Genomic DNA, 71,874 nt, shown 5'->3' on the forward strand with positions numbered 1-71,874 from the left:
TCACATTATGGTGTTCCAGGCGGTATTAATTGCGAAACAATTTCCACAATGTCTTAATTGTGTGCCAAAACTCGTAACTCAGATATTCATCTCTATGATCATATCATAGACATTTTATCCTCTTGTCACAATGATCTGCTACTTCACTCTGAAATTACTTGAACCATTCAATAATTCAGACTTGTGTTTCATCAAGTAAATATACTCAACATTTACTCGAATCATCTGTGAAGTAAGAACATAATGATATTCACTGCATGCCTCAGCACTCATTCGACTGCACACATCAAAATGTGTTACTTCCAACAAGTTGCTATCTTGTTCCATCTTACTGAAAATGAGGCTTTTCAGTCATCTTGCCCATGTGGTATGATTTGCATATCTCAAGTGATTCAAAATCAAGTGAGTCCGAACGATCCATTTGCATGGAGTTTCTTCATGCATATACACCAATAGACATGGTTCGCATGTCTCAAACTTTTCAAAAACGAGTGAGTCCAAAGATCCATCAACATGGAGCTTCTTCATGCGTTTTATACCATTATGACTTACATGGCAGTGCCACAAGTAAGTGGTACTATCATTACTATCTTATATCTTTTGGCATGAAAATGTGTATCACTACGACCGAGATTCAATAAACCATTCCTTTAGGTGCAAGACCATTGAAGGTATTATTCAAAAATAGAGTAACCATTATTCTCCTTAAATGAATAACCGTATTGCGATAGACATAATCCAATCATGTCTATGCTCAACGCAAACACCAATCTCGGTGGTAGAGGGAGCGTGCGATGCTTGATCATATCAACCTTGGAAACACTTCCAACATATATCGTCAGCTCACCTTTAGCTAGTCTCCGTTTATTCCGTAGCTTTTATTTCGAGTTACTAACACTTAGCAACCGAACCGGTATCCAATACCCTGGTGCTACTAGGAGTACTAGTAAAGTACACATTAACATAATGTATATCCAATATACTTCTATCGACCTTGCCAGCCTTCTCATCTACCAAGTATCTAGGGTAATGCTGCTCCAGTGGTTGTTCCCCTTATTACAGAAGCACTTAGTCTCGGGTTTGGGTTCAACCTTGGGTTTCTTCACTAGAGCAGCAGCTGAATTGCCGTTTCATGAAGTATCCCTTTGTTCCCTTGCCCTTCTTGAAACTAGTGGTTTCACCAACCATCAACAATTGATGCTCCTTCTTGATTTCTACTTTCGCGGTGTCAAACATCATGAATATTTCAAGGATCATCATATCTATCCCTGATATGTTATAGTTAATCACGAAGCTCTAGCAGCTTGGTGGCAATGACTTTGGGGAAACATCACTATCTCATCTGGAGGATCAACTCCCACTCGATTCAAGTGATTGTTGTGCTCAGACAATCTGAGCACAAGCTCAACGATTGAGCTTTTCTCCCTTAGTTTGCAGGCTAAGAAAATCGTCGGAGGTCTTATACCTCTTGACGTGGGCACGAGCCTGAAATCCCAATTTCAGCCCTCGAAACATCTCATATGTTCCGCGACGTTTCGAAAACGTCTTTGGTGCCTCTACTTAAACCATTTAATTGAACTATCACGTAGTTATCAAAACGTGTATGTCCGATGTTCGCAACATCGACAAACGACGTTGGGGTTCAGCACACTGAGCGGTGCATTAAGGACATAAGCTTTCTACTGATCGCATAATCGCTACTATCAACTTTCAACTATATTTTCTCTAGGAACATATCTAAACAGTGGAACTAAAGCGCGAGCTTACGACATAATTTGCAAAAGGTCTTTTGACTATGTTCAGGATAATTAAGTTCATCTTATGAACTCCCACTTAGATAGACATCCCTCTGGTCATCTAAGTGATCACATGATCCGAGTCAACTAGGCCGTGTCCGATCATCACGTGAGACGGACTAGTCATCATCGGTGAACATCTTCATGTTGATCGTATCTACCATACGACTCATGCTCGACCTTTCGGTCTCCGTGTTCCGAGGCCATGTCTGCACATGCTAGGCTCGTCAAGTTAACCCTAAGTGTTTTCGCTGTGTAAAACTGTCTTACACCCGTTGTATGTGAACGTAAGAATCCATCACACCCGATCATCACGTGGTGCTTAGAAGCGACGAACTGTAGCAACGGTGCACAGTTAGGGGAGAACACTTCTTGAAATTTTGTAAGGGATCATCTTATTTACTACCGTCGTCCTAAGCAAACAAGATGCATAAACATGATAAACATCACATGCAATCAAATAGTGACATGATATGGCCAATATCATTTTGCTCCTTTTGATCTTCATCTTCGGGGCTCCATGATCATCATCGTCACCGGCACGACACCATGATCTCCATCATCATGATCTCCATCATCGTGTCTTCATGAAGTTGTCACGCCAACGACTACTTCTACTTCTATGACTAACGCGTTTAGCAATAAAGTAAAGTAGTTTACATGGCGTTCTTCAATGACACGCAGGTCATACAATAAATAAAGACAACTCCTATGGCTCCTGCCGGTTGTCATACTCATCGACATGCAAGTCGTGAATCCTATTACAAGAACATGATCAATCTCATACATCACATATCATTCATCACATTCTTCTTGGCCATATCACATCACATAGCATACCCTGCAAAAACAAGTTAGACGTCCTCTAATTGTTGTTGCATGTTTTACGTGGCTGCTATGGGTTTCTAGCAAGAACGTTTCTTACCTACGCAAGACCACAACGTGATATGCCAATTGCTATTTACCCTTCATAAGGACCCTTTTCATCGAATCCGTTCCGACTAAAGTGGGAGAGACTGGCACCCGCTAGCCACCTTATGCACCAAGTGCATGTCAATCGGTGGAACCTGTCTCACGTAAGAGTACGTGTAAGGTCGGTCCGGGCCGCTTCATCCCACAATACCGTCGAAACAAGATTGGACTAGTAACGGTAAGCATATTGAACAACATCAACGCCCACAACTACTTTGTGTTCTACTCGTGCAAAGAATCTACGCAATAGACCTAGCTCATGATGCCACTGTTGGGGAACGTAGCAGAAATTCAAAATTTTCCTACGTGTCACCAAGATCTATCTATGGAGAGACCAGCAACGAGTAGAAAGAGAGTGCATCTACATACCCTTGTAGATCGCTAAGCGGAAGCGTTCAAGTGAACGGGGTTGATGGAGTCGTACTCGTCGTGATTCAAATCACCGATGATCAAGTGCCGAACGCACGGCACCTCCGCGTTCAACACACGTACAGCCCGGTGACGTCTCCCACGCCTTGATCCAGCAAGGAGAGAGGGAGAGGTTGAGGAAGACTCCATCCAACAGCAGCACAACGGCGTGGTGGTGGTGGAGGAGCGTGGCAATCCTGCAGGGCTTCGCCAAGCACCGCGGGAGAGGAGGAGTACTTGTGAGAGGGGGAGGGCTGCGCCAGAACTTCGTCTATAGCTCCCATGCGCCTCCCCACTATATATAGGGGTGGAGGGGCTGGTTTCTTGCCCTCCAAGTCCATTGGGGCGTTGGCCAAGGTGGGAGGAAAGAAATCTCATTATTTCCTTCCCCACCGATTGTTATCCCCCCTTTTTAGGGATCTTGATCTTATCCCTTCGGGATATGATCTTATTCCTTCTAAGGGGGGATCTTGGTGCGCCTTGACCAGGGGTGTGGGGCCTTGCCCCCACTACCCACGTCCATGTGGGTCCCCCCATGCAGGTGGGCCCCACTCCGGAACCTTCTAGAACCTTCCCGGTACAATACCGAAAAATCCTGAACATTTTCCGGTGGCCAAAATAGGACTTCCCATATATAAATCTTTACCTCCGGACCATTCCGGAACTCCTCGTGACGTCCGGGATCTCATCCGGGACTCCGAACAACATTCGGTAACCACATACAAACTTCCTTTATAACCCTAGCGTCATCGAACCTTAAGTGTGTAGACCCTACGGGTTCGGGAGACATGTAGACATGACCGAGACGTTCTCCGGTCAATAACCAACAGCGGGATCTGGATACCCATGATGGCTCCCACATGTTCCACGATGATCTCATCGGATGAACCACGATGTCAAGGACTTAATCAATCCCGTATTCAATTCCCTTTGTCTATCGGTATGTTACTTGCCCGAGATTCGATCGTCGGTATCCAATACCTTGTTCAATCTCGTTACCGGCAAGTCACTTTACTCGTTCCGTAACACATCATCCCGTGATCAACTCCTTGGTCACATTGCGCATATGATGATGTCCTACCGAGTGGGCCCAGAGATACCTCTCCGTTTACACGGAGTGACAAATCCCAGTCTCGATCCGCATAAAACAATAGATACTTTCGGAGATACCTGTAGTGCACCTTTATAGTCACCCAGTTACGTTGTGACGTTTGATACACCCAAAGCACTCCTACGGTATCCAGGAGTTACACGCTCTCATGGTCGAAGGAAGAGATACTTGACATTGGCAAAGCTCTAGCAAATGAACTACACGATCTTTTGTGCTAGTCTTAGGATTGGGTCTTGTCCATCACATCATTCTCCTAATGATGTGATCCCGTTATCAATGACATCCAATGTCCATAGCCAGGAAACCATGACTATCTGTTGATCACAACGAGCTAGTCAACTAGAGGCTCACTAGGGACATATTGTGGTCTATGTATTCACACGTGTATTACGATTTCCGGATAATACAGTTATAGCATGAATAAAAGACAATTATCATGAACAAGGAAATATAATAATAATACTTTTATTATTGCCTCTAGGGCATATTTCCAACACCATCATCATCAACCTCTCCTTCTCCCTTGCTGGATCAAGAAGGAGGAGACGTCCTCCGCTCCGTACGTGTGTTGAACGCGAAGGTGCCGTCCGTTCGGCGCTAGGATCTCAGGTGATAGGATCACGACGAGAACGACGACTTCAACCCCGTTCTTTTGAACGCTTCCGCTCGCGATCTACAAAGTGGTATGTAGATGCATCTCCCATGACTCGTTGCTTAGATGAACTCATAGATGGATCTTGGTGAAACCGTAATTTTTTTTTAATTTTCTGCAACGTTCCCCAACACCTACTTCCTAGTAATATTGTTGTACAGTTTTTGGTATTACTGTTTTCACCCATTCATGAACTGCTATGATGGTTGACAGTCCTGTCATGCAACTTCATGATTTCACCCCTAGGCTGACCATCCTTTAACTGACCATATAGTTCATTTCATATTATTTTCTAAGATTTGTGCAGTTCACGATGAAAGTGGCCAAAAGAAATCAGAAAAGAAACTGGAAGAGACCATACAAGCAACCAAGTAAGCAGATGAAAACAAAAGAAAGAGAGAAGCTCATGGCCAGATCTTAATTTGTTTATAAGATATGTCCATGAGCTGCACTTAGATTACACTGACAACAAACATAAATGTTGGGCTTTCCTATTGTGTTTGTTGTCACTGTAATCCAAGTGCAGCTCATGGCCAGACGTTAATTTGTTTAAACACTACAAGACCAGATCTCTATATCATTTTAGGACTTTGAACTAGTGATTTTTCTTGGAGTACTCTTTTTTTGTGAGTTTGTTCTTACCTAGTGTCCCTTGAACGGCGTGTTAAAAGCTTGTATCAGTTGTGACCTTTGTTGATTCATCCCTTTCATTGGGTTGCTGATGAATGTCACTGCCAATTCATCGCCGTCATGGTTAGTGGTTGTGGCTCATAAACCTGTTCTATTCCTGACTTGTCTTATATACTACTCCCCCCGTCCCAAAATAAGTGTCTCAACTTTGTACTAACTCTATTACAAAGTTGTACTAAGGTCAAGACAATTATTTTCAGACGGAGGGAGTAGGTACTAGGCTGACTTGTGAATATTTCCATGGTTTTGCAAGCATTACCTGGCTTGAGGATCTATTTTCCACTTCATTGTAAGAGGAAAAAAACTCCCAAAGTCAAGTGGAGAAAAGGAGAAATACATTCAAATGTTTTAGAATTGCGATAATGTTTGTATATCTAGTGGTTGTAGTGTTGAAAACACAAATATAATTTTTTTGGTCCTGAAACTTGTAGCCGTGATTACATTAATTGAACTCCATGGCTGGTCTCTAGCTTGGGCCCGGCCTAATAATCTTCACTTGTGTCAATTTGTTTGTATTGCATGTATCTTTTTGATTCCCTGTGTGGTAACCAAACAGTTTAAGATGCAGGGGTTGGTGGGGAAGGGGCCGGTGAGATTTTTTGGGGGTGGTTTCAACGTGGGGAACGAACCCCTAGCAACAGAACGAAGCCTAAAGGTCAAGTGTGATATCTTTTGGGGTGGTTTGAAGAATGGCAGAATCCTGACAATCATTACAAAGGTTGTAAAATCCTTTTTTAATAATTAACCAGCATCTCCTAATGAACAACCCACTAAAGCCGTCGGGGCCTGGGAACAGTCCAGGGAAACTTGACCACATTATCAATCTACTATCTAGAGAAGGGGCACGAGAGGTAACCAAGATCCTTAACCTGTTGAAGAAGCACAGAAAGATCAAAGATAGGCACTCTGCTTTGGATGTTCTCCAGATTATAGCTGCTTTGGTTTCACAATCATTGAGTGATGAACCCCATCAGTCGGATGGAATGAGGGGCATTATTGTCCCACCGCATGAAAGAATTTTGAGTTTTCATCTTCAAAGCAGACCCAACTGACAGTGCATCTATTTTTCTAGTAACGTGCTAGAAATGGAGGTGTCAGTATGATGTTTAATGATTTGCCTGAAGTTCCTTTCGGCAGCAGATATAGGCCTTTTTTCTTAAATCCCGTATGGAAGCTTGACATACCAAGTTCCAATTTGCAACCATCAACAAGATGTGGGAAACATTTTTGCTCCTGGTCTTAAAGGTTCTTCTAGTGTTTTTGAGTTTAGATGAGATGTGCCGCTGACGTCTCAGTTTTGCCAAGGGTGCCTCAAGCTTGTTGAAACGCCTCTATGAAGCCTGGGTACTCAACCAAAAGTTCTCAAAGCGGAAGATTTGCTTTAGCGACTTTGTTCTGAACGGGCAAAACATAATGTACGTATCCGAGGTGAATCCTAAAAGAGGTTGACGATGGTCTTAGGGAAGACTGTGGACCAGGCAGCCAAGGTGAAAACCCCTGCGTACTAGTAGCTTGAATTTAATTATTGTTTTGCGAAACATGAAAACATAAAACCTTCATGTAGCATCATAAGGTACAAGAAAGTCAGAATGTACTAGGATTTAGTATGTTATAAATCTCAAATTTAAATGAGTATTTCCGAAAGTAAATTATTGAGATAATCAAATTCATTTGATATAACAAGATTGCTATCGTCTACTTCCTTCACAGGAACAGTATCCTATTTATTAGATAGGTCATGCTTTTAACGAAATATACCATGGTATTGGAGTGCGGCTAATCTGCACCCGGGTTCATCTGCACCCATGCTTAGAAAAAAATTCAAAAACAATACTAGAAAAATTCAAAAAATTCCAAATTTTTTTGTGGTGGTAGACAATTTGACGCGTGAGGTGCGCCCCAAAATTCAACTCATTTGAGCATCTGAGCAGCTCTCGGCAAAAAAGACAAAATCAGGGTCTGTAAAAATGTATACTGTTCACGCACTGTTTTGACCCGATTTGTCTTTTTTGCCGAGAGCTGCTCAGATGTCCGAATGAGTTGAATTTTGGGGCGCACCTCACGCGTCAAATTATCTACCACCACAAAAAAATTTGGAATTTTTTAAATTTTTATAGTATTTGTTTTGAATTTTTTGCTGAGAGGGAGCAGATGAGCCTGGGCACCGTTTTGAGTTTTCCAGGTCTCTTTCCTTATTTATTACTAGCCCCTTAATGGTAATGGATGAACTACAACCTCCTACAAGGCAACATGAATGTGGAATCTTGGATCGTGTAGAATCAATGGTCCATAACTATCTGGGAGTGCCTTAAAAAAACTCTATAGGCTGCTAATGTCTGAATATACATGTGAGTTGAAGTGAAAGACAAACATATGCCAAGAAAGTATTGAAGCACTCTACAGGTCCATAGCCACATATCAAGTGTGATGTGGCAGCCAGTAAAATAGAATAGAAAAGATGGACTTACCTGCTCAATCAATACATCACTATAGCACATCCATATGACCAGCTCCATCATTTCCAGGACCAACGGCCATGCCTACAAGCAAAGTGAAGGAACCAGAGACATCCCAACAAATAGTCAAAAGTAAAATAGATACGAGGGGATCTGATACATCATCAGGAGTAGATTAAACAAAAAACAATCTACTGTTAAATAAAGAGAATATTGTCAAAACAGTAGTTATCTAAAATTATTCCTAAGCTTGATCCATTCCATATATCAGATAAAATATAATATATCCAACTAACAAATTCTAGTCAAAAAGTGATCATGACTTTTCATATTTTAAATAAATTTAGCCAGAAACATTACATAAAGTCCGTTTATTTTTCCTCTAGCGCAAATGAACTCGCCACTTGCAGCAAGACCCTTCTGAAAGTGATGAAAATAAAAAACTATTTGGTAAATATCGAATAGCCGGTCCCAAGCCCGGGTAAAGGAGGAGGGTTGTGATAGGCTTGGCGAGCCAACATAAAAACTCAGCCACTCTTATGGAGATGAAACCCAAAAGATTTTCGTTCGGGCGTAACCCTCTCAGCGACGTGCCACATCGGAACCCGGATGTGGTGGAAAATGGGCAAGGGCCGGGGCCGTCACCCCCCAAGTGGCGCGGCGTATCTTGATCCGGATACGGTGGCAAGTGAGCGAGGATCGGGTCGTCGCATCCTTAGTGGCGCGCTACATCGGCGCCCGGATGTAGTGGAAAATGAGCAAGGGTCTTCGCATTTGACTCGACGAGTGCTAAGGGTAAGGAAGCTAGCCGAGCCTAGGAGGATTCGCTTAGGTAGCTGGAACGTAGGGTCTCTGACAAGGAAGCTTCGGGAGCTAGTTGATGCAGCAGTGAGGAGAGGTGTTGATATCCTTTGCGTCCAAGAAACCAAATGGAGAGGACAGAAGGCGAAGGAGGTGGAGGATACCGGCTTCAAGCTGTGGTACACGGGGACGGCTGCAAACAGAAATGGCGTAGGCATCTTGATCAACAAGAGCCTCAAGTATGGAGTGGTAGACGTCAGGAGACGTGGGGACCGGATTATCCTGGTCAAGCTGGTAGCTGAGGACTTGGTTCTCAATGTTATCAGCGCATATGCCCCGCAAGTAGGCCACAATGAGAACACCAAGAGGGAGTTCTGGGAAGGCTTGGAAGACATGGTTAGGAGTGTACCGATTGGTGAGAAGCTCTTCATAGGAGGAGACCTCAATGGCCACGTGGGTACATCTAACACAGGTTTTGAAGGGGCGCATGGGGGCTTTGACTATGGCATCAGGAATCAAGAAGGAGAAGATGTCTTAAGCTTTGCTCTAGCCTACAACATGATTGTAGCTAACACCCTCTTTAGAAAGAGAGAATCACATCTGGTGACTTTTAGTAGTGGCCAACACTCTAGCCAGATTGATTTCATCCTCTCGAGAAGAGAAGATAGGCGTGCGTGCCTAGACTGTAAGGTGATACCTGGGGAGAGTGTTGTACCCCAGCATAAGCTGGTGGTTGCTGACTTCCGCTTTCGGATTCATGTCCAGCGGGATAAGCGTGCCAAGGTCGCTAGAACGAAGTGGTGGAAGCTCAAGGGGGAGGTAGCTCAGGTGTTCAAGGAGAGGGTATTTAAGGAGGGCCCTTGGGAGGAAGGAGGGGATGCGGACAATGTGTGGATGAAGATGGCGACTTGCATTCGTAAGGTGGCCTCGGAGGAGTTTGGAGTGTCCAGGGAAAGGAGAAGCGAAGATAAGGATACCTGGTGGTGGAATGATGATGTCCAGAAGGCGCTTAAAGAGAAGAAAGATTGCTTCAGACGCCTATACCTGGATAGGAGTGCAGACAACATAGAGAAGTACAAGATGGCGAAGAAGGCCGCAAAGCGAGCTGTTGGTGAAGCAAGGGGTCGGGCATATGAGGACCTCTACCAACGGTTAGGCATGAAGGAAGGTGAAAGGGACATCTATAAGATGGCTAAGATCCGGGAGAGGAAGACGAGGGATATTGGCCAAGTCAAATGCATCAAGGACGGAGCAGGCCAACTCTTGGTGAAGGACGAAGAGATTAAGCATAGATGGCGGGAGTACTTCGACAAGCTGTTCAATGGGGAGAATGAGAGTTCTACCATTGAACTGAATGACTCCTTTGATGAGACCAGCATGCGTTTTGTGCGGCGCATCCAGGAGTCTGAGGTGAAGGAGGCTTTAAAAAGGATGAAAGGAGGCAAGGCGATGGGCCCTGATTGTATCCCCATTGAGGTGTGGAAAGGTCTCGGGGACATAGCGATAGTATGGCTAACCAAGCTTTTCAACCTCATTTTTCGGGCAAACAAGATGCCAGAAGAATGGAGACGGAGTATATTAGTACCAATCTTTAAGAACAAGGGGGATGTTCAGAGTTGTACTAATTACCGTGGAATTAAGCTGATGAGCCATACAATGAAGCTATGGGAGAGAGTCATTGAGCACCGCTTAAGAAGAATGACAAGCGTGACCAAAAATCAGTTTGGTTTCATGCCTGGGAGGTCGACCATGGAAGCCATTTTCTTGGTACGACAACTTATGGAGAGATATAGGGAGCATAAGAAGGACTTGCATATGGTGTTCATTGACTTGGAGAAGGCCTATGATAAAATACCGCGGAATGTCATGTGGTGGGCCTTGGAGAAACACAAAGTCCCAGCAAAGTACATTACCCTCATCAAGGACATGTACAATAATGTTGTGACAAGTGTTCGAACAAGTGATGTCGACACCGATGACTTCCCGATTAAGATAGGACTGCATCAGGGGTCAGCTTTGAGCCCTTATCTTTTTGCATTGGTGATGGATGAGGTCACAAGGGGTATACAAGGAGATATCCCATGGTGTATGCTCTTTGCAGATGATGTGGTGCTAGTTGACGATAGTCGGACGGGGGTAAATAGGAAGTTAGAGTTATGGAGACAAACCTTGGAATCGAAAGGGTTTAGGCTTAGTAGAACTAAAACCGAGTACATGATGTGCGGTTTCAGTACTACTAGCTGTGAGGAGGAGGAGGTTAGCCTTGATGGCCAGGTGGTACCTCGGAAGGACACCTTTCGATATTTGGGGTCAATGTTGCAGGAGGATGGGGGTATTGATGAAGATGTGAACCATCGAATCAAAGCCGGATGGATGAAGTGGCGCCAAGCTTCTGGCATTCTCTGTGACAAGAGAGTGCCACAAAAGCTAAAAGGCAAGTTCTACAGGACGGCGGTTCGACCCGCAATGTTGTATGGCGCGGAGTGTTGGCCGACTAAAAGGCGACATGTTCAATAGTTAGGTGTGGCGGAGATGCGTATGTTGAGATGGATGTGTGGCCACACGAGGAAGGATCGAGTCCGGAATGATGATATACGAGATAGAGTTGGGGTAGCACCAATTGAGGAGAAGCTTGTCCAACATCGTTTGAGATGGTTTGGGCATATTCAGCGCAGGCCTCCAGAAGCTCCAATGCATAGTGGACGGCTAAAGCGTGCGGAGAATGTCAAGAGAGGGCGGGGTCGACCGATTTTGACATGGGAGGAGTCCGTTAAGAGAGACCTGAAGGATTGGAGTATCGACAAAGAGCTAGCTATGGACAGGGGTGCGTGGAAGCTTGCTATCCATGTGCCAGAGTCATGAGTTGGTTGCGAGATCTTATGGGTTTCACCTCTAGCCTACCCCAATTTGTTTGGGACTAAAGGCTTTGTTGTTGTTGTTGTTGTTGTTGTTGGTAAATATCGAACTAAATCGTTATTGATTGAAGAAATAAAACTAGCTTTAAGCTTCGGAATGTGCCAACTGAGCTACATATTTGACATCCCATTTGGTTCAAGCTAGTTTTTCTCCATGTAAGTGACTTCATTTTCCAACCACCACGGTCTCATCTTGAGAACAACACCATAACTATGCAGTAATGCACTAATACTGCTATTATACAATTCTTGAATATGTCAATAGGCATGCAGCAATATTTTTTTATTGAATTATTATACAAAGAAATGCCAATCTTCCTCACGTTCCAATCTTTGTACCAGATAGAGTTTGCCACCTCTCATTCGAACAACATAATTACACAGAACGCCACCAAAAATCAATCAGAAAAGAACATACTACAAAACAACTTTGCTCTGTGTTGAAGAGATCAACCAACACTAAAAGAAACAGGTGATATGAACTACTTAATCTTTTTAGCTTCACACAGAAAGATTTGAACAGCATTGCGACAACCAATTAACAAAAGATATATGTGCTTTGTTATACCCAGAGTGTAAGGGCATGCTATTACCTGCAGCAAAGACAGTTTCGAGTGGATAATAGCGAGACAAGTAGTCAATTTCACAAAATTTCTTGAACTGCAATGACTCAAGCTGGATCGTGAACAGACCCATATCTGTCAACAGGAACACCACATTATTGTCCTCAGCAAATCCTTGTACCATCGGATACCCTATATCCTTTGAATTCATGGAAAATAACTTGTCCAGTTCAATAGTTTTTCCCAGAACCCATGAAGCAACACCATCACAATTGGTTTTTCTCCTCCATAATTGGGCGCTCAAGCCTGAAAGATAAATGAAACCAAGGCCTCCACCCTCCGCCCGCATAACCGTGCAGTGGTAATTGTCGATGTCCACTGGCACATGTATCACACTTAAGCTCTGTCTATCCAAATCAAACTCGAGGATGCCAGCCAGACTTTCAAAAAGCAACCAGTAAAGGGAATGTCCCACTTGGACACCAGGAGGTTCCGTGAAAACAATGCAGGGAGGTCGATTTGAACCCGGAGATGCCTTAGGTGGAATCAGTGTTGAGATTAGATCGCCCCACCCGCCAGTCTCCGATGAGTAAACACGGGCGATCGCTCGTGTATGTTGTTGGTTGTTTGTCTCTGTGCATACCAAGACCACCTGGAAGTGTTGGATGTCTCCGGTAGCACGAAGCACCGCCCCATTAGTCGGGGTCTCCATAGGATCGAATCCCGGGGGAGCAGCAATCTGGTGCAGTTCGCCAGTGACAGGGTCCCACACCAGCACCTTGAGTGGCCTCAACTGGAAGATGAGTACAAGGCCATGGTGGCATCCGAGTAAGAAGTGGTTGTCGACTTGCAAGCAGAAGCGGCCATCCGGAATACGATTGGGACGATCCATTGTAGATTTAAAACATAATTCCTCAAAGAATCCAAGGAGAGGAGGCTTGTGGCGGTGGTGGAGGCGGAAGCAGCGGGAGAAGCCCGGGTCAGATATGAGGTGGTGCCAACACTTGGAGACGACGGAGGCGCGAGGGAGGGAGGACGGCTCCGGGGGGAGGCGGAGGAGGATCTCGAAGAGGAGGTTGTCGTCCTCCAGCGGTGGGGCTGCCGCCGGCGAGCGTGAGCGTGGGAGGAGGCGGCTACTCATCTTGTCCTCGTCACAACTCATGGGAAAGTGTGGTGGAGTCTATCAGCATCGCCATTAGCGGCTCTGCCTTCGAAAATAAAAGTACAATTTAAAGAAGAAGATCTCTTTCTAATCTCACTAATAATAGCCCCATAACCTCCTTGATTAGCTATTTCAATGTCATTGATCACCTGCTTGGAATCCGAGGCAATAATAGCGTTCTGAATCAATTCCTCAGCCACGATGTGTAGTTTTTTTTCTTGTGAAGTAGTGTACCAACCAAAGTGGAGTCACGCTGGCAGTGAGATTGAAGCCCAAAACGCCTCCCTTCTTTTCGGGAGAGACCACGAAAACTAGAGTAAAAGGAAGCCCACAGCACATAAACAGGACATAGAGATTTTTCTTCTTCTTATTCTCTGAAGCTATGCAGATTCAAATGTATCAACTACTGTACGGAATCCATAAAAGAACTACTGTACCGAATACACGTAAAAGGTGTACAAAGTTACCGCTCCCCTCAAAATGTACACAAAACGAACAAATAATACAAGATTCAATGGTGGCGGCCCCATTCATTCGTGTCTCAGAAATAGTTCTTTTCTTCTAAATAAACGAGGCAAAAGCTTTAGGGAAAAGCGGACAGAGACCAAACTACAATTCTGCGACAACGGGCATCGAGGGAAATAAGTGCAATCTATCACCGCATGGACAATGCTGCGACATCTTCTGACTCCACTGTGACCAACATAGCTTTTTATAATGTTTTGAGAGAATCTCGTATGGATGTTACCAAGGTTTTCAAACTATGTAAAGTTCATTTTCTAAATCAATCACTCTACACATGCAGCTCTGCAAGGACTTGGATGAGCAGTATGTTAATGCCAACCTAGATGATAATGACTTCCTGTGTCGAGCATCATCACCATGGTATTTGAATCTTCTTTAAGGATCTGTGCTTTGCGGTTTATTAAGGGCAACTATTATCTCACCCTAGGTTCTTTATGATCTTATATCTCGGCTAAGGCAGCCAACATTACCTTTGGGTAGCACTAGTAGAAAAGGGGCCAATGGTCCAGGCCGGTCCAGCCCATTAGTCCCGGTTCAATCCAGAACCGGGACCAATGGGGGCATTGGACCCGGTTCGTGAGCCCCAGGGGCCGGCCGGGTCACGTGGGCCATTGATCCCGGTTCGTCTGGACCTATTGGTCCCGGTTGGTGGGACGAACCGGGACCAATGGCCCTCGCTCCTGGCCCACCACCATTGGTCCCGGTTGGTGGGCTGAACCGGGACCAAAGGACGACCATTAGTCCCGGTCCATTCTACCAACCGGGACTAAAGGGTTGGTCCTCGTTGCGGCCAAAGTTTAGTCCCATCTCGCCAACCGGAGGGGAATCAGACCGGTTTATAAGCCCCTCCCTCTCTGCCTTATTGAGCTCCTCTGAAAATGAAAATGGATGCCCTTATATAGGGAATTTAGGCTAAATTCATACGAATTTCTCTTGAAATTTGTTATGAATTTAATTTGAATTTCCTCTATAAGCGCATCTATGCTCATTTCTGAGTAGCTTTTTATATAGTTTTTTTTCTTTTCTGCTATATTTATTTTTTTCTTTTTATTTCTGAGTTGTAATAAGTCATTAAAAATAAGCATCTATGCTCATTTTTTAGTAAAGTTAATCATAACTATTTTTTCTTCTATTTATTTTTGAATTGTAATAAGTCATTAAAAATAAGCATCTATGCTCATATTTTAGTAAAGTTAATCACAACTATTTTTTCTTCTTTTTATTTCTGAGTTGTAATAAGTCATTAAAAATAAGCATCTATGCTCCTTTTTTAGTACAGTTAATCACAACTATTTTTTGCTTCAATTCATTTCTGAGTATCTTTTTATATAGTTTTTTTTCTTTTCTGCTATATTTATTTTTTTCTTTTTATTTCTGAGTTGTAATAAGTCATTAAAAATAAGCATCTATGCTCCTTTTTTAGTACAATTAATCACAACTATTTTTTGCTTCAATTCATTTATGAGTAGTTTTCTATATAGTTTTTTTTCCTTTTCAGCTATATTTTTTTCTTTTTATTTCTTAGTTGTAACAAGTCATTAAAAATAAGCATCTATGCTCATTTTTTAGTAAAGTTAATCATAACTATTTTTTCTTCTTTTTATTTCTGAGTTGTAATAAGTCATTAAAGATAAGCATCTATGCTCCTTTTTTAGTACAGTTAATCACAACTATTTTTTGCTTCAATTCATTTCTGAGTAGTTTTATATATAGTTTTTTTCTTTTCAGCTATATTTATTTTTTTTCTTTTTATTTCTCAGTTGTAATAAGTCATTAAAAATAAAAAAGAGGCGCAATGCTTGTTAATTTGCTTCAAGCCTTTCGGAATAGTGTCAACTGCACTGCACATAGCTCTGTGCAGTCTACCGTATTCCTCAAGGCTTGAAGCTAACCAACGTGCAGGAGCATTGAGCCTCTTCGTCATCGTCTCTGCACTCATGGCTTATAAACAGTTGCGAGTGCCTCTCGCTTGGCGAGGTGGGACTAAAAAAACAGCTGCAGGAAGAATCAAAATAAAATAAATAAAATAAAAAAAGTGCCACATAAAGGGCTACCACGGCCTGAATACGACTAGAAATCCAACAATGGGCCAGGATTCAGGCCCGCAATAGGCCCAATAGGCCCACATGCACATATAGTGCGTTTAGGCCCGTAAGCCTGCATTTGAGAGGAGCTCGAGAGGGCAGCGGGACTGGGGCTTATAAACCACTCTCGAGCTCCCTCAGCTAGCGAGGTGGGACTAAACTTTCGTGCCGCGACGCGGGCAACACTTGGCCTTTAGTCCCAGTTGGTGGCACCAACCGGGACCAAAGGTTTTCGTTTCCCGCCCTTTGGGTTGCTGAAAAGAGGCCTTTGGTCCCGGTTGGTGGCACCAACCGGGACTAAAGGGGGCATTAGTCACGGTTGGAGCCACCAACCGGGACCGATGCTCTTCCTATATATACAGGACTTAGCAGTTTTCGATTTCTCCCGCTCCACTCTCGTCGTCGCGCGTCTCCCTGCCGCCGCCCCGCCCCGCCACGCCCCGACGCCGTCCCTGCCCCGCGCCGCCCCGCCCAGCCCCGCCCCACGCCGTCGCCACCCGCGCGCCCCGCCCAGCCCGCCCGCGCCGCGCCCCGCCGCCCCGGCCCGCGCCGCCCCGTCGTCGTCGCCTTCGCCGTCGCCGTCGCCTTCGCCGTCGCCGTCGCCTTCGCCGTCGCCGTTGCCGCCCCGCTCTGCACCTCGCCGTCGCCTTCGCCGTCGCCGTCGCCGGCCGTACGTGAGCACCTCGCCGTCGCCTTCGCCGGTCGTCACCGTCATTTTTTTGTTAGATTTAATTAGATTTTTTTGTTAGGTTAGATGTGTAGTAATTTAGATATATGTAGTTCATAGATTTTGTTATTAGATTAGATTTTTTTTGGTTAGATTAGATGTGTAGCAATTAATTTGTCTAAATTATGTTAGATTTGTTTTGTTAGATTAATTAGATTTTTTTTGCTAGATTAGATGTGTGTAGTAATTTAGATATGTAGTTCATAGATTTTTTTGGTTAGATTAGATTTTTTTGGTTAGATTAGATGTGTAGTAATTAATTTGTTTATATTATGTTAGATTTTTTTTGTTAGATTAATTAGATTTTTTTTGTTAGATGTGTGTAGTAATTTAGATATGCATAGTTCATAGTTTTTTTGTTGGATTAGATTTTTTTGTATATAGTTTAGATGTGTAGTAACAAGAAGTAGTTTATATATAGTTGTTAGATTAGATGTGTAGCAATTAATGATTTTTTTGTTAGATTAGATGTGTAGTAATAAGAAGTAGTTTATATATAGTTGAACTAGCTAGTTGATTTAATAAACTAATTTAATTTACTATATATAGAAGTAGTTTGTTTTTAGTAAGTACTATTTATATATTTATTTATAGTAAGTGCTTAGTAGTTGAACTAGATAGTTGATTTAATTAATAAAACTACTTTTATTTAACTATATATAGAAGTAGTTGCCGCATCGACGTCGGCGATGCCTATCCCGCATCCTCGTCGTCGTCCACTCGGCGGTGGAGGCCTGCTTGATCAGGGCCATGTTCGGGACTGGGCTCCGCCGGACTGGTATTGGGAGGTGCTACCTTCCGGGGGACGTAGGTTAGTGAGGAGGCAGCCCGTTGTTGACCCGATCCTTGTTTGGTGGCGATCGCGTGGGTCAGTGACGGTAGTGAGGCATCCGGACACCGCAGAGGTGGTACGTCACCGTGTCAGCGAGGAGGACGAGCACGTCCGTCGCTACATGGTTGCATTGGAGGGCAGATTCGACAATACCTGGCAGGTTCTTCAGGGATCTCACTGGAGCTATGATCCTGTGATGGTTCCTTATCTTTGGGTGTCCACCGCTCGCGTCGATACCCGTCGGGCGCTACGGTTCTAGTTGTATTAGTGATAATATTCGACGATGTACGGACACCAAGAGATGATGTACTTTTGCTTATAATTATTGAATGCATGCTAATTTGAATACTATACTTTATTTTATGATTTGGTTTTGCTTATTTTATGATTTGGTTTTGCTTATTGAATGCTCATATTGGATAAGTTCTCCTTCATTCCCGTGTGCTAGACAATTTGATATAATAATGCATTCGGGAATGAAAGGAGGAGCTACGTACATCGATCATCGATAGTCAACCCGTGATTAATAATAATGATCTAGTTTAATATTTGAATTATGAACGTAGGCCGGAAATGTCGTACTCATCGGACGACGAAAACCGCCCGGGGGAGTGCGACTGGTGCCACGACGACCGAGGTATCTGCGACAGGTTCATTGTGCTGGACGAAGATCGTCGCTTCAGCATTAAGCTCGAGGAGACCTTCGATGTTCATACGGTACGCAACCGACGATAAAAGTTTTTTTTCGTAATTACTCATGACTTCAACTATTTTAATCATGACAATATTTTTCATCTTTTCCAATTCGACTAGCTTATCCCATGCTTTGCAAGACGCTATGTCTTGGAGAGGATGGGTTTTGAAGACCATGAAAGTTTCGAAACCAAAAAAATTATCCTAAGTACCCATCATGGTGTGGATTTTCAAGTAAAGCTGTACAATGCTCAGAGTGTAACCCATTTTGGTTGCAAAAATTGGGAAGCACTTTGCAAGATGTATGGTTTTGATGAGGGTATGCTTGTTACCATGGATCTTGGTGATCCTACAATCGAGCAAGAGAGACCTACGATTTTCGTCCTTGTGGATACACCTCCAATTCTTCCCCCATGTGAGCTTAACATAGTTATTAAGTAATTTATATTGTTTATTTCAAAATAGTTGACAACTTATTCTCCATTGACAGCTTATTTTCATTCTTCAAAGAATGTGCGGAAGATGGTAGACAGAACCTACTACACCGAAGGCTCCGAACTAACTTATCAGGAGAAAAATCATCTGGTCGCATTTTGTACTGATCTTGAGAATTACAATGTCTACAATCGAACTCCTCAACATTATGGTCAATACGTGCCACTAGTGCACGTGTTGAACTACGGTAACTACCATGGAGATACCCTGGTAAGATTTTTGTACTATTACAACATCCGTGCATCTTTTTGCACACTTCTAAAACTAGTACATCATATCATTGCTAACTACGAAGTTATTACTATGTTTTTCAACAGATAATCCCGAATGATTGTGTGCCTCATCTGATGTATACACACGGTAGCCTTCATGTTTTGAACATACAACCAGGTCGTCCTACGAATCTCAACTGTCCATACCGGGTTTCTAAAATAAGTGGAGACATGAGAATCAAAGAATGGAAAAAATGTATGGACAGTCGTAAGGAGCTTCTTGGAAGCAACATTCAGCGAAGGGCAAAAATTGGAGACAGGATGATCGCCATTCTTCATAATGGAGAGTCAGGGTCTATATTGTTTTATGCTATTTTACCTTAAGGGTGTTTAGGTCCTACCTGATACTGATGATCATGTGTTAAGAACAATTATGTAGGGTTGGGTTCGATGACTATGAGGATGATGATCGTATGACTTATTATTAATAACGAGTAGAAGTTGTATGATGATGCATGATTAGTAGGACGAGTACTTGTTATTATATATGCTGATGTATGCGAGCATGCATGAGTTATTATATCAGCGGGTAAAATGAACATATATAGCAGCAGCGTTGGTAAACCAAGGACGAAGATATAAGAGAGGACACTTCTCTCTATTAGCTAGCTAATATAACAACCTAAAAATAACCCCCAAAACCCCTAAAGCAGCCAATTTCCAAAAAAAACATGGACTTTTGGTCCCGGTTGGTGCCACCAACCGGGACCAAAGGCCCCCTGACTGGGCTCGGCGCACAGAGCCACGTGGAGGCACATTAGTCCCGGTTCTAGTTTGAACCGGGACTAATGGATGGAGGTATTAGTAACGGCCCATTAGTCCCGGTTCATGAACCGGGACTAAAGGCCCTCACGAACCGGGACTATTAGGTGTTTTTCTACTAGTGCAGATTGTCACAACGTCGTGGTGCCACCGAGGGAGCCAACAACAGTAGATGATGTGGTTGCAACACAATGTGGCGGATCCGGCGGGCCAAGGTCGCAGTGAGAAGGACGAGACAGCTAAGTTGATGAGAGCGACCGGGCCACAACAATTTCCATGAAATTATTTCCCTTCGTGCTTGTGGTGGCAAAAAATACCATTAGATAATTCATAGACGTGAATAAGCTGGATGGCAATGACAGAAGTCGAATATGAGCATTATCAACCTATGAAAATAGCGAATTGAAGAAGAAAAAGAAGAGTGGTTTAATAGAGGAGAAAATATGATAATCATAAAGGTATATGTTAGCTGCCATGAGTTATCTTCAAAGTGGATTTTGAGAAGACATATGATAAAGTTAAATGGCCTTTCCTTTAGCAGGCAATGCGCATGAAAGGATTTAGTGAGGCTTGGCGGAACCAAGTAGGTTCTCAAGTCTAGAAGGGTAGTGTCGGAATCAAGGTTAACGATGACATCAGCCACTATTTTCAGATACACAAGGAATTGATACAAGGGGATTCAATGTCTCCTCTCCTTTTTAATATAATGGCTGATATGCTGACCATTCTTATAGGCAGGGACAAGCATCATGGGCAAGTGGAAGGACTAGTCCCTCATCTGGTTGATGGGGGGGGGGTCTCCATTTTACAATTCTTTATTTGAAAAAAGCTTAGTTGCTGGAAGAGCAAACTAATGTCGTATGGAGGTCGGCTAGTGCTAATTAACTCAATACTTACTAGTATGCCGATGTTCCTACTTTCTTTCTTCGAGGTACCGAAAGGGGTGCGGAAAAGACTTGATTTCTTTAGATCCCATTTCTTCTGGCAGTCAGATGAGGCCAAGAAGAAATACCGTCTTGCATGATGGGATATTCTTTGCCGACCCAAGGATCAGGGAGGTCTTGGAATTGAGAACTTGGAAATTAAGAATAAATGTCTTATGAACAAATGGCTCTATAGGTTAAGAGACTGAATTGGAAGGTATGTGGGTACATATTTTACGTAATAAGTATTTATAGTTGAAAACTCTCGCCCAGGTCACCGTGAGACCAACTGACTCACCATTCTGGAAGGGACTCATGCGAACGAAAGACTTGTTCTTTCCTAGGGTTAAATTCTTGATTGGCAATGGGATGTCAACAAGATTTTGGGAAGATACGTGGTTAGAAGATACGCCCCTAGCCATACAACACCTCATCCCGTATAACATCGTGCAATGTAAGGAGGATTACGTTGGCACAATTTCTCAAACGACTCCCTTAAACATTCAATTTAGACGTGTGTTAGTTGGTGAATGATGGACTGCATGGATGCATTTGGTCCAGAGATTTATAGATGCTCAATTATTCGACCAACCAGATTCGACACACTAGAAGTTAGCGAGAAATGGGGTGTTTACGGTGAAATCTTTCTATAGGGACTTGATAAATCCTGGCCCAATCTCGAGATCATTACATATTTGAAAGGTTAAGGTTCCCTTGCGTATTAAAATCTTTATGTGGTTCGTCCACAAGCAAGTGATCCTACCAAAGATAACTTACTTAAGAGGTGGTGGTTAGGTAGTTCGTGTTGTTGTTTTTGTGATCATGATGAAACAATACAACACTTATCCATAGAATGCCCACTCGCCAAGCTTCTTTGGAGAACGATCCATATAGCCTCTAACATTACTCCTCCAGTTGACATTGCATCATTGTTTGGAACGTGGTTAGCTGAGGTTGATAAGATTACTGCAGCTCGTATTCGGATTGGAATATGTGCGCTCATGTGGGCTATATGGAATTACAGGAATGACATGATTTTTAATAGACAAATACTTTAACTTTCTTGCAGGTCATCTTCAGACCGTCCGCTTGGATCCGTACGTGGTCCTTACTCACTCCTACGGACTCCAGGAAGCCTTTGGTTACTGAGTGCAACCAGTGAGAGATGGTAGCACGGGCTATATTCAACCGGTTCGGATGGCGGTTGCATAATATGATTGGAGTCTAGGGAGCTTGCCCTTGACATTGTCATACCGATTGTGATTTTGAGCATGTAATTTTCTTCTTTTTTCTTTGCTCCGCTTGCGAGTTGTAAGACTTATTTATTTTTCTGATATTCTGAGACCTTTTTAATAAGATGGTTGCATGCATCGTCATGATGCAGAGGTCGGGGGCATGCCTCCATTTCCAAAAAAAATGTTAGCTGCCATTAATACTGAACCACTAGAATATGTATTTATCTAGAGAAAATTCCTTATTTGACACTGTCTTAAAATCTGGTTTCTTATTTGACACTGGAAAAGTTTTTCTTCCCTATTTGACACCAATCCTAAATTTTATTCCCTATACGACACTTCCATCCATTTTGAGCCTAAATGACACGTAAAAAAACATTTTGCCCCTCATGCGGTATGTGTGTGTATGCGTGCGTGTGTGCTGTTGCGTGCATGGTGCGCGCGCACATGTGTGCTGCTGTGTGTGTGCGCGCGCGCGCGTGTGCTACTGCGTGTGTGTTTGCTACTGCGTGTGTATGAGCGCGCGCGTGTGTGTGCTGTTCCGTGCCTATGTGCCGCATGCGTGTGTGCTGCTGCGTGTGTGTGTGTGCTGCATGCGTCTGTGTTGCTGCGTATGTGTGTGTGTGCATGTGTGTTGCTGCGTGTGTCTGTTAGAGCGCGCGTGTGTTGCTGTGTGTGTGTTGCTGCATGTGTATGTGCTACTGCGTGTGTGCTCCTGCTCCCGCACTGATGCTGCGTGTGTGTGCTACTGCCCCGCACACACACATACCACATGAGGAGCAAAAGAGTCTTTTCAGGTGTCATTTAGGCTTAAAATGAACGAAAATATCGTATAGGGAATAAAATTTAGAACTTGTGTCAAATAGGGATGAAAAACTTTTCCAGTGTCAAATAAGGAAGCAAATTTTAAGATAGTGTCAAATAAGGAATTTTTTTATTTATCTATTGCAACGCGTGAGCAATTAACTAGTTTTGAAAATAAAAAAGATGTTTGCACCCCTTCTAAGAGCGCCTGCAACGCAACATACCTGATCTAGCCGTTGGTTGATAAAAAAATAAGATCAAAAATTAAAACCCCTTCTAAGCGCTCTCCAATGGTAAGCGCTAATTCCAGACACGAAGTGGAGAACAGAAATAAAAGCAACGACTCTTTTCATAGCTGGTGCGGCAGGTGAAAAAAAGCGAAGCACCCGCTACAGTTGGTGTTGATGTCACGCCGGGAATTGATCAACTAACTGCCGATCTATGTGGAAATATATTCTAGTGTCCTCACCTAACGCCTAGCGTTGGGGATGGCCTAAGGCCCTGTTTGGTTCATAAGTCCTACGACTTTTTCTAGTCCCAATTAAAAAGTCTGTCCTTGTTTGTTTCCAGAAACTAAAAAGTCCCTAGTCCCTCCCTAAAGGTTATTAAATGACCATGTTACCTTTAATATACAGAAAAATAACAACCAAACAATATCATGGGGCAGCGGGGCAATGGGTGCAGGGAGGGACATTGTTGAAAAAGTCTCAAAAAAGACTCTCCTTGAGAGTCTTCTTCATTTAGTCCAAAAAATAACTTTTAATCCCTAGTAGTCCCTCCTGTTTGGTTAAAAAGTCTTCAAGAGTGATTTTTCTAGTCCCTACATCAACAAGTCCCTAAAAACAAACACCCCCTAAGATGCTCCTAGCCGTCTTTCAAAAGCAAATTAGCGTATCATTAAATAGATCAACTAGCAAGGTCAACCGACAAACGGGCTTGCATTAACGTGCGACAATAGAGATGAACCACAACGTACTGATTCATTGAACACCTTCATGCCGGTTGACAAGTTGTGAACAGAAGTTGGATAATAGAATGGAGATAGCAAATCATGCGATTTATTCCAACATAGTCAACTTCGCAATTCGCCGGTGCATGCTTGATAGAGGGTCAATTTCCAGGTTGAGGGGGTACGAAGAAATGGAACCCAAGTAGCCATCTCACCATCTCAGCCACCAGAACACAACTCTAGATACCTGCAGAGCAATCAATGTCATGCGTCAAACAAATTTGTACTCCCTCCGTTCCTAAATATATGTCTTTGTAGAGATTCTAATATGGACTATATACGAAGCAAAATGAGTGAATCTACATTTTAAAATATGATGTCTGTAGACATCCGTATGTAGTTTGTAGTGCAATCTTTAAAAAGACTTATATTTAGGAACAGAGGGAGTACTATTCTTTAGGGGAAAATTTAAGTGTAATTGAACCTATAAACCACCCTTGAGTACCCGCCATTCCAGAGGCATCTGCGTGCGCTAGCGTTTTTTGACCGCTCGATTGATTTACTGTGGACCGAATCTTAGTGCTGGCAATTACTCGTCCGTCCGTCCCTTTATATATCTACATCAGCTTCACAAGTGAATGTCAGGTGGGGCTCATTGGCTGTGGGGTCGAAAGAAGGAAGTGGTTTTTCTTAGATTTTGCGTAACCTGAGGAGTTTTACCCCAGTGGGACGATGAGAACGTGGGGGTGAAAGCCTATCCGCCAATCCCGCAGGCTCCTCGAGCCCCGCGTCTATCCTCCTCCCCCGCACTCCCCTCGTTCCCCCGTACAACCGCCGCTCTCCCCTGCCTCTCCGTCTCGCTAGAAACACCGCTGCTGGATCCCTTCCCAGTCGACGGTGGAGCCCCCATCCTAGCCCCGCACCGGAGTTCGGCGACCAAGGAGGTGTGGATCGATGATGTTGCAGCAAAGAAGAGGATGGGATATCGAGGAGGGAGCGGGCCGTTCCAGAGGAGATGGGAACGGGGGTGGGCGGTGGTGAGGCATCGGCACCAGAGACGCAGATCCGCGGCGGTGCGGGGTTGGTGACGAGGACGACCTGTGACTCCTCATGGCAAAGGTAATTTCTCATATCCCCTCCCTTCCTCTGGTGCCCTGCCGTCGTAACCCCGCCTTTGTGGAGAAGTCTCAGTTGAGGAGAGGGTGGCGCTGCTGTATCCGTTCTCCTCATACCATGTGTTTCCCTTTCCCCTTCCTCGATCTGCCTTTTCCCGGTTGTTCTCACTTTGAGCATGGGCTGATGTGCAGGCTCGACCTATTATTTTGCAGGTCTTGCTCGCCGTTGGTTGTAACATCATCGTCTCCGAGGCAGGTTTGTCTGAGAGGTACGCACCGGTGAATCAATATGTTTGCCCGTCCATGCATCTTTGGTACTATCTGCTTGATAATGTTTCTTTAGAGGAAACCATTTCTTCTAGGCCAGGGGTGTTTCTTTGGGCTATAACCAATGCGATGTCTCCATCTACTAGGTAGTTATTTTCTTCCAATGGCTACATGTACTTATATAGTTTGTTAACTTCTTCTCGGCTTCTTTTATATGCGTGTGTATGGACAAATTAATGGGTCTTTGTGTTGGTTGTTCCTTCCTCGCCGATATGGCAACAATTTTAGATGTTGTCCAGTTAAGGTTCATTGTAAATAATAGTGGATGTTGGGCTGCCTCCACACCGCAAGACATGGAGATGGCTGACGCCGGAACCGGTTGTTGAGGTCGAGTACGCCCCTTTGTCGTCGCCGTCTATATCCGTTATAGTGCTGCTGCGGTTTGGCTTTTCCTTGGTGTTCATAATCTCAGGATGACACTTGATTTCAGTGTAAGGAGCTTGCCGGCACCGGATTCAGCAGGGTGGAGATCTATGAGGCCTTTCTTTCTTGTGGGATTCCCACACATCTTGCAAGTTCAAGGGGGCGAGCTCAGCTGAATGCGTGTCGACGTAGTGTACCTTTGCAAGCCGAGTATCTTGCTCTAATTTGTTGACAGGGTAATAGGTACAGTCAACAATCCATAGTCAATAAAAGAGATTATGTGCTGCAGGTAGCCAAGAAGGTTTATGAATGTCTCAGTATTTTGTCGGAACAAGCCTCAGAGTTAATAACATACTTCAGAAGTCAGAAAAGATTGGTTTCATGCAGATGCCATTATAACATTTGTTTATTTCCAGGGTAGTTTTTCTATTTATAGATGTATCATGTAGGTAGAGTAAAACATCCTCTTGGTCTCTTTTCTGTGGTCTGTGGTTGTAGATTAAAATTGGTGCATTCATGCGAAAAAGATCAAATTGATCCCTGTATATACAAGTGAACTGTAGAGAAAGATTCCACACGGCGTTGGCTTTAGGGAAGTAACATGCGAATAAAGAAGAGAGATTATAGAGTGAGATGATGTTGTTTCTCGCTATATTCTCAACTGAACTGAGTATCATACAAAGATATCATATTTCCAATCATGCCTCTGGGAATAATAGCATTCAGGTAGTCATGCTGAGTTTTCTATCATCCAAATAAGAGCACACTTGCCTTTTTTTATGCGTAGCACACTTGCCTTTGTTTTACCATACAGATTAAATGTTGAGAAGTATATTGTTCTGATTGCTTATTCAATGTATTGATAATAGTATGATGCATGCCGACTCTTATTCTCCTATGCTTTCCTAAGGAGCACTTCTAAGGATGTAAGGAAAGGCATTTCTTTCCCAAGCTTATTGACTGCATATCTCCTGGTCCTGGCATTTGGTATGTGCAGTTGAGTTATTTGCTATCCTAGTCTATAACAATGTAAGGCCTAGGATCCGAACTGGAAATTATAGCCTTGGTGGATTGATTTTACCTTTGTTCCAAGGAGCTGAACTGGAAATTATATCCTTAGTACATTGATTTTACCTTTATTTGATTCATCACAAGTGTTCATTGTTTAGGATTTCTGATTGTAGTGACTGAGAAACATATTTGCAAATTTTGTATTTGTTCGACATGAAAGCACCTTTCTTTGTGGTTGGAGAAGGAATGAATCCATCACAGTGCTCCCTAAGAGGGCACAAGCTGTTGTTCTCTGTAATCCAGCACATGGGAACCTCATCAGGATATGCCAAGTAGTCTGGACAAACTTTGGTGAGTCTGGTGGGAAGAATCTCTGTATAAGGTTAAGAGATATTATAATACTTTGTCACCTTGTGCCGTTTTTGCAGAAATGGCAAATTAATGAAAAAAGTTCTCAATACTTGCATTTTTTCCCGCCTTTTTCCAGCTGCATGTGTTGCTTGCGGTCTGTAGTGCCACTCTTTCAGCTTTTGCGTTGCCTACAATTTCTATGATTCTATCTGATGTTTAGTCTTCATGTTTAACTATGCACCAGAATTCCATTTGACTACTCCTAAATTCTCAAGCTACCATAGAGGTCTATTGGTCTTGCTATCTCCAAGGAGAAATGGTAGATGCCTAACAGCATGTGGGTTTAGACAATGTTTTTAAAAATTTCATGTTCCTCGCTGCCGAAAGGGTGTTAGCCGTCACTTATCAGTTTGCTTGTTTGAGATATCTGTTCTTTCTCCATTGTAGGTAAGGTCATTTCAAAGGAATCTTTGCATGAGAGGGTGGCAAATTTTATGTAATGATTGCTGTCAAACAGGCCAAGGTAATTCTTTTCTACAGCTGTGCTATGGATAACAATCCATTATTTTACTGATTATGCTGTTCTGGATGCTTCACATCTCAGAATTTGTAATGTAGCTGACATGATAGTATTATATTGTTTTACTATGAAAAACCCTTGAATGTTATACATAAATGCTCACTTTTCAATCCTGGCTCAACTATGACTATGTATTGTGATGTAACCATACAAGGAACAAAACATGATTCCAGATGAATAACTTGCGTGAGATTCCGATTCGCCCATCCAATTCTATGGCTGAATCTGAAACCTGGAGGTCGTTAGTAGGGAGATGCCTGTTGAGCTGCTAATCTTTCCCTCATGGCGTGACAGTGTTTAGAGTCAAGATTAGTGTTGCAGAACCAACAGTCTCCTTCATCTGGGGGTACATTATATAATAACCCATATTGGCCATCTTTAGGGATGAATGATAACTGGTGCAGCTCAAGGTCGTCCTCAATGCTACCTGATGATGTTATGTACCTAGGGTAGGGGCATAGACCTATCTAGGATACCATACCCAAGGACGTCCTTAGACGAAGCTACCTTTCAGTCGACCAAGAGAGACTCCACTCGACCAAGAGAGACTCCACTCGACCGGCTGGAAGACACTCGACCATGAAGACTCACTCGACCATCCACTACCAGAATTAACGTAGTTGCCGACGGCCTCATCTATGCCGACGGCCCCCGTAGGCATAGATGGATATATCCCGACGGCCTAGGGCAGGCCGTAGGCGTAGAAAAGCCGTCGGCATATGTCGATCTACGCCGACGGGGGCCGTCGGCATACTACCGCCGTCGGGACCTCTAGAGGTATGCCTACGGGGGTCGTCGGCATACTACCGCCGTCGGGACCTCTGGTGGTATGCCTACGGGGCCGTCGGCATAGATGAGGCCCGCCTACCTGGTCAGTAGCGACCATTTGACGGCGTCGGAACTATGTCGACGGGGCTAACGACGGCCGTCGACATTGAAATTAAACATAAAAAGGGGAAAAAATGAGACAAAAACTATGCAGGGCTACCACGAGCTACCAGAGGGCGCCACGTGGAGCCTATGCCTACGGCTAGGCCGTCGGCATACATATGAAACTATGCCTACGGCTAAGCCGTCGGCATAGCCTGGCATAGATATGTTGACATCACCGATCCGCGCCGCCTCCACATCATCGATCCGAGGGGGAGGGGTCTGTGGTGTGACAGAGATATGCCGACGGCATAGCCGTCGGCGTAGGCCTGGCCCATGCCCTCCGTCACGTCATCAATCCGCGTGCATCGTCACGTCATTGATCCCTGACCGTGTGCGCAGCTATGCCTACGGCCTTACCGCAGGCATACCTGCCGACGGCTATGCCGACGGCTATGCCGTCGGCATAGGGCTGGCCCATGCCCTCTGCCACATCATCAATCCACGTGCATCGCCACGTCATCGATCCATGGCATTGGAGCTCGGTGTGCGCAGCTATGCCTACGGCCTTACCGTAGGCATACCTATATTTCTATTTTATTTTTATTTTTTTACTATTATTTATTATTTTCTTTTTTTACAATACAAATGTGCCTTGTCTAAACAAAAATCATACCCCAGTAGTATATCAATAGCCCCCCTCATGGACGTTGATGCCGCCGTGTCACGGAGGGGGGAACTGGTCGACATCAGTGGGAATCTGGTTAGAGGGTGACCTTCGGGGCGTAGCTATGCCACCGAAACATCGCACGACTCCTGATGCATGTGTGGAAGTGTTGTGGCATGCGTAGACACCCGTCTTGGGGCTCCGTGGTGTAGCCCCCCTTGCACGTACGGCAGCGCCGCCGTCACTTGGAGTGGGAATCATGTAGGTGCGGTAGAACCGGAGGGAATCTAGTGGTGGGTTGTGTCTAGACCGTGTTTGGTGATGTTTCTATGGGCAGACCTGTTGCAACCAGGTGGAAAAGACCACTGGTCAAAGCCCATCCGGCAAAAGTCAAAGGGCTAGATCTCCTGGTCAACTAGGATTCCGGGTGACCTTCGGCGCGTAGCTATGCCACCGAAACATCGCACGGCTCCTTGATGCATGTGTGAACGTGTTGTGGCATGCGTAGACGCCCGTCTTGGGGCTCCGTGGTGTGGCCCCCTTCCACGGACGGCAGTGCCATCGTCACTTGGAGGGGGAATCGTGCGGGTGCAGTAGAACCAGAGGGAATCTAGTGGTGGGTTGTGTCCAGACCGTGTTCTGGGATGTTGTTATGGGCTGACCTGTCGCAACCAGGTGGAAGAGACCACTGGTCAAAGCCCGTCTGGCAAAAGTCAAAGGGCTAGATCTCCTGGTCAACTAGGATTCCGGGTGACCTTCGGCGCGTAGCTATGCCACCGAAACATCGCACGACTCCTGATGCATGTGTGAACGTGTTGTGGCATGCGTAGACGCCCGTCTTGGGGCTCCGTGGTGTGGCCCCCCTTCCACAGACGGCGGTGCCGTTGTCACTTGGAGGGGGAATCGTGTGGGTGCGGTAGAACTAGAGGGAATCTAGTGGTGGGTTGTGTCCAGATCGTGTTCGGGGATGTTGCTATGGGCTGACCTGTCGCAACCAGGTGGAAGAGACCACTGGTCAAGGCCCGTACGACAAAAGTCAAAGGGCTCGAACTCCTGGTCAACTGGGAGTCGGGGTGACCTTCGGGGTGTAGCTATGCCACGGAAACATCGCACGACTTCTGATGCATGTGTGAACATGTTGTGGCATGCGTAGACGCCCGTCTTGGGGCTTTGTGGTGTGCCCCCCCTCCACGTACGGCAGCGCCGCCGTCACTTGGACGGGGGAATCATGCGGGTGCGGTAGAACCGGAGGGAATCTAGTGGTGGGTTGTGTCTAGACCGTGTTTGGTGATGTTTCTATGGGCAGACCTGTCGCAACCAGGTGGAAGAGACCACTGGTCAAAGCCCGTCCGGCAAAAGTCAAAGGGCTAGATCTCCTGGTCAACTAGGATTCCGGGTGGCCTTCGGGGCGTAGCTATGCCACGAAAACATCGCACGGCTCCTGATGAATGTGTGAACGTGTTGTGGCATGCGTAGACGCCCGTCTTGGGGCTCCATGGTGTGGCCCCTTCCACGGACGGCAATGCCATCGTCACTTGGAGGGGGAATCGTGCGGGTGCGGTAGAACCGGAGGGAATCTAGTGGTGGGTTGTGTCCAGACCGTGTTCTGGGATGTTGTTATGGGCTGACCTGTCGCAACCAGGTGGAAGAGACCAGTGGTCAAAGCCCGTCCGGCAAAAGTCAAAGGGCTAGATCTCCTGGTCAACTAGGATTCCAGGTGACCTTCGGCGCGTAGCTATGCCATCGAAACATCGCATGGCTCCTGATGCATGTGTGAATGTGTTGTGGCATGTGTAGATGCCCGTCTTGGGGCTCCATGGTGTGGCCCCCTTCCACGAACGGCAGTGCCATCGTCACTTGGAGGGGGAATCGTGTGGGTGCGGTAGAACCGGAGGGAATCTAGTGGTGGGTTGTGTCCAGACCGTGTTCTGGGATGTTGTTATGGGTTGACCTGTCGCAACCAGGTGGAAGAGACCACTGGTCAAAGCCCGTCCGGCAAAAGTCAAAGGGCTAGATCTCCTGGTCAACTAGGATTCCAGGTGACCTTCGGCGCGTAGCTATGCCACCGAAACATCGCACGGCTCCTGATGCATGTGTGAACGTATTGTGGCATGCGTAGACGCTCGTCTTGGGGCTCCGTGGTGTGGCCCCCCTTCCACGGACGGCAGTGCCGTCGTCACTTGGAGGGGGAATTGTGTGGGTGCGGTAGAACTAGAGGGAATCTAGTGATGGGTTGTGTCCAGATCGTGTTCGGGGATGTTGCTATGGGCTGACCTGTCGCAACCAGGTGAAAGAGACCACTGGTCAAGGCTCGTACGACAAAAGTCAAAGGGCTCGAACTCCTGGTCAACTGGGAGTCGGGGTGACCTTCGGGGTGTAGCTATGCCACCGAAACATCGCACGACTTCTGATGCATGTGTGAACATGTTGTGTCATGCGTAGACGCCCGTCTTGGGGCTCTGTGGTGTGCCCCCCCTCCACGTACGGCAGCACCGCCGTCACTTGGACGGGGGAATCATGCGGGTGCGGTAGAACCGGAGGGAATCTAGTGGTGGGTTGTGTCTAGACCGTGTTTGGTGATGTTTCTATGGGCAGACCTATCGCAACCAGGTGGAAGAGACCACTGGTCAAAGCCGTCCGGCAAAAGTCAAAGGGCTAGATCTCCTGGTCAACTGGGATTCCGGGTGGCCTTCGGGGCGTAGCTATGCCACGAAAACATCGCACGGCTCCTGATGCATGTGTGAACGTGTTGTGGCATGCGTAGACGCCCGTCTTGGGGCTCCGTGGTGTGGCCCCCCTTCCACGGACGGCAGTGCCATCGTCACTTGGAGAGGGAATCGTGCGGGTGCGGTAGAACCGGAGGGAATCTAGTGGTGGGTTGTGTCCAGACCGTGTTCTGGGATGTTGTTATGGGCTGACCTGTCGCAACCAGGTGGAAGAGACCACTGATCAAAGCCCGTCCGGAAAAAGTCAAAGGGCTAGATCTCCTGGTCAAATAGGATTCTGGGTGACCTTCGGTGCGTAGCTATGCCACCGAAACATCGCACGGCTCCTGATGCATGTGTGAACGTGTTGTGGCATGCGTAGACGCCCGTCTTGGGGCTCCGTGGTGTGGCCCCCCTTCCACGGACGGCGGTGCCGTCGTCTCTTGGAGGGGGAATCGTGTGGGTGCGGTAGAACTAGAGGGAATCTAGTGGTGGGTTGTGTCCAGACCGTGTTCGGGGATGTTGCTATGGGCCGACCTGTCGCAACCAGGTGGAAGAGATCACTGGTCAAGGCCCGTACAACAAAAGTCAAAGGGCTCGAACTCCTGGTCAATTGGGAGTCGGGGTCACCTTCGGGGTGTAGCTATGCCACCGAAACATCCACAGCTTCTGATGCATGTGTGAACGTGTTGTGGCATGCGTAGACGCCCGTCTTGGGGCTCTGTGGTGTGCCCCCCTCCACGTACGGCAGCGCCACCGTCACTTGGACGGGGGAATCATGCGGGTGCGGTAGAACCGGAGGGAATCTAGTGGTGGGTTGTGTCTAGACCGTGTTTGGTGATGTTTCTATGGGCAGACCTGTCGCAACCAGGTGGAAGAGACCACTGGTCAAAGCCCGTCCGGCAAAAGTCAAAGGGCTAGATCTCCTGGTCAACTGGGATTCCGGGTGGCCTTCGGGGCGTAGCTATGCCACGAAAACATCGCACGGCTCCTGATGCATGTGTGAACGTGTTGTGGCATGCGTAGACGCCCGTCTTGGGGCTCCGTGGTGTGGCCCCTTCCACGGACGGCAGTGCCATCGTCACTTGGAGGGGGAATCGTGTGGGTGCGGTAGAACCGGAGGGAATCTAGTGGTGGGTTGTGTCCAGACCGTGTTCTGGGATGTTGTTATGGGCAGACCTGTCGCAACCAGGTGGAAGAGACCACTGGTCAAAGCCCGTCCGGCAAAAGTCAAAGGGCTAGATCTCCTGGTCAACTAGGATTCCGGGTGACCTTCGGCGCGTAGCTATGCCACCGAAACATCGCACGGCTCCTGATGAATGTGTGAACGTGTTGTGGCATGCATAGACGCCCGTCTTGGGGCTTCGTGGTGTGGCCCCTTCCACGGACGGCAGTGCCATCGTCACTTGGAGGGGCAATCGTGTGGGTGCGGTAGAACGGAGGGAATCTAGTGGTGGGTTGTGTGTAGACCGTGTTCTAGGATGTTGTTATGGGATGACCTGTCGCAACCAGGTGGAAGAGACCACTGGTCAAAGCCCGTCCGACAAAAGTCAAAGGGCTAGATCTCCTGGTCAACTAGGATTCCGGGTGACCTTCGGCGCGTAGCTATGCCACCGAAACATCGCACGGCTCCTGATGCATGTGTGAACGTGTTGTGGCATGCGTAGACGCCCGTCTTGGGGCTCCATGGTGTGGCCCCCTTCCACGGACGGCAGTGCCATCGTCACTTGGAGGGGGAATCGTGCGGGTGCGGTAGAACCGGAGGGAATCTAGTGGTGGGTTGTGTCCAGACCATGTTCTGGGATGTTGTGGTGGGCTGACCTGTCGCAACCAGGTGGAAGAGACCACTGGTCAAAGCCCGTCCGGCAAAAGTCAAAGGGCTAGATCTCCTGGTCAACTAGGATTCCGGGTGACCTTCGGCGCGTAGCTATGCCACCGAAACATCGCACGGCTCCTGATGCATGTGTGGAACGTGTTGTGGCATGCGTAGACGCCCGTCTTGGGGCTCCGTGGTGTGGCCCCCTTCCACGGACGGCAGTGCCGTCGTCACTTGGAGGGGGAATCGTGTGGGTGCGGTAGAACTGGAGGGAATCTAGTGGTGGGTTGTGTCCAGACCGTGTTCTGGGATGTTGTTATGGGCTGACCTGTCGCAACCAGGTGGAAGAGACCACTGGTCAAAGCCCGTCCGGCAAAAGTCAAAGGGCTAGATCTCCTGGTCAACTAGGATTCCGGGTGACCTTCGGCGCATAGCTATGCCACCGAAACATCGCACGGCTCCTGATGCATGTGTGAACGTGTTGTGGCATGCGTAGACGCCCGTCTTGGGGCTCCGTGGTGTGGCCCCCCTTCCACGGACGGCAGTGCCGCCGTCACTTGGAGGGGGAATCGTGCGGGTGCGGTAGAACGGAGGGAATCTAGTGGTGGGTTGTGTCCAGACCGTGTTCGGGGATGTTGCTATGGGCTGACCTGTCGCAACCAGGTGGAAGAGACCACTGGTCAAAGCCCGTCCGACAAAAGTCAAAGGCTAGATCTCCTGGTCAACTGGGAGTCGGGGTGACCTTCGGGGTGTAGCTATGCCACCGAAACATCGCACGGCTTCTGATGCATGTGTGAACGTGTTGTGGCATGCGTAGACGCCCGTCTTGGGGCTCTGTGGTGTGCCCCCCCTCCACGTACGGCAGCGCCGCCGTCACTTGGACGGGGGAATCATGCGGGTGCGGTAGAACCGGAGGGAATCTAGTGGTGGGTTGTGTCTAGACCGTGTTTGGTGATGTTGCTATGGGCAGACCTGTCGCAACCAGGTGGAAGAGACCACTGGTCAAAGCCCGTCCGGCAAAAGTCAAAGGGCTAGATCTCCTGGTCAACTGGGATTCCGGTGGCCTTCGGGCGTAGCTATGCCACCGAAACATCGCACGGCTCCTGATGCATGTGTGAAGTGTTGTGGCATGCGTAGACGCCCGTCTTGGGGCTCCGTGGTGTGGCCCCCCTCCACGGACGGCAGCGCCGCCGTCACTTGGAGGGGGAATCGTGCGGGTGCGGTAGAACCGGAGGGAATCTAGTGGTGGGTTGTGTCCAGACCGTGTTCGGGATGTTGCTATGGGCAGACCTGTCGCAACCAGGTGGAAGAGACCACTGGTCAAAGCCCGTCCGGCAAAAGTCAAAGGGCTAGATCTCCTGGTCAACTGGGATTCCGGTGGCCTTCGGGGCGTAGCTATGCCACCGAAACATCGCACGGCTCCTGATGCATGTGTGAAGTGTTGTGGCATGCGTAGACGCCCGTCTTGGGGCTCCGTGGTGTGGCCCCCTTCCACGGACGGTAGTGCCATCGTCACTTGGAGGGGGAATCATGCGGGTGCGGTAGAACCGGAGGGAATCTAGTGGTGGGTTGTGTCCAGACCGTGTTCTGGGATGTTGTTATGGGCAGACTTGTCGCAACCAGGTGGAAGAGACCACTGGTCAAAGCCCATCCGGCAAAAGTCAAAGGGCTAGATCTCCTGGTCAACTAGGATTCCGGGTGACCTTCGGCGCGTAGCTATGCCATTGAAACATCGCACGGCTTCTGATGCATGTGTGAACGTGTTGTGGCATGCGTAGGCGCCTGTCTTGGGGCTCTGTGGTGTGCCCCCTCCTCCACGTACGGCAGCGCCGCCTCACTTGGACGGGGGAATCATGCGGGTGCGGTAGAACCGGAGGGAATCTAGTGGTGGGTTGTGTCTAGACCGTGTTTGGTGATGTTTCTATGGGCAGACCTGTCGCAACCAGGTGGAAGAGACCATTGGTCAAAGCCCGTCCGGCAAAAGTCAAAGGGCTAGATCTCCTGGTCAACTGGGATTCCGGGTGGCCTTCGGGGCGTAGCTATGCCACGAAAACATCACACGGCTCCTGATGCATGTGTGAACGTGTTGTGGCATGCGTAGACGCCCGTCTTGGGGCTCCGTGGTGTGGCCCCTTCCACGGACGGCAGTGCCATCGTCACTTGGAGGGGGAATCGTGCGGGTGCGGTAGAACTGGAGGGAATCTAGTGGTGGGTTGTGTCCAGACCGTGTTCTGGGATGTTGTTATGGGCTGACCTGTCGCAACCAGGTGGAAGTGACCACTGGTCAAAGCCCATCCGGCAAAAGTCAAAGGGCTAGATCTCCTGGTCAACTAGGATTCCAGGTGACCTTCGGCGCGTAGCTATGCCACCGAAACATCGCACGGCTCCTGATGCATGTTGAGACTAGAGAGTAGGGACCTATTTATAGACTCCACTTCCAGGTGTTTTAATATTCCATCTGTTTCTGGAAAAATCCGTGTGACTCATGAACAATAATACTTTTCCTCCACCAAGGAGTTTCATGGAAAAATTTCCAATTCCAAAGTGTATAAGATTTAGTAGCAATGAAAAAACACACAATATATATAATTTTCTTTGGTACTGTTAGCATGTGTCAATGAAATTGCTACTGTATTCCAGCAATATAATACATAGAACCTTAAAGCCACAAATCAACTATTTGAAAGTAGTGACATGTACATACTTAATGCAAATATTAACAATGTGCATACCGTTAAATGAGAGCAAATTTTCTTAATTTTCCGGAGTGGTTCCCATCTTCCTCCATAAATAACGAATTTTCAACAATAGACAATTCTGTGAATTCCTTTTCATGCAAAGCTGGCATTATTAACACAATTTTCCTCCACCTCCTCCTTGCCAATTCCATTGATAAATACTATAATTTTTCTTTCCAAGGTGCAGTCAAAATTATTTGACCAAACCCTTCCCCTAGAAAGTTTTCTATGTTGTTCCATAGAGCGAATAATGCCCCATATTGTACAATATCAAATTAAGTTAAATCAATTTGGCAGAGTTAGAAAAAACCAATATATAGCCAGCAATATGTATTTCGCGAGAGATATCACAACAACAGAAAAAACATTACATTCCAGATTGCACTAATTTTCCAAGCAATTTGTTCACTCTCGTATTTAACAGCCAATAAATAATAAAATTATCATAAGTACATAAGATATTAGTTATCCATAATATTTTTCTTTTTCCTCAACAGTGGCATTTTAATTTTGTCTATTCCGGTTTGTTTAGTCATTAAACTGATCAATGTTCTGACAGGAAATGAAATTTATTCCTATCTTCCAAACCATCGTGCTCGCAAAAAAAAAACTGATTAGCCATGTAGTCTGTGAGTTCTACACAATTTAGACAAAAAAAAAGTGCTCGCAAAAAAAGTCATCGCAAAAAAAAGGCCACCCGTGCCTTATCCACCTCGCCCCGACCACTCGTGCCTCCACGCCGCTCGATCCACCCCGACGCCGCCCTTGATCTTCGCCGCCGCCGCCGCCGCCGCTGCCCCCTTCTGCGCCGGCGCCGCCCCCGCCCGGGCCGCATCGTGGCGTTCCCGCCCTGCACCGCGCGCCCCCGTCCCCGCCCTGCACCGCGCGCTCCGTCTCCGCTCCGCACCGCCGCCGTCCTTCCCCGTCCCGCACCGCCGCCGTCCGTCCCCGCCCCGCACTGCCGTCGGCCGTCCCCGCCCGCCCCGCATCGCCGTCGGCCGTCCCCGCCCGGCCCCATCCTCGCACCGGCCCGGTCGTCCCTGCCCCCTTCCCGGCCCCGTCGTCCACACCCCTTTCCTGCCCCGCAGCTGCTGGTGAGGTGGCCGTGGCCGCGGCTCCGGCGGTCCGGCGCCCCCTCGCCGGCCCTCTGCTACTGGTGAGAACCGGCTCCGGCGGTCCGGCGTCCTCTGCTGCTGATTTTTTTCCTTTTTTAGCCTTTTACCTGCTGTTAGTGCTTGGATAATGAGTCAATTTGATATATACCTACTGTTAGTGCTTGGATATATACATATTGTTAGTTTTTTACCTACTGTTAGTGCTTGGATATATAATAAGTCAATTTGGTGCTTTGATATATATACTGTTAGTATTTGGATATTTTACATCGATTTGGAATAGCACTACAGCAGCTTTAGTTTTTCATCACGAAAAAGTAATGAAATATGGTGTGGTGTGTGCACAGGAGAAGCTAGGGACTAGAGAGCATTGGCAAGACCCAAATTTTACATCGATTTGGACCTCCTATTAGTCCCAGTAGTTTACTTGCTTGGAGTTTTCATTATGGTTGTCTTCCAATATACAAATGTACCAAGTTTGATTACCAAGTTAAGATTACTTATATAATATATAATGATATGTATACTTCCACGACGATGAGATGATATATATACTTTTGCCACGGTGGATTAGCATTCTTTATTGTGTCGCATCTTCGTGATGAGTGGTTTTTTGTTCATGATGGTCTTGCTACAAAATAATGATGAATTTTTTTGACACTTGATGATCTAAGTTTTTTTGACACTTGATGATCTAAGTTTTTTTGTTGGTAAAATTTACAGGCTTTCTGGTGTTGCATATCTTTGGAGTCATCGTCATCGAAGGCATTGGTCTGTGATTTCGTCGTTGTTTGACTACTTCGTTTACAGTCGAGGGTGAGCTACGAATCCATCTTAATAATCATGTCACTATATTTTCTTTTCTCGTCAAGTCGCGTAACCTAGGCGTCTCCCGTCCGAAATGGTTGCATCGATAAATATGCATTCAATTGCATATTTATCACCGCAGCTCTTTCGGATTGTCCAGCGTTTTCCACGGATAGCCCGAGGATGTGTAGATTGGGTACGTTGTCCATGCTCTACCCTGGTCGGAGACAGGATTTCGGTGGCGCCTCCCCGTTGTTCTCCGGAGCACATCCTCTCGGCTATTTGCCGCGACGTGTATCTGGAGAACAGCGGGGAGGTGCTGCCGAAATTTTGTCTCGGAACAGGGTAGAGCATGGACAACGTACCCAATCTACACATCGTCGGGTGAGATTAGGACCCATCTTTACCTATTAGAGATGTAGGTGGATTCATTGCCGTCCACGCCATAGAAAATAAAAATTTGATGTGATTAATTTAAATGAATCCTTAATTTTGTTGTGTGGCTCCCAATAAAGCAGAGGATGGCAGATAATCAGTGGATGGACAGTGGTTTTATCCGTCGGAATCGAGTAACATCAGAGTGGATCGCAAAAACCGATGTGTATTTGAAGGAGATATTCCGTAGTCCAATGAGAATTATCCCACCATGCCCCTGTGCGAGATGTGTCAGACGTTACCGTAAAAATCAGGACATGACTAACCACCTTCGCACACACGGATATATGCCAAACTTTGGCATGCCGCCGATAAACTTAGCCAAGCAGGACCGTGGAAGAGAGGAGGTGATGCGACAACGCATCGATGGTTATGTGGACGACGAGGTCAGGGACATGCTAGATGATGTCATTGCTACAGAAACGGCACATGCAACACCTTCAGAGAATGAACCGGAGGAGCCGGAGGCAACCGCAAAGGCCTTCTTGGAGGTCTTGGCCTCGTCGAAGAAACCTCTTTATGTGGGTGCAAAAATATCTCAGTTGGATGCCATCTCACAATTGATTGTAGTCAAGGCTGAGTACGGCTGTAGCCGGAAATGCTTCGAAGCATTCTTGGGAGTATGGGCTAACAGCCTCCCTGAGGGTCATGAACTGCCGAAAAGCATGTACGATACAAAGAAAATCATAAAGGCACTCTCTATGGATTATGAGAAAATAGATGTTTGCCCGAAGAATTGCCTTTTGTTTAGGCACGAGTATGCGGATGACAAGTACTGTAGGCAGTGCGGTTCGTCTTGGTACATTGATGTGGTCGGTGAGGATGGTGAGAAAAGGCAGCTAGCCATCCCCGTTAAGGTTCTTCGGTATCTTGATTTTATAAAAAGACTGCAGCGCCTTTTCATCACGGAGGAGTCTGCCAAAATGATGAAGTGGCACAAGGAAGGTATAAGGTACAATCCAAAAAAAATCTTACATGCATCGGAAGGGGAAGCATGGAAGTCGTTCGATGAAGAATACCCCGAGGAAGCAGCCGAGGCTGGGAATGTCAGAATAGCCATATCAGGTGATGGGTTGAATCCATATGGTATGTCGTCCAATCCATACAGCTGCTGGCCCGTGTTTGTAATTCCGCTCAATCTTCCTCCCGGTGCCCTAATGCAACGCAAGACCATGTTCTTGTCGCTCATCATTCCGGGGCCTGATTATCCGGGGAAGCAACTGGGTGTGTTTATGCAGCCGCTAGTGGATGCTTTGCATCATTCTTGGTACTTTCCGAGGTTGACATACAACCGGGATCTGCAGAGAAATTTCTTGATGAAAGTTTGGTTTCACTATTGCATGCATGACTTTCCCGACTACGCTCTATTCTGTGGATGGTGTACAAGTGGGAAGATGCCATGCCCAGTGTGCATGCAGGCTCTGCGAATGATTTGGCTGAGTAAGGGTGGCAAGTATGTAGCCTTTGACCTGCATCGACAGTTCCTCCCTCCAGACCATCCAGACAGGGAAGACAAGGAGAACTTCACGAAAGGCCGGGTTGTTCATGAAGTAACCGAGATTCCAACATTTTCGGGGGCAGATGTTCTTGCTCAGCTAAAAGCTCTCCAGCCTAAAGTCAAAGGCAAAGCCAAAGCCAAAGCCAAAGCTTCGAGGGATATGGTGAGACGCACAATTGGACTCACATTACCCCCTTCTCGCAGCTTCCCTATTTCAAGGACCTCAAACTTCCTTACAATATTGATGTGATGCACACCGAAAAGAATGTGGCAGAGTCCCTTTTCCAAACGATCCTCAACATTCCTGATAAGACGAAGGATAATGTTAAAGCTAGAGCCGATCAACAGAGAATTTGTGATAGACCACGTCTGAACATGAAGCCTCCCACAGGTGGTCGAAAAAATTGGTTCAAGCCAGATGCTGACTTTGTCCTTAAACCGCCAGAAAAAGGAAGTACTTATCTGGCTGAAACACATTTTGAAGTTCACCGATGGTTATGCATCGAATATAAGTAAGGGAGTCAATCTTTCAACGGGCAAAGTGACCGGCCTGAAGAGTCATGACTATCATGCATGGATTGAGCGGATAATGCCGGTGATGGTTCGTGGCTATGTCCCTGAGCATGTCTGGCGAGTGCTTGCCGAGCTAAGCCATTTCTTCCGCACGCTCTGTGCTAAAGAAGTAAGCAAAGACGTGATTGAAAAATTGCATAAGAAGGCACCGGAGTTGATAGTCAAGCTAGAGAAGATCTTTCCGTCAGGCTTCTTTACTCCGATGACACATCTCATTCTGCACCTCGCAAACGAGGTATTGTTGGGGGGACCTGTGCAGAATTGCTGGCAGTACGGCCCTGAGAGACAGAACAAGCATCTCCGAAAGAAATGTGGAAACAAAGCTAAGATTGAAGCTTCCATAGCCGAGGCAGTTATCCTAGAGGAGGTGGCAGACCTCAGGACATCATACTATCCAGACCACGTTCCCCATCTGCATAACAAGGTGCCTCGATACAATGTAGAAGAGACCAAGTATCAACCCAGGCTCCATCTATTCAACGCGCAAGGTGGGAGGGCTGGGGCCTCAAAATGTTATAACATGCCACGACAAGAGTGGATCTAAATCTGACAGTAGAGTGGGGGGTAGGTATGGATAGGCAAGGTCCTAGCTATGGAGAGGTTGTAAACACAAGAGATGTACGAGTTCAGGCCCTTCTCGGAGGAAGTAAAAGCCCTACGTCTCGGAGCCCGGAGGCGGTCGAGTGGATTATGTGTATATGGATTACAGGGTGCCGAACCCTTCTGCCTGTGGAGGGGGGTGGCTTATATAGAGTGCGCCAGGACCCCAGCCAACCCACGTAATGAAGGGTTTAAGGTACATTAAGTCTGGGGCGTTACTGGTAACGCCCCACATAAAGTGTCTTTACTATCATAAAGTCTACTTAATTACAGACCGTTGCAGTGCAGAGTGCCTCTTGACCTTCTGGTGGTCGAGTGAGTCTTCGTGGTCGAGTCCTTCAAGTCAGTCGAGTGAGTCCCTCGTAGGTCGACTGGAAGGTGATCTCTTCTAAGGGTGTCCTTGGGCAGGGTACTTAGATCAGGTCTGTGACCCTATCCTAGGTACATGACTCCATCATTAGCCCCCGAATGGATTGAGGCTTGAGTGATGAAGGAGTTGATGCTGTTTCCGATTAGCCTTCGCATACTGGCCGTGCGTTGTTTTGAACCAAAAAATCTCTTTGTTGATAGTGAACAAATTTTCTTCAGTCGACTCGATCCATTCTTTTCCTTCGTCGAGTGATCTTTTGGACTTCGCCGATTTCCGAGCGACGGATAGCAGGAAATCCCGCGTCTGGCAGACCGATCTGCCGTTCGCGGATTCCGCGGGATACGAAATTTGGGGAAGCGCGCGAAGCGGGGCGGACCGTGGCGCTCGGATGGGACAGGGCATAGACGCCTCGATCCCCGCGCCGCTTTTTTCGCCACGTATCACGTCCGCGCAACTGTTTCAGGATATGATTAGATCGACCGGGCCCACCTGTCATCCACTCGGAAGGGATCTTATAAACGCGCCCGGCGAGGGTTTTTTGAGCAGTGCCTCAGCATTCTCTCTCTGCTCCCTTCGTCTCTGCCCAACGCGCTCGCTCTCGCCTCCGCACAACTTCTCCTCGCGCGTCTCGCCGACAGCCATGGTCAAGGAGAAGACGGTGGCGCTGGAACGCGCGAAGAAGGCGTCGGCGACGGAGAAGGCGAAGGGGAGATCCACCAGTCGCGGCGGGTCTTCGTCTAGATCTCGCTTGCCGAAAGGCTGGGTCCAGGGAGATTGGATCCAATCGACCATCACGGAGACGGATCTCCTCGACATGGCCAACGAGGGCCTGATCCCTCATGGAGCTGCAAGGCTTCCGGGGAAAGAGTGGCAGCCCCAGCCGGAAGAGGGTGAGTGCGTGCTTCTGGCTACCCATGTCGACCGCGGATTTTCTTTGCCGCCGAGCGTTTTCTTCCGTGGTTTCTTGAACTTCTTTGGAGCGCAACTCCACCACTTCACCCCGAATTCTATCGCCTATCTTGCCGCGTTTGTGTCCATGTGTGAGAGTTTTCTGGGTTGTCGACCGCATTGGGGTTTGTTCAAGCACATATTCACGTGTCGCTCTCAGACCGTGAAGAAGGCGAGCCCAGGCGACGAAAAAACCCGAGTTGTCCAAATGTGTGGGGGTCTGGGGATCCAGGTGAGGAACAAGAGCACCTTCCCAGCCATGACATTTCCCGAGTCAGTCAGAGGCTGGCAGTCGACCTGGTTCTACTGCCAGGATCAGCCGACGTCGGGGCAGTCGAGTGGACTCCCTCAGTTCACCATGGGCCGAGTGAACAAGCCCTCCTCTCTGAAGGTGATTCCGGAGGAGAAAGCTGACGTGAAGATGCTGATGGAGCGTGTAGTTCAGTTGGTTCGGGAGGGAGTGACGGGTATGGATCTCCTGGAGGTTTTTCTTAGGCGTCGTATCCAGCCTCTTCAGTTTCGGAGCCATTGCATGTGGTTGTACCGCGGGACTGAGGATGAGACTCGGGTCAATCCAGAAGCAGTCGACGATGCCACTCTGGAAAGGTGGATGGCCGCTGTTACTGGGAACAAGGATAACCCTCGTGGAGCCAGAAGGATTCCTCCACTCGACCACCACAGTGATCCAAACAAGGTATGTCTGCTCCACTTCCCATTGTATTCTTGTCACATTCATTTCTGTTTTCTCTGCCGATCGGTCGACTGATCTTTGTCTTGATGTCTATCAGGTCCTCACTGAGCTGTACTCCATGCCCAATGGAGCCCAGGCTCCGACTGAGGAGGGAGAAGCGAGCGGGGGCGAGAGCCAGGAGGAGGAGTGGGACTCGGACACCGCTGAGGATGATGATGATGACGATGACGATGAAGATGATGATGATGAGGACGAAGAAGAGGAGGAGGAGGAGGTTGCACCACCGCGCTCGGAAAGGCGGTCGAAGCTTGTCCATGACCCTGCGACTGAACGTGGCAAGGGGGTTGCGACTATTACACAGTCGACCAAGCGCCCTCGGACCACCTCTCCGGCGCCGACTGAAAAGGCGTCGAAGCAGCCCAGGGCGGCCCCGTCAAAGCCGACCAAGCTCCTGCCGAAGATGAAGGTGTCCATCCCCACCATATCAGGGTAATCATGCTGCTTAAGTCTTCTTGTTTTGTGCGAACTTTATCTCTGGTTGGCGCTGGAGTTAGTCGACTGATTCTTTGGAGTTGCAGTGCTGCTACTTCTGAGACCTCAGCCCGGGCTGACGACCATGAGATGGAGGACGCAGCAACCTCAAAACCTGGTACTATACTCTTAACACCGTTTCTAGTCGACTGACTCATGATCTCTAATTCTGATTCTTTTCTGTAGCTCCATCCAATGTTGTTATCACTCTCCCTGATGATGATGAAGATGAGGAACCGCTGAAGCACAGAAGGAGTAGGAAAGCGTCTGCCGGCAGGGTGCCCCAGGATGTGACGGTGCCTGAGACTCTGGTCGCGGAGGAGGAGAACACCACTCGACACACTGTGTCCTTCGCAGATCCACTGACGAGTGCTCTGCAGCCCTCCCTCTTCACGACGCACCACGTCCCAGAGGACCAAGCTGGCGCCGCGAAGGAGGCGATACGCCAGGCAGGGATCATGATGGAGCAGTTGAAGACCATCCGGGATGCGAGCCAAGCAGCTTACGACGCAAGTTCCGCCCTTCAAAGCAATGTTCAGGTCAGTCGACCACCGCTTGTTCTGTAAGAATATGCTATCAAAAACTTTTCTTTCCAGAATTTATAGTAATCACCCACTGGGTGTGTCGATTTAAACTCCGTGTTAGCGGGGGCACGCTGAGTGCACCCGCTGGGTGTAGTCCCCAAGGCTAAGGTCGACTGCTGGTAGTCGGCCTTAGGCTTTATAAGTTCAGTCTTTCCGTCATTCGACTATGGCGAATGGATTTCGCAAACCGGTGGGGGCACGCTGAGTGCACCCACTGGGTGTAGTCCCCAAGGCTAAGGTCGACTGCTGGCAGTCGGCCTTAGGCTTTATAAGTTCAGTCTTTCCGTCATTCGACTATGGCGACTGGATTTCGCAAACCGGTGGGGGCACACTGAGTGCACCCACTGGGTGTAGTCCCCGAGACTGTGGTCGACTGCTTGCAGTCGATTACAGTCTTAAAGAATACATTTTTTTTGAGGTCGACTGGTCGACTCTGTCTTCAATAGGATTAGTGGGGGCACGCTGAGTGCACCCACTGGGTGTTGTCCCCGAGACTACGATCGAATGCTTGTATTCGGCTGTAGTCTTAGAAACGCATGATTTTTTCCTTTTCCACTCGGAAGTGAATTATCTTTGACATTTAATCGATTGATTCTTCGCAGAGATCCTCTGACCTTCCGGCTCGCTACACTGAGCTGGAAAACAAGCACATTCAGCTCGAGCTGGATTTGAAGCTGGCTCAGGAGAATCTGACGAAGGCAAAGGAGGAGACCAAAGGTATGTTTGGTGAGACCTCGACGACTGCTTTTTCCCTTTATTTGTTTCAAAATTTGATCTTGCTGTAACTTGCAGGTAAGGTGAAGGAGGCCCAACAGAAAAAAGATCTTGAACTAGCTGAGAAGATCAAGCTTGCTGACGAGAAGTTAGCTTCAGTCACCAAGCTTGAACAAGAAAATACCACTCTGAAAGCTGCTCTTGGGAAGAAAAATGATCTGGAGGCCTTCCTGAGTGGTCTTGCCAAGAAGCTGTTCCTTATGCTTGAAGGTAAACCTTTACGCTCAACAATCATTTTCAACTGTGATTTTTCCATTCGACCATTGCCTTGACTCGGTGATCGCCCTTGCAGAATTTTGTCAAGACTTTGAAGAAGAGACTAGCCAGCTGGAACCAAACCTTGACCCTGTCAATTCTCCGGTGAACGACAAAGTTGCCATGAACGTTTTCCGACTGGAGTCCCGTGTTGCAGCTGTCGTGGACTATCTTGCAAGGCTGAAGGTCGCCACATCTCGCATCGACTCAACGCTCTGGCCCAGGGAGACACTCTAGAACGACCTCGAGTCGCTGATGGCTCGCTTGAACACGGTCCCTGGTCGAGTGCAGGAGTGGAAAAAGTCCTCGGCTCGGTGCGGTGCAGATGTTGCTCTGTGTCTGGCCCGAGTCCACTGCAAAGATGCGCGAGAAGACAAGCTGGCGGCCCTCCGGGTGGCCAACACCGAGAAACACGACTTCAGGTCCTTTATGGAAACTTTCATTGCTGCTGCCACTCGGATCGCAGATGGAATTGAGCTTGATGAGTTTGTTGCACCTTCCAGCCCTCCACAGGAGGGGTAAAAAACTTCTCTTAAGCTCGACGCTTTAAATTTGCCTTAGTATGCCGAGTGGAGTTGTAACCGATAAACCTTAACAGGCTTAGCGCCTGAGCACTTTCGGTTCCTTTAGGTATCGTTCCGAACTTGAATTTGATGTTTGAATATGATTGCTTTTGGCTTGAAATGTCTTTTGCAGGTTCAAAGCAAGACACTCACTGCAGTCGACTTATTCCTTAATCCACTTAGGATTTTTATATCTTAGGCGAGCACTTGGCTGCAGCTAAGCCCCCGAGTGAGAGGTTTGCTCTTCACTCGGTAGGATTTTAATATCTTAGGCGAGCACTGGGATGCAGCTAAGCCCCCGAGTGAGAGGTTTGCTCTTCACTCGGTAGGATTTTTATATCTTAGGCGAGCACTGGGCTGCAGCTAAGCCCCCGAGTGAGAGGTTTGCTCTTCACTCGGTAGGATTTTTATATCTTAGGCGAGCACTGGGCTGCAGCTAAGCCCTCGAGTGAGAGGTTTGCTCTTCACTCGGTAGGATTTTAATATCTTAGGCGAGCACTGGGCTGCAGCTAAGCCCTCGAGTGAGAGGTTTGCTCTTCACTCGGTAGGATTTTTATATCTTAGGCGAGCACTGGGCTGCAGCTAAGCCCCCGAGTGAGAGGTTTGCTCTTCACTCGGTAGGATTTTTATATCTTAGGCGAGCACTGGGCTGCAGCTAAGCCCCCGAGTGAGAGGTTTACTCTTCACTCGGTAGGATTTTTATATCTTAGGCGAGCACTGGGCTGCAGCTAAGCCCCCGAGTGAGAGGTTTGCTCTTCACTCGGTAGGATTTTTATATCTTAGGCGAGCACTGGGCTGCAGCTAAGCCCCCGAGTGAGAGGTTTGCTCTTCACTCGGTAGGATTTTTATATCTTAGGCGAGCACTGGGCTGCAGCTAAGCCCCCGAGTGAGAGGTTTGCTCTTCACTCGGTATGATTTTTATATCTTAGGCGAGCACTGGGCTGCAGCTAAGCCCCCGAGTGAGAGGTTTGCTCTTCACTCGGTAGGATTTTTATATCTTAGGCGAGCACTGGGCTGCAGCTAAGCCCTCGAGTGAGAGGTTTGCTCTTCACTCGGTAGGATTTTTATATCTTAGGCGAGCACTGGGATGCAGCTAAGCCCCCGAGTGAGAGGTTTGCTCTTCACTCGGTAGGATTTTTATATCTTAGGCGAGCACTGGGCTGCAGCTAAGCCCCGAGTGAGAGGTTTGCTCTTCACTCGGTAGGATTTTTATATCTTAGGCGAGCACTGGGCTGCAGCTAAGCCCCCGAGTGAGAGGTTTGCTCTTCACTCGGTAGGATTTTTATATCTTAGGCGAGCACTGGGCTGCAGCTAAGCCCCCGAGTGAGAGGTTTGCTCTTCACTCGGTAGGACTTTTATATCTTAGGCGAGTACTTGGACTGCAGCTAAGCCTCCGAGTGGAAGTCTGGCTTACCACTCGGTAGGATTTTGATAACTTAGGCGAGTACTTGGACCGCAGCTAAGCCTCCGAGTGGAAGTCTGGCTTACCACCCGGTAGGATTTTTATAACTTAGGCGAGTACTTGGACTGCAGCTAAGCCTCCAAGTGGAAGTCTGGCTTACCACTCGGTAGGATTTTTATAACTTAGGCGAGTACTTGGACTGCAGCTAAGCCTCCGAGTGGAAGTCTGGCTTACCACTCGGTAGGATTTTTATAACTTAGGCGAGTACTTGGACTGCAGCTAAGCCCCCGAGTGGAAGTCTGGCTTACCACTCGGTAGGATTTTATTTAATCTTAGGCGAAACGGATTCGCAGCTAAGCCTCCGAGTGGGAGTCTGGCTCACCACTCGGTAAGGATTTTTACAAACTTAGGCGAAACTGATTCGCGGCTAAGTCACCCACTGAGGGGAAAATTTTATTGGACAAAAATAAAAAGTGACAAAAATTATGGAGGAACTATGACACTATTATTTTGAAATCCATGAACTATAGGAGTACTTTATTGCAACTCATCCGAGTGATAAACTTAAGTGTAAAATGGGCGGAGTAGTTCCGCGTTCCAAGCTCGGGGCTCGTCGATATTATGTTCGACGTTGTAAAGACGGTACGCCCCGTTGTGGAGAACTTTGGTGACGATGAAGGGTCCTTCCCAAGAAGGAGCAAGCTTGTGATGTTTCTTCTGATCCACTCGGAGAACTAAATCTCCTTCCTGGAAGGCTCGACCCCTCACATTTCTGGCGTGGAAACGACACAAATCTTGTTGGTAGATGGTCGAACGGATCAGAGCCATCTCCCTTTCTTCCTCTAAAAGGTCGACTGCGTCCTGCCGCGCTTGTTCAGCTTCTGCTTCGTTGTAGATCTCAACTCGAGGAGCATTGTGGAGAAGATCACTCGGCAAGACTGCTTCAGCTCCGTAGACCAAGAAGAATGGAGTTCTTCCGGTCGATCGATTAGGTGTGGTCCGCAGTCCCCAAAGCACCGAGGGAAGTTTGTCGACCCACGCTCCAGCTGCATGCTTGAGATCACGCATCAGTCGGGGTTTCAATCCCTTGAGAATCAGGCCGTTGGCTCGCTCTGCTTGTCGACTCGTGTGCGGATGGGCGACCGAAGCGTAGTCGACTCGTGTGCCTTGAGAGTTGCAGAAATCCCTGAATTCCTCCGAGTCAAAGTTCGACCCATTATCCGTAATGATGTTGTGCGGGACTCCATATCTGAATATCAGTTCCCTGATGAAGCTAACAACAGTACCGGCGTCAAGGTTCTTGATTGGTTTAGCCTCAATCCACTTGGTGAACTTGTCGACTGCCATCAGTACATGCGTGAAGCCACTTCGACCTGTTCTCAAAGGACCGACCATGTCCAACCCCCATACTACGAAAGGCCAAACGAGTGGAATGGTCTTCAGAGCTGATGCAGGCTTGTGCGACATATTCGAGTAGAACTGACATCCCTCGCACTTATCCACTATTTCCTTTGCCATCTCATTCGCCTTTGGCCAGTAAAATCCGGCTCGATATGCTTTGGCCACGATGGTCTGAGAGGACGCATGATGACCACAGGTTCCCGAGTGGATATCATTAAGGATGATTCGACCTTCTTCTGGTGTTATGCACTTCTGACCAACTCCAGTCGCGCTTTCTCTATATAACTGTCCTTTGATTACGGTAAAGGCTTTAGATCGACGGACGATCTGTCGAGCCTCTTCCTCATCCTCCGGAAGCTCTTTTCTCAGGATATACGCGATATACGGAACTGTCCAGTCGGGAATGACCACCAAGACCTCCATGACCAAGTCGACCACTGCTGGGACTTCAACCTCAGTCGGATCTGTGGCACTCTTGGGCTGTGGAGCTTCTTCGGTGAAAAGATCTTCTTTGACTGACGGAGTGTGTATATGCTCCAAGAACACACCACTCGGAATGGCTCCTATCTTGGAACCTATCTTTGCTAGATCATCAGCTGCTTGATTTTTCAGTTGGGGTATATGATGGAGCTCCAACCCCTCGAACTTCTTTTCCAGCTTCCTCACTGCACTGCAGTATCCAGTCATGGCTGGGCTTCTCACGTCCCACTCCTTCATCACTTGGTTGACCACTAAATCTGAATCGCCATAGACCATCAGGCGACGGACGCCGAGTGAAATGGCCATGCGCAATCCGTATAAGAGGGCCTCATACTCTGCCTCATTGTTGGAGGAATCAAAGTGAATCTGGAGCACATATCTGAGCTTATCTCCTCTGGGGGAAACCAGGACAACCCCAGCACCGGAACCATTCAACATCTTAGGGCCATCAAAAAACATGGTCCAATGCTCCGAGTGAACTTCAGTCGGCTGCTGCTGTTCAATCCACTCGGCGAGGAAATCTGCTATTGCCTGGGACTTAATGGCTTTCTTTGCTTCAAACTTGATATCAAGGGGAAGAAGTTCAATCGCCCATTTCGCCACTCGACCAGTTGCATCTCTGTTGTGCAAAATCTCTGATAGTGGAGCGTCACTGACGACTGTGATGGAATGATCAGAGAAATAATGAGCAACCTTCTTTGTGGTCATGTATATTCCATACACAAGCTTCTGATAATGATGATATCTCTGCTTGGATGGAGTCAAGACTTCAGACAAATAATACACTGGGCGCTGAACTTTGAAAGCTTTTCCTTCTTCTTCCCGCTCGACCGTAAGCACTGTACTGACGACTTGTCCTGTGGCTGCGATATAAAGCAACAGAGGCTCTTTGCTGATTGGAGCAGCAAGCACCGGCTGGGTGGAGAGCAGAGCTTTTAGCTCGGCAAACACTGCATCAGCTTCTGGAGTCCACTCGAACTTGTCTGCCTTCTTCATTAGTCGGTAAAGAGGCAATGCCTTTTCACCGAGTCGTGAGATGAATTGACTTAATGCGGCCAAGCATCCAGTAAGCTTCTGGACATCGTGCACTCGCACAGGGCGTTTCATTCGGAGAATAGTGCCGATCTTTTCTGGATTAGCGTCGATCCCTCGCTCGGAAACGAGAAAACCGAGTAACTTGCCACCAGGAACTCCGAATGTGCACTTTGATGGATTGAGCTTGATATCATACCTTCTGAGGTTGGCAAATGTTTCGGCGAGGTCAGCGAGCAGGTCGGAACCTTTTCGTGACTTGACGACGATATCATCCATATACGCTTCCACATTCCGACTGATTTGAGTGAGTAGACACTTCTGAATCATTCGCATAAATGTGGCTCCGGCATTCTTGAGGCCGAATGGCATGGTGATATAGCAGAAGCACCCGAATGGAGTGATGAAAGCTGTTTTTACCTCGTCGGGTCCGTACAGACGGATCTGGTGGTACCCGGAGTAGGCGTCTAGAAAAGACAATCTCTCGCATCCCGCGGTCGAGTCAACAATTTGATCTATGCGAGGGAGAGGAAAATGATCTTTCGGGCAGGCCCGGTTGATGTGCTTGAAATCAATGCACATTCGGAGCGATTTGTCCTTCTTAGGAACCATGACGACATTAGCGAGCCATTCGGAGTGGTATATCTCTCGGATAAATCCTGCCGCCAACAGTCGAGCCACTTCCTCACCAATGGCTTTTCTCTTCTGGACGGCGGACCGCCGAAGATGCTCTTTGACTGGTTTTGCTGATGAGTCGACTCTTAGGCGATGCTCAGCCAGTCCCCTGGGAACACCTGGCATGTCAGCGGGCTTCCATGCAAAAATGTCCCAGTTCTCACGGAGGAACTGGATGAGCGCTTCTTCCTATTTCGGGTCGAGTGTTGTGGAGATGTGGGTCGGGGCTGCATCGGGGTCGGTCGGGTGAATGTGAACAGGCTTCGTCTCACCGGACGACTGAAATGCAGATTCTGTGGCGGGTTTCTTGGATCGCAGCAAATCACTCGGATCTGCGTTTTGCTTGTATTCTTCAAACTCGACCGCTGTCACCTGGGAATCAGCAATCTTTGAGCCCTTCTGAAAGCACTCTTCTGCCTTTTTCCGATCACCGGTGACAGTGATCACTCCTTTGGGGCCGGGCATCTTCAATTTGAGGTACACGTAACATGGTCGAGCCATGAACCGTGCATAAGCTGGTCTCCCCAAAATGGCATGATATGCACTCTGAAAATCCACGACCTCAAACGTCAACTTCTCTTTGCGAAAATGTTTCGAATCACCAAACACCACGTCCAGAGCTATTTGGCCGAGTGACTCGGCTTTCTTCCCTGGTATAACTCCATGAAAGCTCATGTTACTGGTGCTCAGTCGGGACATCGGAATGCCCATTCCTTTCAGTGTGTCTGCATACAACAAATTCAGCCCGCTACCACCGTCCATCAGCACTTTTGTCAGTCGAGTGCCTTCGACAACTGGATCGACCACCAAAGCTTGCCTCCCAGGGGTGGCAATATGAGTCGGGTGATCAGATTGGTCGAATGTGATGGGTGTTTGGGACCATCTCAGATAATTTGCTTTTGCTGGGGTAACCATGTTCACCTCGCGGTTAATGACTTTCAATCGACTCTTGCTTTCCACATCTGCAAAGATCATCAGAGTGGAGTTGACATGCGGATATCCTTCCTCACTGTCCTCCTTGTCTTCGGCCTTGTCCGACTCCTTTTCCTTGTCTTTAGACTGTTTTCCTTGAAACTGCTGGATCAGGAGTCGACATTGGCGAGTGGTATGCTTTGGGTAAATGATATTCCCCTCTTCGTCTTTCTTCGTGTGGATGTGACACGGCATATCCATCACGTCGTTCCCTTCTTTATCCTTTACCTTCTTAGGGTTCCAGGATCCTTTTGGTTTCCCTTTAAACTTTCCATGAGTCACGGCCAGAGCCTCTCCAGGAGCTGCCGGTTCAGCCTTCCGCTTCTGTTTCCGACTGGTGTTTCCCTTCTCCGACTGGCTCGGCTTGTGCTTGCCGCTTCGGAGTCGGTCTTCTTCTTCGCCGTTGGCGTACTTGGTAGCAATTTCCATCATCCGACTCAAGGTCATGTCTCCGGTTCGACCAAATTTCAAACTCAATTCTCTGTTCTTGACACCATCCTTGAAGGCGCAGACTGCCTGATGATCAGACACATTCTCCACAGTATGGTGCAAAGTGATCCATCTCTGAATATACTCCCTGAGAGTCTCATTGGTCTTCTGCACGCAGACTTGCAGCTCCGTCAATCCAGCCGGTCGCTTGCAAGTTCCTTCAAACGTTCTGACGAACACTCGGGACAGATCTTCCCAAGTGTAAATGCTGCTAGGAGGTAACTGATTCAACCACGCTCTGGCAGAACCTTCCAACATGAGGGGCAAATGCTTCATGGCCACCTCGTCATTCCCACCACCAATCTGAACCGCCACTCGGTAGTCCTCAAGCCAAGTTTCAGGCTTAGACTCACCGGTGAACTTGCTGACTCCTGTTGCCAACCTGAAATTGGGAGGAATCACTGCGGCTCTGATAGCTCTGCTGAAACATTCCGGACCAGAAACGTGCACTCGACTGCTCGTGGGCGCATCTCTGTCGAGTCCACCTCGATGGGCTCTGTTCCGGTCGACCAAGCCTTGCACGATAATGGATCGCGCGTCGAAGCCTGGTTCTCTGGGGTCGACTGGAACTCTTCGCCCCGCACTGAGCTGACGTCTGTCATCTTGCTGCCGAGGAGCGTAAGACCCACCCCTCGGAGGGGAAGTGGGCACTCGACGCCTATCATCTCGGTCGTGTCGGTCTCCATATTGGTCTCGCCGATTCTCGCGCCCTTCACGCCGCGGAGGCGATCTGGGACTGTGAGCCGACTGAACCGTATTCGCAGCGACGGATCGACTGTGAATTCTGTTGCGCGACTGCGACACGGCTGAATTCTGATCTCCTGCTGCCCGGAGCAGATCCCTGATCTGCATCAAGCCTCTGCCAGCTTCCGACTGAGAGGGCTGGATGGACTCTGCTATACGGGTCGCAGCTGCTAAATTCTGGATTGGGGTTCGATATACCTGAGTCGGCGGGAAGAGTTGACGTCGATTGGCGTCGGGAACTCGTTGCCGCGCGCGCTCGTCGAGTGCTCGCTGAAGATTCTCCAGGCGAGCGCGTTCGGCCAAATTGGCCAAACGTGCCTCCTCCAAGGCGCGAGCCTCGGGGGTTTCTCCTGCGATGGGAGTATGCAGGGCATCCATGTTCCTGCGGCGAAGTTCCTCTCTTTGCAGAGAGTCGAGTGGCTCGGGCTGGTACTCTTCGTGGTCTCGTGCGGGGTCGCCTCCGTCGCCTGCCCCACCATCACGGGCGAAGCCAGGGGGGCTGCGAGGCCCGTCGACCATCAGGATTTCCGCCGCTGGATCACTGCTATCGCATTCGGATGCAGTCTCTACGGAGCCAGTCGACAGATCGAACAGGCCGTAGAGAGATTCGTCGGGCTCGATTGCCGCAACTTGGGTGGTGGCCGTCTGGCGAGCCACCGCGTGTCTCACCCACCGCTGAAGCCTCGACCGACCCGAGCGCTTGCGCTGGCGGGAGACCGGGAGGGTGGTCGATAGGGGAGTCGACCGATATGGGGTCGACGGTTGCCGCAGCAGAACGCCGCGGACACATGCGCGAAAATGCGTCGCACCGTGGACGGGGAGCGCATCGACGTCGAGTGGAGCCTCCTGGAGCCAGGCGGAGTCGTCGGCGATGAAGGTGAGAGCACCAAGACGAATCTCTCGACCCTCGACCAAAACTCCAGCAGCTACCATGATGAAAGTACTCGGAAGAATCGCAACTTCTCCACAAAATCGCTAAAACACCTGCCCCACGGTGGGCGCCAACTGTCGTGGATCTAAGTCTGACAGTAGAGTGGGGGGTAGGTATGGAGAGGCAAGGTCCTAGCTATGGAGAGGTTGTAAACACAAGAGATGTACGAGTTCAGGCCCTTCTCGGAGGAAGTAAAAGCCCTACGTCTCGGAGCCCGAAGGCGGTCGAGTGGATTATGTGTATATGGATTACAGGGTGCCGAACCCTTCCGCCCGTGGAGGGGGGTGGCAGTGCGCCAGGACCCCAGCCAACCCACGTAATGAAGGGTTTAAGGTACATTAAGTCAGGGGCATTACTGGTAACGCCCCACATAAAGTGTCTTTACTATCATAAAGTCTACTTAATTATAGACCGTTGCAGTGCAGAGTGCCTCTTGACCTTCTGGTGGTCGAGTGAGTCTTCGTGGTCGAGTCCTTCAAGTCAGTCGAGTGAGTCCCTCGTAGGTCGACTGGAAGGTGATCTCTTCTAAGGGTGTCCTTGGGCAGGGTACTTAGATCAGGTCCGTGACCCTACCCTAGGTACATGACTCCATCAACCTGTGCAGAATCGCTGGCAGTACGGCCCTGAGAGACAGAACAAGCATCTCCGAAAGAAATGTGGAAACAAAGCTAAGATTGAAGCTTCCATAGCCGAGGCAGTTATCCTAGAGGAGGTGGCAGACCTCAGGACATCATACTATCCAGACCACGTTCCCCATCTGCATAACAAGGTGCCTCGATACAATATAGAAGAGCCCAAGTATCAACCCAGGCTCCATCTATTCAACGCGCAAGGTGGGAGGGCTGGGGCCTCGAAATGTTATAACATGCCACGACAAGAGTGGGAGGACCTCATGTTCTATATTTTACACAACATCAAGGAAGTTGAGGAAGTGTGGATGAGGTAATACCACTACACCATTCCTTTATGTCTTCCACATCATCATGTTCTATGTTCACTTAGTCCCGGTCTAACACCGCTTTTCTTTTTTTAGTGATTTCATTCAAGAGGAATGGACGGGAATGAATCCTCCTACTGAGGCGGAGGCACTTACTCTTCTCCGTCATGGAAACCCTGGACGTAAAAATTTTGTTGCTTGGTTCATGGAGAAAGTAATTTTCCACACTCCACTATTAAATATCTAGTTCAACATTTATTAGTTAACTAATGCACGCAACAATTTCAATTATACTTGTAGGGAAAAGATCCGAACATATCTATGGATGATGAATTGAGATGGGTTTCCATGGGTTTTGACCCTGCCGTCATGACATGTAAAAAGTATGATGTGAATGGGTATTGCTTCCATACAGAGGAGCACTAGAACAGCCGGCCTGATCCCAAAACTATAAATACCGGAGTGTACACCCCCGGTCAAAATTCAGTAGACTACTACGGAAGGGTACAAAATATATACGAGATTAAATTCCACCAGGGGCGCGAGACCCTAAGTCTGCCTGTGTTCAAATGTCGATGGTTCGATCCGCGGGAGGGGGTAAAACATACGCCTTCCATTGGTTTGGTCGAAGTTAAACCATCAACCGTCTACGCCGGAGCCGATCTCTTCATTGCGGCTACTCAAGCTACACAAGTATATTATCTGCCTTACCCATGCCAGAAAGAGTACCTAAAGGGTTGGGAAGTTGTGTTCAAGGTGTCGCCACATGGTAAGCTACCGAACCCGAATAAAGATGATTACTACAACATTAACCCCATGACATACGGGGGAGTGTTCTATCAAGAGCAACCTGATGATGATGATGTGGTTAGAAACGATGAACACGTGGCAGGGTTATGCCTACGGCCTAGCCGTAGGCATAGTTTCAAATCAATGCCGACGGCTAGGCCGTAGGCATAGTCCTGCCACGTGTCATCTCCTCTATGGGCGGCACTTGACGGCGGTCACCGTTAGCATGGAATGTTGCTGACGGCCCTGGCCGTCGGCATGATGTACGGACACCGTCGGCAAATTATCTATGCCGACGGCTTTTCTATGCCGACGGCATCCCGAGATACGCCGACGTATATTATGCCGACGGCCCTATGCCTACGGGGGCCGTCGGCATAGGCCTATCCCGACGGGAATTAGGGCTATGCCTACGGCCTGGGCCGTAGGCATAGGGGTTTATTCTGGTAGTGATCAGGAGTTCAGGATCTACTCTGTATCCAAACGGTCTGTAATTAAGTAGTCTTAATGGTCATGATGACACTTTATGTAGGGCGTTACCAGTAACGCCCGGCCTTAATGTACTTTAACCCTCTGCTACGTGGGTTGGATGGGGTCCTGGCGTCCTCTATATAAGCCACCCCCTCCACTGGTAGAAGGGTTCGCACCCCTGTAACTCATATACACATAAACCAGTCGACCGCCTCCGGGCTCCGAGACGTAGGGCTTTTACTTCCTCACAGAAGGGCCTGAACTCGTTAAACACTCGTGTGTACAACTACTCCATAGCTAGGATCTTGCCTCTCCATACCTACCCCCCATTCTACTGTCAGACTTAGAACCACGACAGTTGGCGCCCACCATGGGGCAGGTGTCTTAGCGACTTTTTGGAGAAGTTGCAATTTGTTCGATCGCCTTCATCATGGTTTTCGGCGGAGTTTCGGTCGAGGGCCGCGAGATCCGTCTCGGTGCGCTCGTTTTCATCGGCGACGACTCCGCTTGGCTCCAGGAGGCACCACTCGACATCGACGCGCTCCCCGTTCGCGGGGCAACGCACTTTCGGGCGTGTGTCCGCGGCGTCCTGCTGCGGCAGCCGTCGACCCCATACCGGTCGACTCCTGTGCCGTCCTCCCTCCCTGTCTCCCGCCAGCGCAAGCGCTCCGGTCGGTCGAGGCTCCAGCGATGGGTGGGACACGAAGTGGCTCGCCAATCGGCCACCACCCAAGTCGCGGCAATTAAGCCCGACGAATCTCTCTACGGCTTGTTCGACCTGTCGACTGGTTCCATAGAGACTGCATCCGAGTACGATAGCAGTGATCCAGCGGCGGAGGTCCTGATGGTCAACGTGCCTCATAGTCCTCCCGGTTTCCCCCGCAACGACGGGATGGACGACGGGGGCGACCCCGCTCAGGCCCACGAAGAGTATCAGCCCGAGCCACTCACTTCTCAGTAGAGGGAAGAACTTCGCCGCCGGAACATGGATGCCCTGCATACTCCCATTGCAGGAGAAACCCCTGAGGCTCGTGCCCTGGAAGAGGCGCATTTGGCCAACTTGGCTGAACGCACTCGACTGGAGAACCTCCAGCTAGCACTCGACGAGCGTGCGCGTCAGCGAGTACCCGACTCCCGCCGACGCCAGCTCTTTCCGCAACCGACCCAGGTATATCGAACCCCGATTCAAAATTTGGCAGCTGCAGCCCGTATAGCAGAGTCAATTCAGCCCTCTTAGTCGGAGGCTGGAAGAGGCTTGATGCAGATCAGAGATTTGCTCCGGGCGGCAGGAGATCAGAATTCAGCTGTGTCATAGTCGCCCAACAGGATTCACAGTCGATCCGTCGCTGCGAATACTGTTCAGTTGGCCCACAGTCCAAGGTCGCCTCCGAGGCGCGTGGGACGTGAAGGCCGGCAGGACCACTATGATGATCGATTTGATCGTGATGACAGGCGTCGAGTGCCCACTCCTCCCCTGAGAAGTGGGTTTAACGCCCATCGGCAGCAAGATGACAGACGTCAGCTCAGTGTTGGGCGGAGAGCTCCAGTCGACCCCAGAGAGCCAGGCTTTGACGCGAGATCCATCATCGTGCAAGGTTTTGTCGACCGGAACAGAGCTCATAGAGGTGGCCATGACAGAGATGTGCCCACAAGCAGCCGAGTCCATGTTTCAGGTCCAGAATGCTTTAGCAGAGCCATCAGAGCCGCAGTGATAACCCCCAACTTCAGGTTGGCGACTGGAGTGAGTAAGTTCACCGGAGAGTCTAAGCCTGAAACTTGGCTTGAAGACTACCGAGTGGTTGTTCATATTGGTGGCGGTAATGATGAGGTGGCCATGAAGCATTTGCCACTTATGCTAGAGGGCTCGGCCAGGGCGTGGTTGAATCAGTTAGCTCCTAGCAGCATTTACACCTGGGAAGATCTTTCCCGAGTGTTCGTCAGGACGTTCGTGGGAACTTGCAAGCGACCAGCCGGACTAACAGAGCTGCAAGTTTGCGTACAAAAGTCAAGTGAAACTCTGAGAGATTACATCCAGAGATGGATCACTTTGCATCATACTGTAGAGAATGTGTCAGACCATCAAGCGGTCTACGCCTTTAAGGATGGTGTCAAGAACAGAGAGTTGAGCCTGAAGTTTGGTTGAACTGGAGATATGACCCTGAGTCGGATGATGGAAATAGCCACCAAGTACGCCAATGGCGAAGAAGAGAACCGACTCCAGAGTGGCAAGTACAAGCCGAGTCAGTCGGAGAAAGGAAACTCCGGTCAGAAGCAGAAGCGGAAGGCCGAGCCAGCTGCTCCTGGAGAGGCTCTGGCCGTGACTCAGGGCAAATTCAAAGGGAATCCCAAAGGATCTTGAAACCCCAAGAAGGTAAAAGATAAGGAAGGTAATGACGTGATGGATCTACCGTGTCATATCCACACGAAGAAAGACGAAGAGGGTAACTTCATCTACCCAAAGCATACCACTCGCCAGTGCCGGCTCTTAATCCAGCAGTTTCAAGGAAAACAGCCGAAGGACAAAGAGAAGGAGTCGGACAAGGCTGAGGACAAGGAGGATAGTGATGGAGAGTACCCTCATGTCAACTCCACTCTGATGATTTTTGCTGATGTAGAGAGCAAAAGTCGACTGAAAGTGATCAACCGTGAGGTCAATATGGTCGCCCCGGCGACACCAAACTATCTGAGATGGTCGCAAACTCCCATTACTTTCGACCAGTCTGATCACCACTCACATTGCCACCCCTGGGAGGCAAGCGCTGGTGGTCGACCCAGTCGTCGAAGGCACTCGACTGACGAAGGTATTGATGGATGGCGGCAGTGGATTGAATATACTGTATGCAGAGACGCTCAAGGGAATGGGCATTCCGATGTCCAGGCTCAGTTCCAGCAACATGAGTTTTCACGGAGTCATCCCGGGAAAGAAGGCTGAGTCACTCGGCCAAATAGCTTTGGATGTAGTGTTCGGCGACTCGAAGCATTTCCGCAAAGAGAAGCTGACATTTGAAGTCGTGGATTTCCGAAGCGCCTACCACGCTATTTTGGGAAGACCAGCCTATGCCCATTTCATGGCTCGACCATGTTATGTGTACCTCAAGTTAAAGATGCCTGGCCCCAAAGGCGTGATCACCATCACTGGCAGCCGGAAGAAGGCGGAAGAGTGTTTCCAGAAGGGCTCAAAGATTGCGGATGACCAGATGGCAGTGGTGGAGCTGGAGGAATACAAGAAGAATGCAGATCCGAGTGATTTGCTGCGGGCCAAGAAGCCCGCCACAGAGTCAGCATTTTAGTCATCTGGGGAGACGAAGCCAGTTCATATCCACCCGACTGACCCCAATGCAGCTCCAAACCATATTTCCACAACACTCGACTCTAAATAGGAAGAAGCGCTCATCCAGTTCCTCCGTGAGAACTGGGACATCTTTGCATGGAAGCCAGCTGACATGCCGGGTGTTCCCAGGGGGCTGGCTGAGCATCGCCTTAGAGTCGACTCAAAAGCAAAACCCGTTAAAGAACATCTTCGACGGTTCGCCGTTCAGAAGAAAAAAAGCCATTGGAGAGGAGGTGGCTCGACTCCTTGCAGCAGAGTTCATCCGAGAGATATACCACTCCGAGTGGCTCGCCAATGTCGTCATGGTTCCCAAGAAGGACAACTCACTTCGTATGTGCATTGCTTTCAAACATATTAATCGGGCCTGCCCGAAATATCATTTTCCTCTCCCTCGCATCGACCAAATTGTCGACTCGACCGCAGGGTGGGAGTGATTATCTTTTTTAGACGCTTATTCCGGGTATCATCAGATCCATCTGTATGGACCTGACGAAATCAAAACAGCTTTCATCACTTCATTCGGGTGCTTCTGCTATATCACCATGCCATTCGGCCTCAAGAATGCCGGAGGCACGTTCATGAGAATGATTCAAAAGTGTTTACTCACTCAAATCAGTCGGAATGTGGAAGCGTACATGGATGATATCGTGGTCAAGTTGCGAAAGGGTTCCGACCTATTGACTGACCTAGCCGAAACATTTGCCAATCTCAGAAGGTATGATATCAAGCTCAATCCATCGAAGTGCACATTCGGAGTACCTGGCGGAAAGTTACTCGGTTTTCTCGTTTCAGAATGAGGAGTCGATGCTAACCTAGAGAAAGTTGGCACCATACTCCGAATGAAACACCCTGTGCGTGTGCACGACGTCCAGAAGCTTACTGGATGCTTGGCCGCTTTAAGTCGATTCATCTCGCGCCTCGGTGAAAAGGCATTGCCCCTTTACCGACTGATGAAGAAGGCAGACAAGTTCGAGTGGACTCCAGAAGCTGATGCAGCGTTTGCCGAGTTAAAAACTCTGCTCTCCACCCAGCCGGTGCTTGCTGCTCCAATCAGCAAAGAGCCTCTGTTGCTTTATATTGCAGCCACATGACAAGTCGTTAGTACAGTACTTACGGTCGAGCGGGAAGAAGAAGGGAAAGCCTTCAAAGTTCAGCGCCCAGTGTATTATCTCTCTGAAGTTTTGACCCCATCGAAGCAAAGATACCCTCATTATCAGAAGCTCGTGTATGGGATCTACATGACCATGAAGAAGGTTGATCATTATTTCTCTGATCATGACATTACAGTCGTCAGCGACGCACCATTGTTAGAGATTCTGCACAACAGAGATGCAACTGGTCGAGTGGCTAAGTGGGCGATTGAACTCCTTCCCCTTGATGTCAAATTCGAGGCAAAGAAAGCCATTAAGTCCCAGGCTATAGCAGATTTCCTTGCCGAGTGGATTGAGCAACAACAGTCGACTCAAGTTCACTCGGAGCATTGGACCATGTTCTTTGATGGCTCTAACATGTTAAATGGTTCTGGTGCTGGGGTTGTTTTGGTTTCCCCCCGAGGAGACAAGCTCAGATATATGCTCCAGATCCACTTTGATTCCTCCAACAATGAAGCAGAATATGAAGCACTCTTGTATGGGTTGCGCATGGCCATTTCACTCGGCGTCCGTCGTCTTATGGTTTATGGCGACTCAGATTTGGTGGTCAATCAGGTGATGAAGGAGTGGGACGTTAGAAGCCCAGCCATAACTGGATACTGCAATGCAGTGAGGAAGCTCGAAAAGAAGTTCGAAGGGTTAGAACTCCACCACATACCCCGACTGAAAAATCAAGCAGCTAACGATCTGGCGAAGATAGGATCCAAGAGAGAAGCCATCCCCAGTGATGTGTTCTTGGAGCATATTCACACTCTATCAGTCGTAGAAGATCCTTTTACCGATGAAGCTCCGCAACCTAAGAGTGTTACGGACCCGACTGAGGTTGAAGTCCCAGCAGTGGTCGACCTGATCATGGAAGTTTTAGTGATCACTCCAGATTGGACAGTACCATATATCGCGTATATCTTGAGGAAAGAACTCCCGGAGGATGAAGAAGAGGCTCGACAGATCGTCCGCCGATCTAAGGCCTTTACCGTGATAAGAGGACAATTGTACAGAGAAAGCGCGACTGGAGTTGGTCAGAAATGCATAACACCGGAGGAAGGTCGAATAATCCTTGATGACATCCACTCGGGGACCTGTGGCCATCATGCGTCCTCTCGGACCATCGTGGCCAAAGCATACCAAGCCGGATTTTATTGGCCAAGAGCGAATGAGATGGCGAAGAAGATAGTCGACAAGTGCGAGGGATGTCAATTTTACTCCAATATGTCACACAAGCCCGCGTTGGCTTTGAAGACTATACCACTCGTCTGGCCCTTTGCAGTGTGGGGTTTGGATATGGTCGGCCCTTTGAGAACAGGTAGAAGCGGTTTTACCCATGTGCTGGTAGCAGTCGACAAGTTCACTAAGTGGATCGAAGCTAAACCCATCAAGAACCTCGATGCCGGTACTGCTGTCAGCTTCATCAGAGAATTGATATTCAGATATGGGGTCCTGCACAACATCGTCACTGACAACGGGTCAAACTTCGACTCCGAAGAGTTCAGAGCTTTCTGCACATCTCAAGGCACGCGAGTCGACTATGCTTCAGTCGCTCATCCACTGTCGAATGGACAGGCAGAACGAGCCAACGGTTTGATTCTCAAAGGGTTGAAACCCCGTTTGATGCGTGATCTTAAGCATGCGGCTGGTGCATGGGTCGACGAACTTCCCTCGGTGCTTTGGGGGTTAAGGACCACGCCCAACCGGTCGACTGGAAGAACTCCATTCTTCTTGGTCTACGGAGCTGCAGCAGTCTTGCCAAGCGACCTTCTCCACAATGCTCCCCGGGTCGAGCTCTACACCGAAGCTAAAGCAGAACAAACGCGGCAGGATGCAGTCGACCTTTTAGAGGAAGAAAGGGAGATGGCTCTGATCAGATCGACCATTTACCAACAAGACTTGCGTCGCTTCCACGCCAAAAACGTGAAGAGTCGAGCCTTCCAGGAAGGAGATTTAGTTCTCCGAGTGGATCAGCAGAAACCACACAAGCTTGCTCCTTCTTGGGAAGGTCCCTTCATCGTCACCAAGGTTCTCCACAATGGAGCATACCGTCTTTACAATGTCGAGCATCAGATCGACGAGCCCCGAGCTTGGAACGCGGAGCTTCTCCGCCCCTTTTACACTTAAGTATTCACTCGGATGAGTTGTAATAAAACTACTTCTGTAGTTTATTTATCAAAGACAAGAGATTTATAATTTTCCCAGTAATCGTTATTTCTTTTGTCCACTCAAAACAATCCCCCAGTGGGTGGCTTGGCTGCGAATCCGATTCGCCCAAGTCTGTAAAAAAATCCTGTCGAGTGGTAAGCCAGCCTTCCACTTGGAGGCTTAGCTGCAGTCCAAGTACTTGCCTAAGATAAACAAAATCCTGTCGAGTGGTAAGCCAGGCTTCCACTCGGAGGCTTAGCTGCAGTCCGAGTACTCGCCTAAGATAAACAAAATCCTACCAAGTGGTAAGCCAGCCTTCCACTCGAAGGCTTAGCTGCAGCATTGTGCTCGCCTAAGTACAAAAACAACATGCGCTCTACAAGGAGGACGAGGTGCAGGTCGACTACTACTCTCTCCTTTCAAGCTTCGCCATAAATACAACGTGCGCTCTGCAAGGAGGACGGGGTGCAGGTCGACTGCTACCCTCTCCTTCCGAGCTACGTCACAAGTACAACATGCGCTTTGCAAGGAGGACGAGGTGCAGGTCGACTGCTACCCTCTCCTTCCGAGCTACGCCACTAATACAAAATCCTACCGAGTGGAGAGCAAACCTCCCACTCGGGGGCTTAGCTGCAGCCCAGTGCTCGCCTAAGTTTTTGAAAATCCTACCGAGTGGAGAGCAGACCTCCCACTCGGGGGCTTAGCTGCAGCCCAGTGCTTGCCTAAGTTTTTAGAAATCCTACCGAGTGGAGAGCAGACCTCTCACTCGGGGGCTTAGCTGCAGCCCAGTGCTCGCCTAAGTTTTTTGAAAATCCTACCGAGTGGAGAGCAGACCTCTCACTCGGGGGCTTAGCTGCAGCCCAGGGCTCGCCTAAGTTTTTGAAAATCCTACCGAGTGGAGAGCAAACCTCTCACTCGGGGGCTTAGCTGCAGCCCAGTGCTCGCCTAAGTGTATTGGGGTGCAAGTCGATTGCAATGAGCGCTTCGCTTTAACCTGCAAAAGACACCTCAAACAAAATGCAAAGATATTCAACGTTGAATCCAAGTTCTGATAACACCTAACGGAACCGAAAGTGCTCAGGCGCTAGGCCTGTTAAGGTTTGTCGGTTACAAAATTCACTCGGCATACCGAGGCAAATTTAAAGTGTCAAGCTCAGAAGTTTTTTACCCCTCCTGTGGAGGGCTGGAAGGTGCAACAAACTCGTCCAGATCAATTCCATCTGCAATCCGAGTGGCAGCAGCAATGAAGGTCTCCATGAAAGATCTGAAATCATGCTTCTTGGTATTAGCCACCCTAAGAGCCACCAGCTTGTCCTCTCGTGCATCCTTGCAGTGAACGCGGACCAGAGACAGAGCAACATCCGCACCGCACCTGGCCGAAGACTTCTTCCACTCCTGCACTCGACTTGGGACCTCGTTCAGTCGAGTCATCAGAGACTCGAGGTCGTTCTGGAGCGTCTCCCTTGGCCAGAGTGTTGTGTCGATGCGAGAAGTTGCGACCTTCAGCCTTGCGAGATAGTCGATGACCGCAGCAACACGAGATTCAAGCCGGAGCACATTCATAGCGACTTCATCTTTCACGGGAGAGTTGATGGGGTCCAGGTTTACTTCCAGTCGACCAGTCTTCTCTTCAAAGTTCTAGCAAAATTCTGCAAGCACAACCACCGAGTCAAGACAACAGTCGGAGGTTACAGTTAAAATATTTGTTTGATACAAAAGATTACCTTCAAGCATGAGGAACAACTTCTTGGCGAGTCCACCCAGATAAGCCTCCAGATTGTTCTTCTTTCTCATCAACTCACTGGCCTTGTCATTCAAGGTGGTCTTGTCGCTTTTCAGTCGACTGACCTCCTGGTTGGCAACATCAAGAGCAGCTTTCAGATTGGTGTTTTCTTCTTCAAGCTTGGTCACTGAAGCCAGCTTCTCATCTGCAAGCTTGGTCTTCTCTAAAGCAGTTTTTTGCATCTCAGCCAAGTCAAGTTCTTGATTCTTCAGGGCATCCCTCACTTTGCCTGCAAAGTTACAGCGAGATTAGATTCGGAAACAAGTGAGAGGCAAAGGCAGTCGTCAAAGGCCTCACCAAGCATACCTTTAGCTTCCTCCTTCGCCTTCGTCAAGTTCTCTTGGGCCAGTTTCAGATCGAGCTCGAGCTGAATGTGTTTGTTCTCTAACTCAGTATAACGAGCCGCAATGTCACATAATTTCTACGAAGAACCAATCGACAGATGTCAAAGACAGTAAGGAAAAATCATAGCGTTTCTAAGACTATGTCCGAATACAAACATTCGACCATAGTCTCGAGGACTACACCAGTGGGTGCACTCAGCGTGCCCCCACCGGTCTATGAATCTATTCGACCTAGTCGAGTAAGAAAAAAACTTAAGACATAAAGCCTATGGTCGGCTGCCAGCAGTCGACCATAGCCTTGGGGACTACACCCAGTGGGTGCACTCAGCGTGCCCCCACTAATCCGGAATTTCAATCGACACACCCAGTGGGTGTAGGACAAACTCTAAGAATTTCAGAAGGAAGAATTTGAAGATATCATATCCTAACAGAACAGGCAGTGACCGACTGACCTGAACATTACTCTGAAGAGCCGAACTGGCGTCATAGGCTGCCTGGCTGGCTTCTCGTATTGCCTTCACTTGCTCCATCATGACCCCCGCTTGGCGTATTGCTTCTTTAACAGCACTAGCTTGGTCTTCTGGAACGGGGTAGGTTGAGAAAAGCGAAGGTTGAGCAGCACTCGACGACGAAGGGCGAGCACTCGTCAACGGCACCGCAAAGGTTACGGTAGGCCGAGTGACATTGTCTCCCTCCATGACCAACGTCTCGGGTGCTGGCACATCCTTAGTCGCCTTGCCAGCAGACGCTTTCTTGCTCCTCCTCTGCCTTGGTGGTTCCTCATCGTCGTCGTCGGGAAGGTCAATAACAATGCTAGATGAAGCTGTAGAAAGAATCAAAATTAGAGACAATAAGTCAGACGAATGAAAACGGCATCACAAGAGTCATACCAGGTTTTGAGGTAGCAGCATCCTCCATCTCGTGGTCTTTAGCCCTGGCCGAAGTATCAGAAGTAGCAGCACTGCAGTTCCAGAAGTCAATCGATTGGTCCATGAGTCGACCAAGAACAAGTTCATGAAACGGGGAAAACTCAAGAATACCATTACCCTGAGATAGTGGGGATCACCATCTTCATCTTCGGCAAGACCTTCGCAGGTTTCGACGGTGCCACTCGAGATTGCTTCGGAGCCTTCTTAGTCGGCGCCGGAGAAGTAGTCCGAGGGTGCTTGGTCGACTGTGTAGCGGTTACGACCCCCTTACCACGCTCAGTCGCGGGATCATGGACAAACTTCGAGCGTCTTTCCGAGCGGGGAGGTGCAACTTCCTCCTCCTCCTCCTTCTCCTCCTCCTCTTCCTCATTAGAGTCATCAGCCTCATCATCGTCGTCAGCATCCGAATCCCACTCCTCCAGGCTTTCGCCCCCACTTCCTTCTCTTCAATCGGCGTCTGCGCTCCATTGGGCATCGAGTACAACTCCGTGGTGGCCTGTCAGGCAACAAAGCAAAACAAGGATCAGTCGACCAATTCACAGCGAAGCAGAATGGATAAAGCAAGGTTGCAATTGGAAATAAATGGCCATACCGTATCCGATGTGTAAGTACAGTCGAGTGGTGGGATCCTCCTGGCCCCTCGAGGGTTGTCCTTATTCTCGGTGATTGCGGTCGCCCACCTCTCCAGTGTGGCGTCGTTGACCGCCTCTGGATGGACCCGAGTGGTGTCTTCGGTCCCACAATACATCCACATCGGATGGCCTCGGTACTGAAGTGGTTGGATGCGCCGCCTAAGGAAGACCTCCAGAAGATCCATACCCGTCACTCCTTCTCTAACGAGTTGGACTACACGCTCCATCAGCATTTTTATCTGAACTTTCTCCTCAGGAAGCACTTTCAGAGAAGAGGGTTTGTCCACTCGGTCCATAGAAAACGGAGGGAGACCAGTCGACTGCCCTGGCTCGACTCGTCTTGGCAGTAAAACCAAGTCGACTGCCACCCTCTGACCGACTCAGGAAGGGTCATGGCCGGGAAGGTACTCTTATTCCTCATCTGGATCCCAAGACCACCGCACATTTGGATAACCTTAGTCCTCTCATCGTCCGGACTCGCCTTTTTCACTGTCTGTGAGCGACAGGTGAATATGTGCTTAAAGAGACCCCAGTGTGGTCGACAACCCAGGAAGTTCTCGCACATGGACACAAAGGCAGCAAGATAGGCGATGGAATTGGGGGTGAAATGGTGGAGTTGCGCCCCAAAGAAATTAAGAAACCCCCGGAAGAAAACACTCGGCGGCAGAGAAAAACCACGGCCTACATGAGTGGCTAAGAGAACGCACTCACCCTCCTGCGGCTGCGGTTGACACTCGGTCCCCGGAAGCCTCGTTGACCCGTGGGGGATCAGTCCCTCATTGGCCAGGTCATTGAGATCTTTCTCAGTGATGGTCAAGCGGATCCAATCCCCTTGGACCCAACCCTTTGGCAGGCGGGACCTTGACGAAGATCCTCCCCGACTGGACAGTCTTCCCTTCGCTTTCCCCGTTGTCGTCGCCTTCTTCGCGCGCTCTAAGGCTGCCGTCTTCTCCTTCACTATTGTCGCCGGTGAAGCGCGCGAGGAGTGGATAGGCGGAGGCGAGAGCAGGCGCAGCGGGCGGAGGCAAAGAGGGAGGAGAGAAGAATGGGAAGGCACTGTTCAAAAAACCCTCCCCCGGCGCTTTATATAAAGGCACTTCCGAGTGGCTGACGAGTGGGTCCGGTCGATCCTGTCACATCCTGAAACTGTCGGGCACGCACGATACGTGGCGAAAAAGGCGGCGCAGAAATCGAGGCATCCACGCCTTATCCCATCCGATTACGACGGTCCGCCCTGCTTCGCGCGCTTCCCAAATTTTGGATCCCGCAAAATCCGCTAACAGCAGATCAATCTGTCAGACAATATCTTTCCTGCGATCAGTCGCTCGGAAGTTCACCAAAGTTCAAAAAGTTCACTCGACAGAAGACAAGAATGGATCAAGGCAACTGAAGTAAAAGTTGACGCCAACGCCGAAAGAAAAATCACCGATCCAAGATATGACATAATCAAAGCACAGGAAATAAGTCGGAGAAAATCATCAACTCCTTCCTCACTCGAACCTCGATCCATTCGGGGGCTAATGATGATGTTATGTATCTAGGGTAGGGGCATGGACCTATCTAGGATACCATACCCAAGGTCGTCCTTAGATGAAGCTACCTTCCAGTCGACCAAGAGAGACTCCACTCGACCAAGAGAGACTCCACTCGACCGGCTGGAAGACACTCGACCATGAAGACTCACTCGACCATCAGGAGTTCAGGATCTACTCTGTATCCAAACGGTCTGTAATTAAGTAGTCTTAATGGTCATGATGACACTTTATGTAGGGCGTTACCAGTAACGCCTGGCCTTAATGTACTTTAACCCTCTGCTATGTGGGTTGGCTGGGGTCCTGGCGTCCTCTATATAAGCCACCCCCCTCCACTGGTAGAAGGGTTCACACCCCTGTAACTCATATACACATAAACCAGTCGACCGCCTCCGGGCTCCGAGACGTAGGGCTTTTACTTCCTCAGAGAAGGGCCTAAACTCATTAAACACTCGTGTGTACAACTACTCCATAGCTAGGATCTTGCCTCTCCATACCTACCCCCCATTCTACTGTCAGACTTAGAACCACGACACTACCAGCTAAGGATTGATGTGCTTTTGAGGTACTCTTCCATTCCATGCAGGGGGGATGCAGTAGGGGGTGAAAATAATCTATACTATATACTCCTACTTAGCATTATTTTTCTGTCAACTTAATGCTATTTTATGAATATTTGACAGGATTCTAATGATGTTCAGACTAAATTAGACTATTTGTAATGTAATTTTCACAAATTTTGAACCAATGCATTAAAAAGGTGTTGCCTATACTGAATTAGGTATTGAAGATGTTTTCTTGTGTATGTGTGTTTCAGTGCGAACTCGGATCCGTTGCTGCTCCAAACCAGACAATTCGGAGGAGGAACGCGAGTCTCCCTGCGATGCCAAGGTTGGCGCTGTTCTTTCAGTTGTCTCTGTTTCAAACCATACAATTCATTTAGGCAAATACTGGAGACACTGTCATTCATACTGTATTTGGCATGGTAGTGGACAGTCAGAACCTTACGGTTTCGCAACATCCTCAGAATAAATATTCTGCTCAAATCAGGTTCTGCGTATATCCTGTTATTCATCTCAGAAACGAGGATTTCATATTACACAAGTGAAGAATCCTTGAGAAATGTTTATGGCAAATGTCAACCGTAAGTCTGCATGAGACATAAGTGATCCCCAAGTGGTGAATAGTGCCATTCTACAAAATAAGATCTCTGCAGAACAAAAAGGGCCCTGAACAATTTCTGGAATTTTTGTGTTCCTTTATTTGTTACTCCTCTAAACTACATCAATTTTTTCCAGGCTCGTTGCTTTCAAGTCTGATGCGCGTGTTTTTTCTCATATATATAGGAAGAAGAAAGTATGCGCTCCAGACGAAGATGTCTAGCTTGCCTGTGTGCTGTAACATTAATGAGTGCGTTGGGCCCAACGTTTTCTGTCATCGGAACCTTGATGATTTTGTTGGAAATATGCCCTAGAGGCAATAATAAATTAGTTATTATTATATATCCTTGTTCATGATAATCGTTTATTATCCATGCTATAATTGTATTGATAGGAAACTCAGATACATGTGTGGGTACATAGACAACACTATGTCCCTAGTAAGCCTCTAGCTGACTAGCTCGTTGATCAATAGATGGTTACGGTTTCCTCACCATGGACATTGGATGTCGTTGATAACGGGATCACATCATTAGCAGAATGATGTGATGGACAAGACCCAATCCTAAGCCTAGCACAAAGATCGTGTAGTTCGTATTCTAAAGCTTTTCTAATGTCAAGTATCATTTCCTTAGACCATGAGATTGTGCAACTCCCGGATACCGTAGGAATGCTTTGGGTGTACCAAACGTCACAACGTAACTGAGTGGCTATAAAGGTGCACTACAGGTATCTCCGAAAGTGTCTGTTGGGTTGGCACTAATCGAGACTGGGATTTATCACTCCGTGTAAACGGAGAGGTATCTCTGGGCCCACTCGGTAGGACATCATCATAATGTGCACAATGTGACCAAGGGGTTGATCATGGGATGATGTGTTACGGAACGAGTAAAGAGACTTGCCGGTAACGAGATTGAACAAGGTATTGGTATACCGATGATCGAATCTCGGGCAAGTACAATACCGTTAGACAAAGGGAATTGTATACGGGATCGTTTGAGTCCTTGACATTGTGGTTCATCCGATGAGATCATCGTGGAACATGTGGGAGCCAACATGGGTATCCAGATCCCGCTGTTGGTTATTGACCGGAGAACGTCTCGGTCATGTCTGCATGATTCCCGAACCCGTAGGGTCTACACACTTAAGGTTCGATGACGCTAGGGTTATAAAGGAAGTTTGTATGTGGTTACTAAATGTTGTTCGGTGTCCCGGATGAGATCCCGGACGTCACAAGGAGTTCCAGAATGGTCCGGAGGTAAAGATTTATATATGGGAAGTCCTGTTTTGGTCACCGGAAAAGTTTCGGGTTTTATCGATAACGTACCGGGACCACCGGGAGGGTCCTGGGGGTCCACCAAGTGGGGCCAGGATCCCCGGAGGGCAGCATGGGCCAAGTGTGGGAGGGGGCCAGCCCCAGGTGGCTGGTGCCCCCCCCACAAGGGCCCAAGGCGCCTAGGGTTTGGGGAGGGGGCGCACCCACCTAACTTGGGGGGCAAGTTTCCCCTCTCCCCCCCTTGCCCGCCCCCCCAGAGGGGATCTTGGGCTGGCCGCCGCCCCTAGGGTGGAACCCTAGATGGGGGCACAGCCCCCCTCTCCCCCTATATATACTTGAGGGTTTTGGGGCTGCCAACTGATGAGTTTGACCTCTCCCTGGCGCAGCCCTACCTCTCTTCTTCCTCCTCTCCCGCGGTGCTTGGCGAAGCCCTGCAGGATTGCCACGCTCCTCCATCACCACCACGCCGTTGTGCTGCTGCTGGACAGAGTTTTCCTCAACCTCTCCCTCTCTTCTTGCTGGATCAAGGCATGGGAGACGTCACCGGGCTGCACGTGTGTTGAACGCGGAGGTGTCGTCCGTCCAACACTAGGATCTCCGGTGATTTGGATCACGACGAGTACGACTCTTTCAACCCCGTTCTCTTGAACGCTTCCGCTTAGCGATCTACAAGGGTATGTAGATGCACTCTCCTTCCCCTCGTTACTGGTTTCTCCATATATAGATCTTGGTGACATGTAGGAAAATTTTGAATTTCTGGTACGTTCCCTGACAGTGGTATTAGAGCTAGGTTTATTGCGTAGATTCTTTGCACGAGTAGAACACAAAGTAGTTGTGGGCGTTGATTTTGTTCAATATGCTTACCGTTACTAGTCCAATCTTGTTTGGACGGTATTGTGGGATGAAGCGGCCCGGACCGACCTTACACGTACACTTACGTGAGACAGGTTCCACCGACTGACATGCACTTGGTGCATAAGGTGGCTAGCGGGTGCCAGTCTCTCCCACTTTAGTTGGAACGGATTCGATGAAAAGGGTCCTTCTGAATGGTAAATAGCAATTGGCATATCACGTTGTGGTTTTGCGTAGGTAAGAAACGTTCTTGCTAGAAACCCATAGCAGCCACGTAAAACATGCAAACAACAATTAGAGGATGTCTAACTTGT

The 71,874-nt window shown here is 48.4% G+C and overlaps 1 protein-coding gene and 1 long non-coding RNA gene across 27 annotated transcripts; both read left to right on the forward strand.

Moving 5' to 3' along the window:
* The first annotated feature begins 24,567 nt into the window (after nt 1-24,567).
* LOC123135916 (uncharacterized) lies at nt 24,568-38,468 on the forward strand. 26 transcript variants are annotated; one of them, XR_006466321.1, is made up of 5 exons: nt 24,568-24,946; nt 25,156-27,148; nt 27,239-27,313; nt 27,442-27,517; nt 38,209-38,350. XR_006466321.1 is itself a non-coding variant. In XM_044555163.1 (5 exons), exons 1-4 carry the CDS (start codon nt 24,843-24,845, stop codon nt 27,492-27,494), a joined length of 288 nt encoding a protein of 95 aa, XP_044411098.1. In that variant the 5' UTR covers nt 24,568-24,842; the 3' UTR covers nt 27,495-27,517; nt 38,209-38,468. The 26 variants fall into 26 exon arrangements, 5 of the variants coding, with proteins under 5 accessions (XP_044411098.1, XP_044411095.1, XP_044411097.1 ...); XM_044555163.1 differs by having other exon boundaries at nt 25,156-25,211; nt 38,209-38,468; XM_044555160.1 differs by lacking the exon at nt 38,209-38,350 and adding an exon at nt 27,729-27,778 and having other exon boundaries at nt 25,156-25,211; nt 27,239-27,331.
* Nucleotides 38,469-68,813: 30,345 nt separating this feature from the next.
* LOC123135918 (uncharacterized) lies at nt 68,814-69,727 on the forward strand. The gene is made up of 3 exons (XR_006466331.1): nt 68,814-68,837; nt 69,090-69,163; nt 69,619-69,727. It is a non-coding gene; the product is annotated as an uncharacterized lncRNA (long non-coding RNA).
* The last annotated feature ends 2,147 nt before the right edge of the window (nt 69,728-71,874 follow it).

The sequence above is a fragment of the Triticum aestivum genome, chromosome 6B, assembly GCF_018294505.1.
Source record: "Triticum aestivum cultivar Chinese Spring chromosome 6B, IWGSC CS RefSeq v2.1, whole genome shotgun sequence".
In the NCBI taxonomy this organism is placed as follows: domain Eukaryota; kingdom Viridiplantae; phylum Streptophyta; class Magnoliopsida; order Poales; family Poaceae; genus Triticum; species Triticum aestivum.

Excerpts from the sequence above, each read along its gene's own strand:
- LOC123135916 (XM_044555159.1), top strand. The coding sequence starts at position 24,843 with ATGGGAACGGGGGTGGGCGGTGGTGAGGCATCGGCACCAGAGACGCAG. Across the intron at positions 24,947-25,155 it reads TGTGACTCCTCATGGCAAAG|GTCTTGCTCGCCGTTGGTTG; the intron begins GTAATTTCTCAT and ends ATTATTTTGCAG. Across the intron at positions 25,212-27,238 it reads GAGGCAGGTTTGTCTGAGAG|AATTCCATTTGACTACTCCT; the intron begins GTACGCACCGGT and ends ACTATGCACCAG.